Source organism: Microplitis mediator, chromosome 6 (genome assembly GCF_029852145.1).
Source record: "Microplitis mediator isolate UGA2020A chromosome 6, iyMicMedi2.1, whole genome shotgun sequence".
Lineage (NCBI taxonomy): Eukaryota > Metazoa > Arthropoda > Insecta > Hymenoptera > Braconidae > Microplitis > Microplitis mediator.
The window spans coordinates 12,747,788-12,819,876 of record NC_079974.1 but is presented as its reverse complement, the minus strand read 5'-3'; positions in this window follow the sequence as shown (position 1 = coordinate 12,819,876).

The following is a 72,089-nucleotide window of genomic DNA, read 5'->3' as shown; positions in this document are numbered from 1 at the left end:
TAGTGACCATCATGACCATGATCATGGTGACTATCATGACCATGATGATTGACACTATCACGACCATCATGACCATGATCATGGTGACTGTCATGGCCATGATCGTGGTGACCATCATGACCATGATCATGCTGACTATCATGACCATGATCACGGTCACTATCTTGGCATCATGCCCATGATCATGGTGATTATCATGACCATGATCATAGTGACCATCATGACCATAATCATGGTCACTATCATGACCATTATGCCCATAATCATGGTGATCATCATGACCATGATCATGGTGACCATCATGACCATAAACATAGTGACCGGCAGGACCATGATCATGGTGACCATCATGACCATGATCATGGTGACCATTATGCGCATGATCATGGTGACCATCATGACCATTATTATGGTCACTATCATTACCATCATGACTATGATCATAGTTATCATTATGACTATTTCCATCGTGGCTATTTTGAACATGATCAAAGTGACCATCACGACAATTATCATAGTGACCATTATAACTATGATTACGGTGACTATTATGTCCATCATGCCCATGGTCATGTTGACCATTATAACCATGATCATCGTGACCATTATGCCCATGATCATGGTCACTATCATGACCATCATGACCATGATCATAGCGACCATCATGAATATGATCATGGTCACCATCATGTCCAAGACCATGGTGACCATCATGACTATGATCACGGTGACCATTATGCCCATGATCATGGTGTTCATTATGACCATGATCATGGTCATGATGGTCACCAAGATCATGGTGACTATCATGACCATGATCATGGTGACCATCATGATCATGATCATGGTCACCATCATATCCATGATAATGGTCACTATCATGACCATGATCATAGTGACCATCATAAACATGTTCATGGTTATTATCACGACCATCATGACCATGATCATAGTGACCATCATGACTATGATCATGCTGACTATCACGACAATGATCATGGTCACTATCATGACCATCATGTCTAAGATCATGGTGATCATTATGACCAATTTCATAGTGACCATTATGACTATGATTATGCTGACCATCATGACCAGGATCATGGTCACTATCATGACCATCATGCACATAATCATGCTGACCATCATGACCATGATCATGGTGACCATCATGACCATAATCATGGTGACCATCATAACCATGATCATGGTGACTATCATGACCATAATCATGGTAACCATTATGCTCATGATCATGGTCACTATCATGACCATTATGACCATGATCATGCTGACCATCATGACCATGATCATGGTGACCGCGATGACCAAGGTCGTGGTGACCATCATGACCATGATCATGGTCACTATCATGACCATCATGACCATAATCATGGTCACTATGATGACCATTATGACCATGATCATGGTCTCCATCATGACCGTGATCATGCTGACCTTCATGACAATGATCATGGTCACTATCATGACCATCATGACCAAGATCATGGTGACCGGCAGGACCATAATCGTGGTGACTATCATAATTATGATCATGGTGACCATCATGACCATGATCATAGTCCCCATCATGACCGTGATCATGGTGACCATAATGACCATGATCATGGTGACCATAATGACCATGATCATGGTGACCATCATGACCATGATCATGGTGACCATTATGACCCTGATCATGGTGACCATCATGACCATAATCATGGTCACTATCATGACCATTAAGACCATGATAATGCTGACCATCATGACCAAGATCATGGTGACCGGCAGGACCATGATCGTGGTGACCATGATGATTATGATCATGGTGACCATCATGACCATGATCATAGTCCCCATCATGACCGTGATCATGGTGACCATAATGACCATGATCATAATGACCATCATGACCATGATCATGGTGACCATTATGACCATGATCATAGTCCCCATCATGACCGTGATCATGGTGACCATAATGAATATGATCATGGTGACCATCATGACCATGATCATGGTCACTATCACGACCATCATGACCATGATCATGGTGACCGTCATGACCATGATCATGGTGATCAACATGACCATGATCATGGTCACCATCGCGACCATCATGACCATACTTATGGTCACTATCATTACCATCATGACCATGATCATAGCTATCATTATGACTATTTCCATCGTGACTATTTTGACCATGATCGAAGTGACCATCACGACCATGATCATGGTGACCATCATAACTATAATTACGGTGACCATTATGTCCATCATGCCCATGGTCATGTTGACCATCATAACCATGATCATCGTGACCATCATGCCCATGATCATGGCCACTATCATGACCGTCATGACGATGATCATAGCGACCATCATGAATATGATCATGGTCGCCATCATGACCATGATCATGCTGACCATCATGACAATGATCATGGTCACTATCATGACCATCATGTCCAAGACCATGGTGACCATCATAGACATAATCATGGTGACCATCGGGACCACGATCATGGTGACCATCATTACCATAATCATGGTGACCATCATGACCATGATCATGGTGACCATCATGACCATGATCATGGTGACCATCATGACCATGATCATAGTGACCATTATGCCCACGATCATAATGACCATTATGGCCGTGATCATGGTGACCATCATGACCATAATCATGGTCACTATCATGACCATCATGATCATGATCATGCTGACCATTATAACCATGATCATGGTGACCGGCAGGACCATGATCGTAGTGACCATCATGACCATGGTCATGGTCACTATCATGACCATCACGACCATGATCATGCTGACCATCATAACCATGATCATGGTGACCGTCATGACCATGATCGTGGTGACCATCATGACCATGATCATGGACACTATCACGACCATCATGACCATGATCATGGTGACCGTCATGACCATGATCGTGGTGACCATCATGACCATGATCGTGGTGACCATCATGACCATGATCATGGTGACCATCATGACCATGACCATGGACACTATCACGACCATCATGACCATGATCATGGTGACCGTCACGACCATAATCATGGTGATCATCATGACCATGATCATGCTGACCATCATGACCATGATCATGGTCACTATCATGACCATCATGCCCATGATCATGGTGATTATCATGACCATGATCATATCGACCATCATGACCATAATCATGATCACTATCATGACCATTATGCCCATGATCATGGTGATCATTATGACTATGATCATGGTGACCATCATGACCATAAACATAGTGACCGGCAGGACCATGATCATGGTGACCATCATGACTATGATCATGGTGATCAACATTACCATGATCATAGTGACCATTATGCCCATGATCATGGCGTTCATTATGACCATGATCGTAGTGACCATCATGACCATGATCATGGTCACTATCATGACCGTCACGACAATGATCATTCTGACCATCATGACCATGATCATGGTGACCGTCATGACCATGATCGTAGTGTCCATCATGACCATGATCATGGTGACTATCATGACCATGATGATTGACACTATCACGACCATCATGACCATGATCATGGTGACTGTCATGGCCATGATCGTGGTGACCATCATGACCATGATCATGCTGACTATCATGACCATGATCACGGTCACTATCTTGGCATCATGCCCATGATCATGGTGATTATCATGACCATGATCATAGTGACCATCATGACCATAATCATGGTCACTATCATGACCATTATGCCCATAATCATGGTGATCATCATGACCATGATCATGGTGACCATCATGACCATAAACATAGTGACCGGCAGGACCATGATCATGGTGACCATCATGACCATGATCATGGTGACCATTATGCGCATGATCATGGTGACCATCATGACCATTATTATGGTCACTATCATTACCATCATGACTATGATCATAGTTATCATTATGACTATTTCCATCGTGGCTATTTTGAACATGATCAAAGTGACCATCACGACAATGATCATAGTGACCATTATAACTATGATTACGGTGACTATTATGTCCATCATGCCCATGGTCATGTTGACCATTATAACCATGATCATCGTGACCATTATGCCCATGATCATGGTCACTATCATGACCATCATGACGATGATCATGGTGACCATTATGCGCATGATCATGGTGACCATCATGACCATAATTATTGTCACTATCATTACCATCATGACTATGATCATAGTTATCATTATGACTATTTCCATCGTGACTATTTTGAATATGATCGAAGTGACCATCACGACAATGATCATAGTGACCATTGTAACTATGATTACGGTGACTATTATGTCCATCATGCCCATGGTCATGTTGACCATTATAACCATGATCATCGTGACCATTATGCCAATGATCATGGTCACTATCATGACCATCATGACCATGATCATAGCGACCATCATGAATATGATCATGGTCACCATCATGACCATGATCATGCCAACCATCATGACAACGATCATGGTCACTATCATGACCATCATGTCCAAGACCATGGTGACTATCATGACCATGATCACGGTGACCATTATGACCATGATCATGGTGTTCATTATGACCATGATCATGGTGACCATCATGACCAAGATCATGGTGACTATCATAACCATGATCATGGTGACCATCATGACCATGATCATGGTCACCATCATAACCATGGTAATGGTCACTATCATGACTATGATCATAGTGACCATCATGAACATGGTCATGGTCATTATCACGACCATCACGACCATGATCATAGTGACCATCATGACTATGATCATGCTGACTATCACGACAATGATCATGGTCACTATCATGACCATCATCTCTAAGATCATGGAGATCATTATGACCAATTTCATGCTGACCATCATGACCAGGATCATGGTCACTATCATGACCATCATGCACATAATCATGCTGACCATCATGACCATGATCATGGTGACCATCATAACCATAATCATGGTGACCATCATAACCATGATCATGGTGACCATCATGACCATAATCATGGTAACCATTATGCCCATGATCACGGTGACCATCATGACCAAAATCATGGTCACTATCATGACCATCATGACCATGATCATGCTGACCATCATAACCATAATCATGATGAGCGGCAGGACCATGATCGTAGTGACCGTCATGACCATGATCATGGTCACTATAATGACCATCACGGCCATGATCATGCTGACCATCATAACCATGATCATGGTGACCGTCATGACCATGATCGTGGTGACCATCATGACCATGTTCATAGTGACCATCATGACCATGATCATGGACACTATCACGACCATCATGACCATGATCAAGGTGACCGTCATGACCATGATCGTGGTGACCATCATGACCATGATCGTGGTGACCATCATGACCATGATCATGGTGAGCATCATGACCATGATCATGGTCACTATCATGACCATCATGCCCATGATCATGGTGATTATCATGACCATGATCATAGTGACCATCATGACCATAATCATGATCACTATCATGACCATTATGCCCATGAGCATGGTGATCATTATGACTATGATCATGGTGACCATCATGACCATAAACATAGTGACCGGCAGGACCATGATCATGGTGACCATCATAACGATGATCATCGAGACCATTATGTCCATGATCATGGTCTATATCATGACCATCATGACCATGATCATAGCGACCATCATGAATATGATCATGCTGACCATCATGACCGTGATCATAGACACTATCGAGACCATCACGACCATGATCGTGGTGACCATCATGACCATGATCATGCTGACCATCATTCCCATGATCATGGTCACTATCATGACGATCATGCCCATGATCATGGTGATCATCATGACCATGATCATAGTGACCATCATGACTATAATCATGGTCACTATCATGACCATTATAGCCATGATCATGGTGACCATCATGACTATGATCATGCTGACCATCACGACAATGATCATGGTCACTATCATGACCATCATGTCTAAGATCATGGTGATCATTATGACCAATTTCATGGTGACCATTATGACTATGATCATAGTGACCATCATGACCATCATGACTATGATCATGCTGACCATCATGACCAGGATCATGGTCACTATCATGACCATCATGCACATAATCATGCTGACCATCATGACCATGACCATGGTGACCATCATGACCATAATCATAGTGACCATCATAACCATGATCATGGTGACCATCATGACCATAATCATGGTAACCATTATGCCCATGATCACGGTGACCATCATGACCATGATCATGGTCACTATCATGACCATCACGACCATGATCATGCTGACCATCATAACCATGATCATGGTGACCATTATAACCATGATCATCGTGACCATTATGCCAATGATCATAGCGACCATCATGAATATGACCATGGTCACCATCATGACCATGATCATGCCGACCATCATGACAACGATCATGGTCACTATCATGACCATCATGTCCAAGACCATGGTGACTATCATGACCATGATCACGGTGACCATTATGACCATGATCATGGTGTTCATTATGACCATGATCATGGTCACCATCATAACCATGGTAATGGTCACTATCATGACCATGATCATAGTGACCATCATGACCATGATCATGGTCACCATCATAACCATGGTAATGGTCACTATCATGACCATGATCATAGTGACCATCATGAACATGATCATGGTCATTATCGCGACCATCATGACCATGATCATAGTGACCATCATGACTATGATCATGCTGACCATCACGACAATGATCATGGTCACTATCATGACCATCATGTCTAAGATCATGGTGATCATTATGACCAATTTCATGGTGACCATTATGACTATGATCATAGTGACCATCATGACCATCATGACTATGATCATGCTGACCATCATGACCAGGATCATGGTCACTATCATGACCATCATGCACATAATCATGCTGACCATCATGACCATGATCATGGTGACCATCATGACCATAATCATGGTGACCATCATAACCATGATCATGGTGACCATCATGACCATAATCATGGTAACCATTATGCCCATGATCATGGTGACCATCATAACCATAATCATGGTCACTATCATGACCATCACGACCATGATCATGCTGACCATCATAACCATGATCATAGTGACCGTCATGACCATGATCGTGGTGACCATCATGACCATGATCATGGTGACCATCATGACCATGATCATGGACACTATCACGACCATCATGACCATGATCATGGTGACCGTCATGACCATGATCGTGGTGACCATCATGACCATGATCATGGTGACCATCATGACAAGATCATGGTGACCATCATGACCATGATCATGGACACTATCACGATTATCATGACCATGATCATGGTGACCGTCATGACCATGATCGTGGTGACCATCATGACCATGATCATGGACACTATCACGATTATCATGACCATGATCATGGTGACCGTCATGACCATGATCGTGGTGACCATCATGACCATGATCATGCTGACCATCATGACCATGATCATGGTCACTATCATGACCATCATGCCCATGATTATGGTGATTATCATGACCATGATCATAGTGACCATCATGACCATAATCATGATCACTATCATGACCATTATGCCCATGAGCATGGTGATCATTATGACTATGATCATGGTGACCATCATGACCATAAACATAGTGACCGGCAGGACCATGATCATGGTGACCATCATAACGATGATCATCGAGACCATTATGTCCATGATCATGGTCACTATCATGACCATCACGACCATGATCATGCTGACCATCATAACCATGATCATGGTGACCGTCATGACCATGATCGTGGTGACCATCATGACCATGATCATGGTGACCATCATGGCCATGATCATGGACACTATCACGACCATCATGACCATGATCGTGGTGACCATCATGACCATGATCATGCTGACCATCATGCCCATGATCATGGTCACTATCATGACGATCATGCCCATGATCATGGTGATTATCATGACCATGATCATAGTGACCATCATGACCATAATCATGGTCACTATCATGACCATTATGCCCATGATCATGGTGACCATCATGACCATGATCATGCTGACTATCATGACCATGATCATGGTCACTATTATGAACATGATCGTGTTGACTATCATGAACATGATCATGGTCACAATCATGAACATGATCGTGTTGACCATCATGAACATGATCATGGTCACAATCATGAACATGATCATGGTCACAATCAGCAACATGATCATGGTCACAATCATTACCATCATGACCATGATCATGGTCACTATCATGAACATGATCGTGTTGACCATCATGAACATGATCATGGTCACAATCATGAACATGATCATGGTCACAATCATGAACATGATCATGTTCACAATTATGAACATGATCATGGTCACAATCATTACCATCATGACCATGGTTATGGTGACGATCATGACCATGATCGTGGTGACCATCATGACCATGATCATGCTGACAATCATGACCATGATCATGGTCACTATCTTGGCATCATGCCCATGATCATGGTGATTATCATGACCATGATCATAGTGACCATCATGACCATAATCATGGTCACTATCATGACCATTATGCCCATAACCATGGTGATCATCATGACCATGATCATGGTGACCATCATGACCATGAACATAGTGACCGGCAGGACCATGATCATGGTGACCATCATGACCATGATCATGGTGACCATTATGCTCATGATCATGGTGACCATCATGACCATAATTATTGTCACTATCATTACCATCATGACTATGATCATAGTTATCATTATGACTATTTCCATCGTGACTATTTTGAACATGATCGAAGTGACCATCACGACAATGATCATAGTGACCATTGTAACTATGATTACGGTGACTATTATGTCCATCATGCCCATGGTCATGTTGACCATTATAACCATGATCATCGTGACCATTATGCCAATGATCATGGTCACTATCATGACCATCATGACCATGATCATAGCGACCATCATGAATATGATCATGGTCACCATCATGACCATGATCATGCCAACCATCATGACAACGATCATGGTCACTATCATGACCATCATGTCCAAGACCATGGTGACTATCATGACCATGATCACGGTGACCATTATGACCATGATCATGGTGTTCATTATGACCATGATCATGGTGACCATCATGACCAAGATCATGGTGACTATCATAACCATGATCATGGTGACCATCATGACCATGATCATGGTCACCATCATAACCATGGTAATGGTCACTATCATGACCATGATCATAGTGACCATCATGAACATGGTCATGGTCATTATCACGACCATCACGACCATGATCATAGTGACCATCGTGACTATGATCATGCTGACTATCACGACAATGATCATGGTCACTATCATGACCATCATCTCTAAGATCATGGTGATCATTATGACCAATTTCATGCTGACCATCATGACCAGGATCATGGTCACTATCATGACCATCGTGCACATAATCATGCTGACCATCATGACCATGATCATGGTGACCATCATAACCATAATCATGGTGACCATCAAAACCATGATCATGGTGACCATCATGACCATAATCATGGTAACCATTATGCCCATGATCACGGTGACCATCATGACCAAAATCATGGTCACTATCATGACTATCATGACCATGATCATGCTGACCATCATAACCATAATCATGATGAGCGGCAGGACCATGATCGTAGTGACCGTCATGACCATGATCATGGTCACTATCATGACCATCACGGCCATGATCATGCTGACCATCATAACCATGATCATGGTGACCGTCATGACCATGATCGTGGTGACCATCATGACCATGATCATAGTGACCATCATGACCATGATCATGGACACTATCACGACCATCATGACCATGATCATGGTGACCGTCATGACCATGATCGTGGTGACCATCATGACCATGATCGTGGTGACCATCATGACCATGATCATGGTGAGCATCATGACCATGATCATGGTCACTATCATGACCATCATGCCCATGATCATGGTGATTATCATGACCATGATCATAGTGACCATCATGACCATAATCATGATCACTATCATGACCATTATGCCCATGAGCATGGTGATCATTATGACTATGATCATGGTGACCATCATGACCATAAACATAGTGACCGGCAGGACCATGATCATGGTGACCATCATAACGATGATCATCGAGACCATTATGTCCATGATCATGGTCTATATCATGACCATCATGACCATGATCATAGCGACCATCATGAATATGATCATGCTGACCATCATGACCGTGATCATAGACACTATCGAGACCATCATGACCATGATCGTGGTGACCATCATGACCATGATCATGCTGACCATCATTCCCATGATCATGGTCACTATCATGACGATCATGCCCATGATCATGGTGATCATCATGACCATGATCATAGTGACCATCATGACTATAATCATGGTCACTATCATGACCATTATGCCCATGATCATGGTGACCATCATGACCATGATCTTGCTGACTATCATGACCATGATCATGGTCACTATCATGAACATGATCATGATCAAAATCATTACCATCATGACCATGATTATGGTGACGATCATGACCATGATCATGGTTACTATCATGAACATGATCGTGTTGACCATCATGAACATGATCATGGTCACAATCATGAACATGATCATGGTCACAATCATTACCATCATGACCATGGTTATGGTGACGATCATGACTATGATCGTGGTGACCATCATGACCATGATCATGCTGACAATCATGACCATGATCATGGTCACTATCTTGGCATCATGCCCATGATCATGGTGATTATCATGACCATGATCATAGTGACCATCATGACCATAATCATGGTCACTATCATGACCATTATGCCCATAATCATGGTGATCATCATGACCATGATCATTGTGACCATCATGACCATAAACATAGTGACCGGCAGGACCATGATCATGGTGACCATCATGACCCTGATCACGGTGACCATTATGCGCATGATCATGGTGACCATCACGACCATAATTATGGTCACTATCATTACCATCATGACTATGATCATACTTATCATTATGACTATTTCCATCGTGACTATTTTGAACATGATCGAAGTGACCATCACGACAATGATCATAGTGACCATTATAACTATGATTACGGTGACTATTATGTCCATCATGCCCATGGTCATGTTGACTATTATAACCATGATCATCGTGACCATTATACCAATGATCATGGTCACTATCATGACCATCATGACCATGATCATAGCGACCATCATGAATATGATCATGGTCACCATCATGACCATGATCATGCCGACCATCATGACAACGATCATGGTCACTATCATGATCATCATGTCCAAGACCATGGTGACTATCATGACCATGATCATGGTGACCATCATGACCATGATCATGGTCACCATCATAACCATGGTAATGGTGACCATAATGACCATGATCATGGTCACCATCATAATCATGGTAATGGTCACTATCATGACCATGATCATAGTGACCATCATGAACATGATCATGGTCATTATCACGACCATCATGACCATGATCATAGTGACCATCATGACTATGATCATGCTGACCATCACGACAATGATCATGGTCACTATCATGACCATCATGTCTAAGATCATAGTGATCATTATGACCAATTTCATGGTGACCATTATGACAATGATCATAGTGACCATCATGACCATCATGACTATGATCATGCTGACCATCATGACCAGGATCATGGTCACTATCATGACCATCATGCACATAATCATGCTAACCATCATGACCATGATCATGGTGACCATCATGACCATAATCATGGTGATCATCATAACCATGATCATGGTGACCATCATGACCATAATCATGGTAACCATTATGCCCATGATCATGGTGACCATCATGACCATAATCATGGTCACTATCATGACCATCATGACCATGATCATGCTGACCATCATAACCATAATCATGATGACCGGCAGGACCATGATCGTAGTGACCATCATGACCATGATCATGGTCACTATCATGACCATCACGACCATGATCATGCTGACCATCATAACCATGATCATGGTGACCGTCATGACCATGATCGTGGTGACCATCATGACCATGATCATGGTGAGCATCATGACCATGATCATGGACACTATCACGACCATCATGACCATGATCATGGTGACCGTCATGACCATGATCGTGGTGACCATCATGACCATGATCGTGGTGACCATCATGACCATGATCATGGTGACCATCATGACCATAATCATGGTAACCATTATGCCCATGATCATGGTGACCATCATGACCATAATCATAGTCACTATCATGACTATCACGACCATGATCATGCTGACCATCATAACCATGATCATAGTGACCGTCATGACCATGATCGTGGTGACCATCATGACCATGATCATGGTGACCATCATGACCATGATCATGGACACTATCACGACCATCATGACCATGATCATGGTGACCGTCATGACCATGATCGTGGTGACCATCATGACCATGATCGTGGTGACCATCATGACAAGATCATGGTGACCATCATGACCATGATCATGGACACTATAACGATTATCATGACCATGATCATGGTGACCGTCATGACCATGATCATGGTGACCGTCATGACCATGATCGTGGTGAGCATCATGACCATGATCATGCTGACCATCATGACCATGATCATGGTCACTATCATGACCATCATGCCCATGATCATGGTGATTATCATGACCATGATCATAGTGACCATCATGACCATAATCATGATCACTATCATGACCATTATGCCCATGAGCATGGTGATCATTATGACTATGATCATGGTGACCATCATGACCATAAACATAGTGACCGGCAGGACCATGATCATGGTGACCATCATAACGATGATCATCGAGACCATTATGTCCATGATCATGGTCACTATCATGACCATCACGACCATGATCATGCTGACCATCATAACCATGATCATGGTGACCGTCATGACCATGATCGTGGTGACCATCATGACCATGATCATGGTGACCATCATGGCCATGATCATGGACACTATCACGACCATCATGACCATGATCGTGGTGACCATCATGACCATGATCTTGCTGACCATCATGCCCATGATCATGGTCACTATCATGACGATCATGCCCATGATCATGGTGATTATCGTGACCATGATCATAGTGACCATCATGACCATAATCATGGTCACTATCATGACCATTATGCCCATGATCATGGTGACCATCATGACCATGATCATGCTGACTATCATGACCATGATCATGGTCATTATTATGAACATGATCGTGTTGACTATCATGAACATGATCATGGTCACAATCATGAACATGATCGTGTTGACCATCATGAACATGATCATGGTCACAATCATGAACATGATCATGGTCACAATCATGAACATGATCATGGTCACAATCATGAACATGATCATGGTCACAATCATGAACATGATCATGGTCACAATCATGAACATGATCATGGTCACAATCATTACCATCATGACCATGATCATGGTCACTATCATGAACATGATCGTGTTGACCATCATGAACATGATCATGGTCACAATCATGAACATGATCATGGTCACAATCATGAACATGATCATGTTCACAATCATGAACATGATCATGGTCACAATCATTACCATCATGACCATGGTTATGGTGACGATTATGACCATGATCGTGGTGACCATCATGACCATGATCATGCTGACAATCATGACCATGATCATGGTCACTATCTTGGCATCATGCCCATGATCATGGTGATTATCATGACCATGATCATAGTGACCATCATGACCATAATCATGGTCACTATCATGACCATTATGCCCATAACCATGGTGATCATCATGACCATGATCATGGTGACCATCATGACCATAAACATAGTGACCGGCAGGACCATGATCATGGTGACCATCATGACCATGATCATGGTGACCATTATGCGCATGATCATGGTGACCATCATGACCATAATTATTGTCACTATCATTACCATCATGACTATGATCATAGTTATCATTATGACTATTTCCATCGTGACTATTTTGAACATGATCGAAGTGACCATCACGACAATGATCATAGTGACCATTATAACTATGATTACGGCGACTATTATGTCCATCATGCCCATGGTCATGTTGACCATTATAACCATGATCATCGTGACCATTATGCCAATGATCATGGTCACTATCATGACCATCATGACCATGATCATAGCGACCATCATGAATATGATCATGGTCACCATCATGACCATGATCATGCCAACCATCATGACAACGATCATGGTCACTATCATGACCATCATGTCCAAGACCATGGTGACTATCATGACCATGATCACGGTGACCATTATGACCATGATCATGGTGTTCATTATGACCATGATCATGGTGACCATCATGACCAAGATCATGGTGACTATCATAACCATGATCATGGTGACCATCATGACCATGATCATGGTCACCATCATAACCATGGTAATGGTCACTATCATGACCATGATCATAGTGACCATCATGAACATGGTCATGGTCATTATCACGACCATCACGACCATGATCATAGTGACCATCATGACTATGATCATGCTGACCATCACGACAATGATCATGGTCACTATCATGACCATCATCTCTAAGATCATGGTGATCATTATGACCAATTTCATGCTGACCATCATGACCAGGATCATGGTCACTATCATGACCATCATGCACATAATCATGCTGACCATCATGACCATGATCATAGTGACCATCATAACCATAATCATGGTGACCATCATAACCATGATCATGGTGACCATCATGACCATAATCATGGTAACCATTATGCCCATGATCACGGTGACCATCATGACCAAAATCATGGTCACTATCATGACCATCATGACCATAATCATGGTGACCGTCATGACCATGATCGTGGTGACCATCATGACCATGATCATAGTGACCATCATGACCATGATCATGGACACCATCACGACCATCATGACCATGATCATGGTGACCGTCATGACCATGATCGTGGTGACCATCATGACCATGATCGTGGTGACCATCATGACCATGATCATGGTGAGCATCATGACCATGATCATGGTCACTATCATGACCATCATGCCCATGATCATGGTGATTATCATGACCATGATCATAGTGACCATCATGACCATAATCATGATCACTATCATGACCATTATGCCCATGAGCATGGTGATCATTATGACTATGATCATGGTGACCATCATGACCATAAACATAGTGACCGGCAGGACCATGATCATGGTGACCATCATAACGATGATCATCGAGACCATTATGTCCATGATCATGGTCTCTATCATGTCCATCATGACCATGATCATAGCGACCATCATGAATATGATCATGCTGACCATCATGACCGTGATCATAGACACTATCGAGACCATCATGACCATGATCGTGGTGACCATCATGACCATGATCATGCTGACCATCATGCCCATGATCATGGTCACTATCATGACGATCATGCCCATGATCATGGTGATCATCATGACCATGATCATAGTGACCATCATGACTATAATCATGGTCACTATCATGACCATTATGCCCATAATCATGGTGACCATCATGACCATGATCTTGCTGACTATCATGACCATGATCATGGTCACTATCATGAACATGATCATGATCAAAATCATTACCATCATGACCATGATTATGGTGACGATCATGACCATGATCATGGTTACTATCATGAACATGATCGTGTTGACCATCATGAACATGATCATGGTCACAATCATGAACATGATCATGGTCACAATCATTACCATCATGAACATGGTTATGGTGACGATCATGACTATGATCGTGGTGACCATCATGACCATGATCATGCTGACAATCATGACCATGATCATGGTCACTATCTTGGCATCATGCCCATGATCATGGTGATTATCATGACCATGATCATAGTGACCATCATGACCATAATCATGGTCACTATCATGACCATTATGCCCATAATCATGGTGATCATCATGACCATGATCATTGTGACCATCATGACCATAAACATAGTGACCGGCAGGACCATGATCATGGTGACCATCATGACCATGATCACGGTGACCATTATGCGCATGATCATGGTGACCATCATGACCATAATTATGGTCACTATCATTACCATCATGACTATGATCATACTTATCATTATGACTATTTCCATCGTGACTATTTTGAACATGATCGAAGTGACCATCACGACAATGATCATAGTGACCATTATAACTATGATTACGGTGACTATTATGTCCATCATGCCCATGGTCATGTTGACTATTATAACCATGATCATCGTGACCATTATGCCAATGATCATGGTCACTATCATGACCATCATGACCATGATCATAGCGACCATCATGAATATGATCATGGTCACCATCATGACCATGATCATGCCCACCATCATGACAACGATCATGGTCACTATCATGATCATCATGTCCAAGACCATGGTGACTATCATGACCATGATCATGGTGACCATCATGACCATGATCATGGTCACCATCATAACCATGGTAATGGTGACCATAATGACCATGATCATGGTCACCATTATAACCATGGTAATGGTCACTATCATGACCATGATCATAGTGACCATCATGAACATGATCATGGTCATTATCACGACCATCATGACCATGATCATAGTGACCATCATGACTATGATCATGCTGACCATCACGACAATGATCATGGTCACTATCATGACCATCATGTCTAAGATCATAGTGATCATTATGACCAATTTCATGGTGACCATTATGACTATGATCATAGTGACCATCATGACCATCATGACTATGATCATGCTGACCATCATGACCAGGATCATGGTCACTATCATGACCATCATGCACATAATCATGCTAACCATCATGACCATGATCATGGTGACCATCATGACCATAATCATGGTGATCATCATAACCATGATCATGGTGACCATCATGACCATAATCATGGTAACCATTATGCCCATGATCATGGTGACCATCATGACCATAATCATGGTCACTATCATGACCATCATGACCATGATCATGCTGATTATCATAACCATAATCATGATGTCCGGCAGGACCATGATCGTAGTGACCATCATGACCATGATCATGGTCACTATCATGACCATCACGACCATGATCATGCTGACCATCATAACCATGATCATGGTGACCGTCATGACCATGATCGTGGTGACCATCATGACCATGATCATGGTGAGCATCATGACCATGATCATGGACACTATCACGACCATCATGACCATGATCATGGTGACCACCATGACCATGATCGTGGTGACCATCATGACCATGATCGTGGTGACCATCATGACCATGATCATGGTTACCATCATGACCATTATCATGGACACTATCACGACCATCATGACCATGATCATGGTGACCGTCATGACCATGATCGTGGTGACCATCATGACCATGATCATGATCACTATCACGACCATTATGCCCATGAGCATGGTGATCATTATGACTATGATCATGGTGACCATCATGACCATAAACATAGTGACCGGCAGGACCATGATCATGGTGACCATCATAACGATGATCATAGAGACCATTATGTCCATGATCATGGTCACTATCATGACCATCATGACCATGATCATAGCGACCATCATGAATATGATCATGGTCACCATCATGGCCATGATCATGCTGACCATCATGACCGTGATCATAGACACTATCGAGACCATCATGACCATGATCATGGTCACTATCATGAACATGATCGTGTTGACCATCATGAACTTGATCATGATCAAAATCATTACCATCATGACGATGATTATGGTGACGATCATGACCATGATCATGGTCACTATCATGAACATGATCGTATTGACCATCATGAACATGATCATGGTCACAATCATGAACATTATCATGGTCACAATCATTACCATCATGACCATGGTTATGGTGACGATCATGACCATGATCATGGTCACCATCGCAACCATCATGACCATGGTTACTAACATTACCTTTATGACTCTGATCATGGTTATCATTATGACCATATTCATCTTGACCATTTTGACCATGATCAAAGTGACCATCATGACCATGATCATGGTGACCATCATAACCATGATCATGGTGACCATCATGACCATGATCATGGTCACTACCATGACCATGATCATGCTGACCATCATGACCATGGTCATGGTCACTATCATGACCATCATGTCCAAGATCATGTTGATCGTCATGACCAATTTTATGGTGATCATTATGACTATGATCATGGTGACCGGCAGGACCATGATCATGGTGACCATTATGCCCATGATCATGGTGACGATTATGACCATGATCATGGTGACTATCATGACCATGATCATGGTGACCATCATGACCATGATCTTGCTGACCATTATGACCATGATCTTGCTGACCATCATGACCATGATCATGGTCACTATCATGACCGTAATCGTGCTGACCATCATGACCATGATCATGGTCACTATCATAACCATCATGCTCATAATCATGGTGACCATCATGACCATAATCATGGTCACTATCATAACCATGATCATGCTGACCATTATGACCATGATCACGGTGACCGTCTTGACCATGATCGTGGTGACCATCATGACCATGATCATAGTGACCATCATGACCATGATCATGGACACTATCACGACCATTATGACCATGATCATGCTGACCATCATGACCATGATCATGGTCACTATCATGACCATCATGTCCAAGATCATGTTGATCGTCATGACCAATTTTATGGTGATCATTATGACTATGATCATGGTGACCGGCAGGAACATGATCATGGTGACCATCATGACCATGATCATGGTGACCATTATGCCTATGATCATGGTGACCATTATGACCATGATCATGGTGACTATCATGACCATGATCATGGTGACCATCATGACCATGATCTTGCTGACCATCATGACCATGATCTTGCTGACCATCATGACCATGATCATGGTCACTATCATAACCATCATGCTCATAATCATGGTGACCATCATGACCATAATCATGGTCACTATCATAACCATGATCATGCTGACCATTATGACCATGATCACGGTGACCGTCTTGACCATGATCGTGGTGACCATCATGACCATGATCATAGTGACCATCATGACTATGATCATGGACACTATCACGACCATTATGACCATGATCATGCTGACCATCATGACCATGATCATGGTCACTATCATGACCATCATGCCCATGATCGAGTTGATTATCGTGACCACGATCATGGAGACCATTATGACCATAATCATGGTCACTATCACGACCATTATGCCCGCGATCATGGTGACCATCATGACCATGATCGTGGTGACCATCATGACCATGATCATGCTGACCATCATGCCCATGATCATGGTCACTATCATGACGATCATGCCCATGATCATGGTGATTATCATGACCATGATCATAGTGACCATCATGACCATAATCATGGTCACTATCATGACCATTATGCCCATGATCATGGTGACCATCATGACCATGATCATGCTGACTATCATGACCATGATCATGGTCACTATTATGAACATGATCGTGTTGACTATCATGAACATGATCATGGTCACAATCATGAACATGATCGTGTTGACCATCATGAACATGATCATGGTCACAATCATGAACATGATCATGGTCACAATCATGAACATGATCATAGTCACAATCATGAACATGATCATGGTCACAATCATTACCATCATGACCATGATCATGGTCACTATCATGAACATGATCGTGTTGACCATCATGAACATGATCATGGTCACAATCATGAACATGATCATGGTCACCATCATGAACATGATCATGTTCACAATCATGAACATGATCATGGTCACAATCATTACCATCATGACCATGGTTATGGTGACGATTATGACCATGATCGTGGTGACCATCATGACCATGATCATGCTGACAATCATGACCATGATCATGGTCACTATCTTGGCATCATGCCCATGATCATGGTGATTATCATGACCATGATCATAGTGACCATCATGACCATAATCATGGTCACTATCATGACCATTATGCCCATAACCATGGTGATCATCATGACCATGATCATGGTGACCATCATGACCATAAACATAGTGACCGGCAGGACCATGATCATGGTGACCATCATGACCATGATCATGGTGACCATTATGCGCATGATCATGGTGACCATCATGACCATAATTATTGTCACTATCATTACCATCATGACTATGATCATAGTTATCATTATGACTATTTCCATCGTGACTATTTTGAACATGATCGAAGTGACCATCACGACAATGATCATAGTGACCATTATAACTATGATTACGGTGACTATTATGTCCATCATGCCCATGGTCATGTTGACCATTATAACCATGATCATCGTGACCATTATGCCAATGATCATGGTCACTATCATGACCATCATGACCATGATCATAGCGACCATCATGAATATGATCATGGTCACCATCATGACCATGATCATGCCAACCATCATGACAACGATCATGGTCACTATCATGACCATCATGTCCAAGACCATGGTGACTATCATGACCATGATCACGGTGACCATTATGACCATGATCATGGTGTTCATTATGACCATGATCATGGTGACCATCATGACCAAGATCATGGTGACTATCATAACCATGATCATGGTGACCATCATGACCATGATCATGGTCACCATCATAACCATGGTAATGGTCACTATCATGACCATGATCATAGTGACCATCATGAACATGGTCATGGTCATTATCACGACCATCACGACCATGATCATAGTGACCATCATGACTATGATCATGCTGACCATCACGACAATGATCATGGTCACTATCATGACCATCATCTCTAAGATCATGGTGATCATTATGACCAATTTCATGCTGACCATCATGACCAGGATCATGGTCACTATCATGACCATCATGCACATAATCATGCTGACCATCATGACCATGATCATGGTGACCATCATAACCATAATCATGGTGACCATCATAACCATGATCATGGTGACCATCATGACCATAATCATGGTAACCATTATGCCCATGATCACGGTGACCATCATGACCAAAATCATGGTCACTATCATGACCATCATGACCATAATCATGGTGACCGTCATGACCATGATCGTGGTGACCATCATGACCATGATCATGGTCACTATCATGACCATTATGCCCATGATCATGGTGATTATCATGACCATGATCATAGTGACCATCATGACCATAATCATGATCACTATCATGACCATTATGCCCATGAGCATGGTGATCATTATGACTATGATCATGGTGACCATCATGACCATAAACATAGTGACCGGCAGGACCATGATCATGGTGACCATCATAACGATGATCATCGAGACCATTATGTCCATGATCATGGTCTCTATCATGACCATCATGACCATGATCATAGCGACCATCATGAATATGATCATGCTGACCATCATGACCGTGATCATAGACACTATCGAGACCATCATGACCATGATCGTGGTGACCATCATGACCATGATCATGCTGACCATCATGCCCATGATCATTGTCACTATCATGACGATCATGCCCATGATCATGGTGATCATCATGACCATGATCATAGTGACCATCATGACTATAATCATGGTCACTATCATGACCATTATGCCCATGATCATAGTGACCATCATGACCATGATCTTGCTGACTATCATGACCATGATCATGGTCACTATCATGAACATGATCATGATCAAAATCATTACCATCATGACCATGATTATGGTGACGATCATGACCATGATCATGGTAACTATCATGAACATGATCGTGTTGACCATCATGAACATGATCATGATCACAATCATGAACATGATCATGGTCACAATCATTACCATCATGACCATGGTTATGGTGACGATCATGACTATGATCGTGGTGACCATCATGACCATGATCATGCTGACAATCATGACCATGATCATGGTCACTATCTTGGCATCATGCCCATGATCATGGTGATTATCATGACCATGATCATAGTGACCATCATGACCATAATCATGGTCACTATCATGACCATTATGCCCATAATCATGGTGATCATCATGACCATGATCATTGTGACCATCATGACCATAAACATAGTGACCGGCAGGACCATGATCATGGTGACCATCATGACCATGATCACGGTGACCATTATGCGCATGATCATGGTGACCATCATGACCATAATTATGGTCACTATCATTACCATCATGACTATGATCATACTTATCATTATGACTATTTCCATCGTGACTATTTTGAACATGATCGAAGTGACCATCACGACAATGATCATAGTGACCATTATAACTATGATTACGGTGACTATTATGTCCATCATGCCCATGGTCATGTTGACTATTATAACCATGATCATCGTGACCATTATGCCAATGATCATGGTCACTATCATGACCATCATGACCATGATCATAGCGACCATCATGAATATGATCATGGTCACCATCATGACCATGATCATGCCGACCATCATGACAACGATCATGGTCACTATCATGATCATCATGTTCAAGACCATGGTGACTATCATGACCATGATCATGGTGACCATCATGACCATGATCATGGTCACCATCATAACCATGGTAATGGTGACCATAATGACCATGATCATGGTCACAATCATAACCATGGTAATGGTCACTATCATGACCATGATCATAGTGACCATCATGAACATGATCATGGTCATTATCACGACCATCACGACCATGATCATAGTGACCATCATGACTATGATCATGCTGACCATCACGACAATGATCATGGTCACTATCATGACCATCATGTCTAAGATCATAGTCATCATTATGACCAATTTCATGGTGACCATTATGACTATGATCATAGTGACCATCATGACCATCATGACTATGATCATGCTGACCATCATGACCAGGATCATGGTCACTATCATGACCATCATGCACATAATCATGCTAACCATCATGACCATGATCATGGTGACCATCATGACCATAATCATGGTGATCATCATAACCATGATCATGGTGACCATCATGACCATAATCATGGTAACCATTATGCCCATGATCATGGTGACCATCATGACCATAATCATGGTCACTATCATGACCATCATGACCATGATTATGCTGACTATCATAACCATAATCATGATGACCGGCAGGACCATGATCGTAGTGACCATCATGACCATGATCATGGTCACTATCATGACCATCACGACCATGATCATGCTGACCATCATAACCATGAGCATGGTGACCGTCATGACCATGATCGTGGTGACCATCATGACCATGATCATGGTGAGCATCATGACCATGATCATGGACACTATCACGACCATCATGACCATGATCATGGTGACCGTCATGACCATGATCGTGGTGACCATCATGACCATGATCGTGGTGACCATCATGACCATGATCATGGTTACCATCATGACCATTATCATGGACACTATCACGACCATCATGACCATGATCATGGTGACCGTCATGACCATGATCGTGGTGACCATCATGACCATGATCATGATCACTATCACGACCATTATGCCCATGAGCATGGTGATCATTATGACTATGATCATGGTGACCATCATGACCATAAACATAGTGACCGGCAGGACCATGATCATGGTGACCATCATAACGATGATCATAGAGACCATTATGTCCATGATCATGGTCACTATCATGACCATCATGGCCATGATCATGCTGACCATCATGACCGTGATCATAGACACTATCGAGACCATCATGACCATGATCGTGGTGACCATCATGACCATGATCATGCTGACCATCATGCCCATGATCATGGTCACTATCATGACGATCATGACCATGATCATGGTCACTATCATGAACATGATCGTGTTGACCATCATGAACTTGATCATGATCAAAATCATTACCATCATGACGATGATTATGGTGACGATCATGACCATGATCATGGTCACTATCATGAACATGATCGTGTTGACCATCATGAACTTGATCATGATCAAAATCATTACCATCATGACGATGATTATGGTGACGATCATGACCATGATCATGGTCACTATCATGAACATGATCGTATTGACCATCATGAACATGATCATGGTCACAATCATGAACATTATCATGGTCACAATCATTACCATCATGACCATGGTTATGGTGACGATCATGACCATGATCATGGTCACCATCGCAACCATCATGACCATGGTTACTAACATTACCTTTATGACTCTGATCATGGTTATCATTATGACCATATTCATCTTGACCATTTTGACCATGATCGAAGTGACCATCATGACCATGATCATGGTCACTACCATGACCATGATCATGCTGACCATCATGACCATGGTCATGGTCACTATCATGACCATCATGTCCAAGATCATGTTGATCGTCATGACCAATTTTATGGTGATCATTATGACTATGATCATGGTGACCGGCAGGACCATGATCATGGTGACCATTATGCCCATGATCATGGTGACGATTATGACCATGATCATGGTGACTATCATGACCATGATCATGGTGACCATCATGACCATGATCTTGCTGACCATTATGACCATGATCTTGCTGACCATCATGACCATGATCATGGTCACTATCATGACCGTAATCGTGCTGACCATCATGACCATGATCATGGTCACTATCATAACCATCATGCTCATAATCATGGTGACCATCATGACCATGATCATGGTGACCATCATGACCATAATCATGGTGATCATCATAACCATGATCATGGTGACCATCATGACCATAATCATGGTAACCATCATGACCATGATCATGGTGACCATCATGACCATAATCATGGTGATCATCATAACCATGATCATGGTGACCATCATGACCATAATCATGGTAACCATTATGCCCATGATCATGGTGACCATCATGACCATAATCATGGTCACTATCATGACCATCATGACCATGATTATGCTGACTATCATAACCATAATCATGATGACCGGCAGGACCATGATCGTAGTGACCATCATGACCATGATCATGGTCACTATCATGACCATCACGACCATGATCATGCTGACCATCATAACCATGAGCATGGTGACCGTCATGACCATGATCGTGGTGACCATCATGACCATGATCATGGTGAGCATCATGACCATGATCATGGACACTATCACGACCATCATGACCATGATCATGGTGACCGTCATGACCATGATCGTGGTGACCATCATGACCATGATCGTGGTGACCATCATGACCATGATCATGGTTACCATCATGACCATTATCATGGACACTATCACGACCATCATGACCATGATCATGGTGACCGTCATGACCATGATCGTGGTGACCATCATGACCATGATCATGATCACTATCACGACCATTATGCCCATGAGCATGGTGATCATTATGACTATGATCATGGTGACCATCATGACCATAAACATAGTGACCGGCAGGACCATGATCATGGTGACCATCATAACGATGATCATAGAGACCATTATGTCCATGATCATGGTCACTATCATGACCATCATGGCCGTGATCATAGACACTATCGAGACCATCATGACCATGATCGTGGTGACCATCATGACCATGATCATGCTGACCATCATGCCCATGATCATGGTCACTATCATGACGATCATGACCATGATCATGGTCACTATCATGAACATGATCGTGTTGACCATCATGAACTTGATCATGATCAAAATCATTACCATCATGACGATGATTATGGTGACGATCATGACCATGATCATGGTCACTATCATGAACATGATCGTGTTGACCATCATGAACTTGATCATGATCAAAATCATTACCATCATGACGATGATTATGGTGACGATCATGACCATGATCATGGTCACTATCATGAACATGATCGTATTGACCATCATGAACATGATCATGGTCACAATCATGAACATTATCATGGTCACAATCATTACCATCATGACCATGGTTATGGTGACGATCATGACCATGATCATGGTCACCATCGCAACCATCATGACCATGGTTACTAACATTACCTTTATGACTCTGATCATGGTTATCATTATGACCATATTCATCTTGACCATTTTGACCATGATCGAAGTGACCATCATGACCATGATCATGGTCACTACCATGACCATGATCATGCTGACCATCATGACCATGGTCATGGTCACTATCATGACCATCATGTCCAAGATCATGTTGATCGTCATGACCAATTTTATGGTGATCATTATGACTATGATCATGGTGACCGGCAGGACCATGATCATGGTGACCATTATGCCCATGATCATGGTGACGATTATGACCATGATCATGGTGACTATCATGACCATGATCATGGTGACCATCATGACCATGATCTTGCTGACCATTATGACCATGATCTTGCTGACCATCATGACCATGATCATGGTCACTATCATGACCGTAATCGTGCTGACCATCATGACCATGATCATGGTCACTATCATAACCATCATGCTCATAATCATGGTGACCATCATGACCATAATCATGGTCACTATCATAACCATGATCATGCTGACCATTATGACCATGATCACGGTGACCGTCTTGACCATGATCGTGGTGACCATCATGACCATGATCATAGTGACCATCATGACCATGATCATGGACACTATCACGACCATTATGACCATGATCATGCTGACCATCATGACCATGATCATGGTCACTATCATGACCATCATGTCCAAGATCATGTTGATCGTCATGACCAATTTTATGGTGATCATTATGACTATGATCATGGTGACCGGCAGGAACATGATCATGGTGACCATCATGACCATGATCATGGTGACCATTATGCCCATGATCATGGTGACCATTATGACCATGATCATGGTGACTATCATGACCATGATCATGGTGACCATCATGACCATGATCTTGCTGACCATCATGACCATGATCTTGCTGACCATCATGACCATGATCATGGTCACTATCATAACCATCATGCTCATAATCATGGTGACCATCATGACCATAATCATGGTCACTATCATAACCATGATCATGCTGACCATTATGACCATGATCACGGTGACCGTCTTGACCATGATCGTGGTGACCATCATGACCATGATCATAGTGACCATCATGACTATGATCATGGACACTATCACGACCATTATGACCATGATCATGCTGACCATCATGACCATGATCACTGTCCCTATCATGACCATGATCATGGTCACTATCATGACCATGATCATGGTCACTATCATGAACATGATCGTAGTGACCATCATGGTCATGATCATGGTCACAATCATTACCATCATGACCATGATCATGGTGACCATCATGACCATGATCATGGACACTATCACGACCATCATGACCATGATCATGGTGACCGTCATGACCATGATCGTGGTGACCATCATGACCATGATCGTGGTGACCATCATGACAAGATCATGGTGACCATCATGACCATGATCATGGACACTATCACGATTATCATGACCATGATCATGGTGACCGTCATGACCATGATCGTGGTGACCATCATGACCATGATCATGGTCACTATCATGACCATCATGCCCATGATCATGGTGATTATCATGACCATGATCATAGTGACCATCATGACCATAATCATGATCACTATCATGACCATTATGCCCATGAGCATGGTGATCATTATGACTATGATCATGGTGACCATCATGACCATAAACATAGTGACCGGCAGGACCATGATCATGGTGACCATCATAACGATGATCATCGAGACCATTATGTCCATGATCATGGTCACTATCATGACCATCACGACCATGATCATGCTGACCATCATAACCATGATTATGGTGACCGTCATGACCATGATCGTGGTGACCATCATGACCATGATCATGGTGACCATCATGGCCATGATCATGGACACTATCACGACCATCATGACCATGATCGTGGTGACCATCATGACCATGATCATGCTGACTATCATGCCCATGATCATGGTCACTATCATGACGATCATGCCCATGATCATGGTGATTATCATGACCATGATCATAGTGACCATCATGACCATAATCATGGTCACTATCATGACCATTATGCCCATGATCATGGTGACCATCATGACCATGATCATGCTGACTATCATGACCATGATCATGGTCACTATTATGAACATGATCGTGTTGACTATCATGAACATGATCATGGTCACAATCATGAACATGATCGTGTTGACCATCATGAACATGATCATGGTCACAATCATGAACATGATCATGGTCACAATCATGAACATGATCATGGTCACAATCATGAACATGATCATGGTCACAATCATGAACATGATCATGGTCACAATCATGAACATGATCATGGTCACAATCATGAACATGATCATGGTCACAATCATGAACATGATCATGGTCACAATCATTACCATCATGACCATGATCATGGTCACTATCATGAACATGATCGTGTTGACCATCATGAACATGATCATGGTCACAATCATGAACATGATCATGGTCACAATCATGAACATGATCATGTTCACAATTATGAACATGATCATGGTCACAATCATTACCATCATGACCATGGTTATGGTGACGATCATGACCATGATCGTGGTAACCATCATGACCATGATCATGCTGACAATCATGACCATGATCATGGTCACTATCTTGGCATCATGCCCATGATCATGGTGATTATCATGACCATGATCATAGTGACCATCATGACCATAATCATGGTCAATATCATGACCATTATGCCCATAACCATGGTGATCATCATGACCATGATCATGGTGACCATCATGACCATAAACATAGTGACCGGCAGGTCCATGATCATGGTGACCATCATGACCATGATCATGGTGACCATTATGCGTATGATCATGGTGACCATCATGACCATAATTATTGTCACTATCATTACCATCATGACTATGATCATAGTTATCATTATGACTATTTCCATCGTGACTATTTTGAACATGATCGAAGTGACCATCACGACAATGATCATAGTGACCATTGTAACTATGATTACGGTGACTATTATGTCCATCATGCCCATGGTCATGTTGACCATTATAACCATGATCATCGTGACCATTATGCCAATGATCATAGTCACTATCATGACCATCATGACCATGATCATAGCGACCATCATGAATATGATCATGGTCACCATCATGACCATGATCATGCCAACCATCATGACAACGATCATGGTCACTATCATGACCATCATGTCCAAGACCATGGTGACTATCATGACCATGATCACGGTGACCATTATGACCATGATCATGGTGTTCATTATGACCATGATCATGGTGACCATCATGACCAAGATCATGGTGACTATCATAACCATGATCATGGTGACCATCATGACCATGATCATGGTCACCATCATAACCATGGTAATGGTCACTATCATGACCATGATCATAGTGACCATCATGAACATGGTCATGGTCATTATCACGACCATCACGACCATGATCATAGTGACCATCATGACTATGATCATGCTGACTATCACGACAATGATCATGGTCACTATCATGACCATCATCTCTAAGATCATGGTGATCATTATGACCAATTTCATGCTGACCATCATGACCAGGATCATGGTCACTATCATGACCATCATGCACATAATCATGCTGACCATCATGACCATGATCATGGTGACCATCATAACCATAATCATGGTGACCATCATAACCATGATCATGGTGACCATCATGACCATAATCATGGTAACCATTATGCCCATGATCACGGTGACCATCATGACCAAAATCATGGTCACTATCATGACCATCATGACCATGATCATGCTGACCATCATAACCATAATCATGATGAGCGGCAGGACCATGATCGTAGTGACCGTCATGACCATGATCATGGTGACCGTCATGACCATGATCATGGTGACCATCATGACCATAAACATAGTGACCGGCAGGACCATGATCATGGTGACCATCATGACCATGATCATGGTGACCATTATGCGCATGATCATGGTGACCATCATGACCATAATTATTGTCACTATCATTACCATCATGACTATGATCATAGTTATCATTATGACTATTTCCATCGTGACTATTTTGAACATGATCTAAGTGACCATCACGACAATGATCATAGTGACCATTGTAACTATGATTACGGTGACTATTATGTCCATCATGCCCATGGTCATGTTGACCATTATAACCATGATCATCGTGACCATTATGCCAATGATCATGGTCACTATCATGACCATCATGACCATGATCATAGCGACCATCATGAATATGATCATGGTCACCATCATGACCATGATCATGCCAACCATCATGACAACGATCATGGTCACTATCATGACCATCATGTCCAAGACCATGGTGACTATCATGACCATGATCATGCTGACCATCATTCCCATGATCATGGTCACTATCATGACGATCATGCCCATGATCATGGTGATCATCATGACCATGATCATAGTGACCATCATGACTATAATCATGGTCACTATCATGACCATTATGCCCATGATCATGGTGACCATCATGACCATGATCTTGCTGACTATCATGACCATGATCATGGTCACTATCATGAACATGATCATGATCAAAATCATTACCATCATGACCATGATTATGTTGACGATCATGACCATGATCATGGTTACTATCATGAACATGATCGTGTTGACCATCATGAACATGATCATGGTCACAATCATGAACATGATCATGGTCACAATCATTACCATCATGACCATGGTTATGGTGACGATCATGACTATGATCGTGGTGACCATCATGACCATGATCATGCTGACAATCATGACCATGATCATGGTCACTATCTTGGCATCATGCCCATGATCATGGTGATTATCATGACCATGATCATAGTGACCATCATGACCATAATCATGGTCACTATCATGACCATTATGCCCATGATCATGGTGACCATCATGACCATGATCTTGCTGACTATCATGACCATGATCATGGTCACTATCATGAACATGATCATGATCAAAATCATTACCATCATGACCATGATTATGGTGACGATCATGACCATGATCATGGTTACTATCATGAACATGATCGTGTTGACCATCATGAACATGATCATGGTCACAATCATGAACATGATCATGGTCACAATCATTACCATCATGACCATGGTTATGGTGACGATCATGACTATGATCGTGGTCACTATCTTGGCATCATGCCCATGATCATGGTGATCATCATGACCATGATCATAGTGACCATCATGACTATAATCATGGTCACTATCATGACCATTATGCCCATGATCATGGTGACCATCATGTCCATGATCTTGCTGACTATCATGACCATGATCATGGTCACTATCATGAACATGATCATGATCAAAATCATTACCATCATGACCATGATTATGGTGACGATCATGACCATGATCATGGTTACTATCATGAACATGATCGTGTTGACCATCATGAACATGATCATGGTCACAATCATGAACATGATCATGGTCACAATCATTACCATCATGACCATGGTTATGGTGACGATCATGACTATGATCGTGGTGACCATCATGACCATGATCATGCTGACAATCATGACCATGATCATGGTCACTATCTTGGCATCATGCCCATGATCATGGTGATTATCATGACCATGATCATAGTGACCATCATGACCATAATCATGGTCACTATCATGACCATTATGCCCATAATCATGGTGATCATCATGACCATGATCATTGTGACCATCATGACCATAAACATAGTGACCGGCAGGACCATGATCATGGTGACCATCATGACCATGATCACGGTGACCATTATGCGCATGATCATGGTGACAATCATGACCATAATTATGGTCACTATCATTACCATCATGACTATGATCATACTTATCATTATGACTATTTCTATCGTGACTATTTTGAACATGATCGAAGTGACCATCACGACAATGATCATAGTGACCATTATAACTATGATTACGGTGACTATTATGTCCATCATGCCCATGGTCATGTTGACTATTATAACCATGATCATCGTGACCATTATACCAATGATCATGGTCACTATCATGACCATCATGACCATGATCATAGCGGCCATCATGAATATGATCATGGTCACCATCATGACCATGATCATGCCGACCATCATGACAACGATCATGGTCACTATCATGATCATCATGTCCAAGACCATGGTGACTATCATGACCATGATCATGGTGACCATCATGACCATGATCATGGTCACCATCATAACCATGGTAATGGTGACCATAATGACCATGATCATGGTCACCATCATAACCATGGTAATGGTCACTATCATGACCATGATCATAGTGACCATCATGAACATGATCATGGTCATTGTCACGACCATCATGACCATGATCATAGTGACCATCATGACTGTGATCATGCTGACCATCACGACAATGATCATGGTCACTATCATGACCATCATGTCTAAGATCATAGTGATCATTATGACCAATTTCATGGTGAGCATTATGACTATGATCATAGTGACCATCATGACCATCATGACTATGATCATGCTGACCATCATGACTATGATCATGCTGACCATCATGACCAGGATCATGGTCACTATCATGACCATCATGCACATAATCATGCTAACCATCATGACCATGATCATGGTGACCATCATGACCATAATCATGGTGATCATCATAACCATGATCATGGTGACCATCATGACCATAATCATGGTAACCATTATGCCCATGATCATGGTGACCATCATGACCATAATCATGGTCACTATCATGACCATCATGACCATGATCATGCTGACCATCATAACCATAATCATGATGACCGGCAGGACCATGATCGTAGTGACCATCATGACCATGATCATGGTCACTATCATGACCATCACGACCATGATCATGCTGACCATCATAACCATGATCATGGTGACCGTCATGACCATGATCGTGGTGACCATCATGACCATGATCATGGTGAGCATCATGACCATGATCATGGACACTATCACGACCATCATGACCATGATCATGGTGACCGTCATGACCATGATCGTGGTGACCATCATGACCATGATCGTGGTGACCATCATGACCATGATCATGGTTACCATCATGACCATTATCATGGACACTATCACGACCATCATGACCATGATCATGGTGACCGTCATGACCATGATCGTGGTGACCATCATGACCATGATCATGATCACTATCACGACCATTATGCCCATGAGCATGGTGATCATTATGACTATGATCATGGTGACCATCATGACCATAAACATAGTGACCGGCAGGACCATGATCATCGTGACCATCATAACGATGATCATAGAGACCATTATGTCCATGATCATGGTCACTATCATGACTATCATGACCATGATCATAGCGACCATCATGAATATGATCATGGTCACCATCATGGCCATGATCATGCTGACCATCATGACCGTGATCATAGACACTATCGAGACCATCATGACCATGATCGTGGTGACCATCATGACCATGATCATGCTGACCATAATGCCCATGATCATGGTCACTATCATGACGATCATGACCATGATCATGGTCACTATCATGAACATGATCGTGTTGACCATCATGAACTTGATCATGATCAAAATCATTACCATCATGACGATGATTATGGTGACGATCATGACCATGATCATGGTCACTATCATGAACATGATCGTATTGACCATCATGAACATGATCATGGTCACAATAATGAACATTATCATGGTCACAATCATTACCATCATGACCATGGTTATGGTGACGATCATGACCATGATCATGGTCACCATCGCAACCATCATGACCATGGTTACTAACATTACCTTTATGACTCTGATCATGGTTATCATTATGACCATATTCATCTTGACCATTTTGACCATGATCGAAGTGACCATCATGACCATGATCATGGTGACCATCATAACCATGATCATGGTGACCATCATGACCATGATCATGGTCACTACCATGACCATGATCATGCTGACCATCATGACCATGGTCATGGTCACTATCATGACCATCATGTCCAAGATCATGTTGATCGTCATGACCAATTTTATGGTGATCATTATGACTATGATCATGGTGACCGGCAGGACCATGATCATGGTGACCATTATGCCCATGATCATGGTGACGATTATGACCATGATCATGGTGACTATCATGACCATGATCATGGTGACCATCATGACCATGATCTTGCTGACCATTATGACCATGATCTTGCTGACCATCATGACCATGATCATGGTCACTATCATGACCGTAATCGTGCTGACCATCATGACCATGATCATGGTCACTATCATAACCATCATGCTCATAATCATGGTGACCATCATGACCATAATCATGGTCACTATCATAACCATGATCATGCTGACCATTATGACCATGATCACGGTGACCGTCTTGACCATGATCGTGGTGACCATCATGACCATGATCATAGTGACCATCATGACCATGATCATGGACACTATCACGACCATTATGACCATGATCATGCTGACCATCATGACCATGATCATGGTCACTATCATGACCATCATGTCCAAGATCATGTTAATCGTCATGACCAATTTTATGGTGATCATTATGACTATGATCATGGTGACCGGCAGGAACATGATCATGGTGACCATCATGACCATGATCATGGTGACCATTATGCCCATGATCATGGTGACCATTATGACCATGATCATGGTGACTATCATGACCATGATCATGGTGACCATCATGACCATGATCTTGCTGACCATCATGACCATGATCTTGCTGACCATCATGACCATGATCATGGTCACTATCATAACCATCATGCTCATAATCATGGTGACCATCATGACCATAATCATGGTCACTATCATAACCATGATCATGCTGACCATTATGACCATGATCACGGTGACCGTCTTGACCAAGATCGTGGTGACCATCATGACCATGATCATAGTGACCATCATGACTATGATCATGGACACTATCACGACCATTATGACCATGATCATGCTGACCATCATGACCATGATCATGGTCACTATCATGACCATCATGCCCATGATCGAGTTGATTATCGTGACCACGATCATGGAGACCATTATGACCATAATCATGGTCACTATCACGACCATTATGCCCGCGATCATGGTGACCATCATGACCATGATCATGCTGACCATCATGACCATGATCATGCTGACCATCATGACCATGATCATTGTCCCTATCATGACCATGATCATGGTCACTATCATGAACATGATCGTAGTGACCATCATGGTCATGATCATGGTCACAATCATTACCATCATGACCATGATTATGGTGACCATCATGACCATGATTATGGTTACCATCGCGACCATCATGACCATGATTATGGTCACTATCATTACGATTATGACTATGATCATGGTAATCGTTATGACCATTTTCATCGTGACCATTTTGACTATGATCGTAGTGACCATCATGACCATGATCATGGTCACTATCATGAACATCATGTCCAAGAACATGGTGATCATTATGACCAATTTTAGAGTGATCATTATGACTATGATCATGGTGACTGGCAGAACCATGATCATGGTGACCATCATGACCATGATCATAGTGACCATCATGACCATGATCATGCTGACCATCACGACAATGATCATGGTCACTATTATGACCATCATGACTATGATCATGGTGACCATCATGACCATGATCATGGTCACTATCATGACCATCATAACTATGATCATGCTGACCATCATGACCATGATCATGGTCACTATCATGACCATCATGCACATAATCATGGTGACCATCGTGACCACGATCATGGTGACCATCATTACCATGATCACGGTGACCATCATGACCATGATCATGGTGACCATCATGACCATGATCATGGTGACCATTATGGCCGTGATCATGGTGACCATCATGACCATAATCATGGTCACTATCATGACCATAATCATGGTCACTATCATGACCATCACGACTATGATCATGCTGACCTTCATAACCATGATCATGGTGACCGGCAGGACCATGATCATGGTGACCATCATGGCCATGATCATGGACACTATCACGACCATCATGACCATGATCGTGGTGACCATCATGACCATGATCATGCTGACCATCATGCCCATGATCATGGTCACTATCATGACGATCATGCCCATGATCATAGTGATTATCATGACCATGATCATAGTGACCATCATGACCATAATCATGGTCACTATCATGACCATTATGCCCATGATCATGGTGACCATCATGACCATGATCATGCTGACTATCATGACCATGATCATGGTCACTATCATGAACGTGATCGTGTTGACTATCATGAACATGATCATGGTCACAATCATGAACATGATCGTGTTGACCATCATGAACATGATCATGGTCACAATCATGAACATGATCATGGTCACAATCATGAACATGATCATGGTCACAATCATTACCATCATGACCATGATCATGGTCACTATCATGAACATGATCGTGTTGACCATCATGAACATGATCATGGTCACAATCATGAACATGATCATGGTCACAATCATGAACATGATCATGGTCACAATCATGAACATGATCATGGTCACAATCATGAACATGATCATGGTCACAATCATGAACATGATCATGGTCACAATCATTACCATCATGCCCATGATCATGGTGATTATCATGACCATGATCATAGTGACCATCATGACCATAATCATGGTCACTATCATGACCATTATGCCCATAATCATGGTGACCATCATGACCATGATCATGGTGACCATCATGACCATAAACATAGTGACCGGCAGGACCATGATCATGGTGACCATCATGACCATGATCATGGTGACCATTATGCGCATGATCATGGTGACCATCATGACCATAATTATTGTCACTATCATTACCATCATGACTATGATCATAGTTATCATTATGACTATTTCCATCGTGACTATTTTGAACATGATCGAAGTGACCATCACGACAATGATTATAGTGACCATTATAACTATGATTACGGTGACTATTATGTCCATCATGCCCATGGTCATGTTGACCATTATAACCATAATCATCGTGACCATTATGCCAATGATCATGGTCACTATCATGACCATCATGACCATGATCATAGCGACCATCATGAATACGATCATGGTCACTATCATGACCATCATGTCCAAGACCATGGTGACTATCATGACCATGATCACGGTGACCATTATGACCATGATCATGGTGTTCATTATGACCATGATCATGGTGACCATCATGACCAAGATCATGGTGACTATCATGACCAAGATCATGGTGACTATCATGACCATGATCATGGTGACCATCATGACCATGATCATGGTCACCATCATAACCATGGTAATGGTCACTATCATGACCATGATCATAGTGACCATCATGAACATGATCATGGTCATTATCACGACCATCACGACCATGATCATAGTGACCATCATGACTATGATCATGCTGACCATCACGACAATGATCATGGTCACTATCATGACCATCATCTCTAAGATCATGGTGATCATTATGACCAATTTCATGGTGACCATTATGACTATGATCATAGTGACCATCATGACCATCATGACTATGATATTGCTGACCATCATGACCAGGATCATGGTCACTATCATGACCATCATGCACATAATCATGCTGACCATCATGACCATGACCATGGTGACCATCATGACCATAATCATGGTGACCATCGTAACCATGATCATGGTGACCATCATGACCATAATCATGGTAACCATTATGCCCATGATCACGGTGACCATCATGACCATAATCATGGTCACTATCATGACCATCATGACCATGATCATGCTGACCATCATAACCATAATCATGATGAGCGGCAGGACCATGATCGTAGTGACCATCATGACCATGATCATGGTCACTATCATGAACATGATCGTGTTGACCATCATGAACTTGATCATGATCAAAATCATTACCATCATGACGATGATTATGGTGACGATCATGACCATGATCATGGTCACTATCATGAACATGATCGTATTGACCATCATGAACATGATCATGGTCACAATAATGAACATTATCATGGTCACAATCATTACCATCATGACCATGGTTATGGTGACGATCATGACCATGATCATGGTCACCATCGCAACCATCATGACCATGGTTACTAACATTACCTTTATGACTCTGATCATGGTTATCATTATGACCATATTCATCTTGACCATTTTGACCATGATCGAAGTGACCATCATGACCATGATCATGGTGACCATCATAACCATGATCATGGTGACCATCATGACCATGATCATGGTCACTACCATGACCATGATCATGCTGACCATCATGACCATGGTCATGGTCACTATCATGACCATCATGTCCAAGATCATGTTGATCGTCATGACCAATTTTATGGTGATCATTATGACTATGATCATGGTGACCGGCAGGACCATGATCATGGTGACCATTATGCCCATGATCATGGTGACGATTATGACCATGATCATGGTGACTATCATGACCATGATCATGGTGACCATCATGACCATGATCTTGCTGACCATTATGACCATGATCTTGCTGACCATCATGACCATGATCATGGTCACTATCATGACCGTAATCGTGCTGACCATCATGACCATGATCATGGTCACTATCATAACCATCATGCTCATAATCATGGTGACCATCATGACCATAATCATGGTCACTATCATAACCATGATCATGCTGACCATTATGACCATGATCACGGTGACCGTCTTGACCATGATCGTGGTGACCATCATGACCATGATCATAGTGACCATCATGACCTTGATCATGGACACTATCACGACCATTATGACCATGATCATGCTGACCATCATGACCATGATCATGGTCACTATCATGACCATCATGTCCAAGATCATGTTGATCGTCATGACCAATTTTATGGTGATCATTATGACTATGATCATGGTGACCGGCAGGAACATGATCATGGTGACCATCATGACCATGATCATGGTGACCATTATGCCCATGATCATGGTGACCATTATGACCATGATCATGGTGACTATCATGACCATGATCATGGTGACCATCATGACCATGATCTTGCTGACCATCATGACCATGATCTTGCTGACCATCATGACCATGATCATGGTCACTATCATAACCATCATGCTCATAATCATGGTGACCATCATGACCATAATCATGGTCACAATCATAACCATGATCATGCTGACCATTATGACCATGATCACGGTGACCGTCTTGACCAAGATCGTGGTGACCATCATGACCATGATCATAGTGACCATCATGACTATGGTCATAGACACTATCACGACCATTATGACCATGATCATGCTGACCATCATGACCATGATCATGGTCACTATCATGACCATCATGCCCATGATCGAGTTGATTATCGTGACCACGATCATGGAGACCATTATGACCATAATCATGGTCACTATCACGACCATTATGCCCGCGATCATGGTGACCATCATGACCATGATCATGCTGACCATCATGACCATGATCATGCTGACCATCATGACCATGATCATGCTGACCATCATGACCATGATCATTGTCCCTATCATGACCATGATCATGGTCACTATCATGACCATGATCATGGTCACTATCATGAACATGATCGTAGTGACCATCATGGTCATGATCATGGTCACAATCATTACCATCATGACCATGATTATGGTGACCATCATGACCATGATTATGGTTACCATCGCGACCATCATGACCATGATTATGGTCACTATCATTACGATTATGACTATGATCATGGTAATCGTTATGACCATTTTCATCGTGACCATTTTGACCATGATCGTAATGACCATCATGACCATGATCATGGTCACTATCATGAACATCATGTCCAAGAACATGGTGATCATTATGACCAATTTTAGAGTGATCATTATGACTATGATCATGGTGACTGGCAGAACCATGATCATGGTGACCATCATGACCATGATCATAGTGACCATCATGACCATGATCATGCTGACCATCACGACAATGATCATGGTCACTATCATGACCATCATGACTATGATCATGGTGACCATCATGACCATGATCATGGTCACTATCATGACCACCATAACTATGATCATGCTGACCATCATGACCATGATCATGGTCACTATCATGACCATCATGCACATAATCATGGTGACCATCGTGACCACGATCATGGTGACCATCATTACCATGATCACGGTGACCATCATGACCATGATCATGGTGACCATCATGACCATGATCATGGTGACCATTATGGCCGTGATCATGGTGACCATCATGACCATAATCATGGTCACTATCATGACCATAATCATGGTCACTATCATGACCATCACGACCATGATCATGCTGACCTTCATAACCATGATCATGGTGACCGGCAGGACCATGATCATGGTGACCATCATGGCCATGATCATGGACACTATCACGACCATCATGACCATGATCGTGGTGACCATCATGACCATGATCATGCTGACCATCATGCCCATGATCATGGTCACTATCATGACGATCATGCCCATGATCATAGTGATTATCATGACCATGATCATAGTGACCATCATGACCATAATCATGGTCACTATCATGACCATTATGCCCATGATCATGGTGACCATCATGACCATGATCATGCTGACTATCATGACCATGATCATGGTCACTATCATGAACATGATCGTGTTGACCATCATGAACATGATAATGGTCACAATCATGAACATGATCATAGTCACAATCATGAACATGATCATGGTCACAATCATGAACATGATCATGGTCACAATCATGAACATGATCATGGTCACAATCATGAACATGATCATGGTCACAATCATTACCATCATGCCCATGATCATGGTGATTATCATGGCCATGATCATAGTGACCATCATGACCATAATCATGGTCACTATCATGACCATTATGCCCATAATCATGGTGATCATCATGACCATGATCATGGTGACCATCATGACCATAAACATAGTGGGCGGCAGGAACATGATCATGGTGACCATCATGACCATGATCATGGTGACCATTATGCGCATGATCATGGTGACCATCATGACCATAATTATTGTCACTATCATTACCATCATGACTATGATCATAGTTATCATTATGACTATTTCCATCGTGACTATTTTGAACATGATCGAAGTGACCATCACGACAATGATCATAGTGACCATTATAACTATGATTACGGTGACTATTATGTCCATCATGCCCATGGTCATGTTGACCATTATAACCATAATCATCGTGACCATTATGCCAATGATCATGGTCACTATCATGACCATCATGACCATGATCATAGCGACCATCATGAATATGATCATGGTCACCATCATGACCATGATCATGCCAACCATCATGACAACGATCATGGTCACTATCATGACCATCATGTCCAAGACCATGGTGACTATCATGACCATGATCATGGTGACCATCGTAACCATGATCATGGTGACCATCATGACCATAATCATGGTAACCATTATGCCCATGATCACGGTGACCATCATGACCATAATCATGGTCACTATCATGACCATCATGACCATGATCATGCTGACCATCATAACCATAATCATGATGAGCGGCAGGACCATGATCGTAGTGACCATTATGCCAAAGATCATGGTCACTATCATGACCATCATGACCATGATCATAGCGACCATCATGAATATGATCATGGTCACCATCATGACCATGATCATGCCAACCATCATGGTCACTATCATGACCATCATGACCATGACCATGGTGACCATCATGACCATAATCATGGTGACCATCGTAACCATGATCATGGTGACCATCATGACCATAATCATGGTAACCATTATGCCCATGATCACGGTGACCATCATGACCATAATCATGGTCACTATCATGACCATCATGACCATGATCATGCTGACCATCATAACCATAATCATGATGAGCGGCAGGACCATGATCGTAGTGACCATCATGACCATGATCATGGTCACTATCATGACCATCACGACCATGATCATGCTGACCATCATAACCATGATCATGGTGACCATTATAACCATGATCATCGTGACCATTATGCCAATGATCATGGTCACTATCATGACCATCATGACCATGATCATAGCGATCATCATGAATATGACCATGGTCACCATCATGACCATGATCATGCCGACCATCATGACAACGATCATGGTCACTATCATGACCATCATGTCCAAGACCATGGTGACTATCATGACCATGATCACGGTGACCATTATGACCATGATCATGGTGTTCATTATGACCATGATCATGGTCACCATCATAACCATGGTAATGGTCACTATCATGACCATGATCATAGTGACCATCATGACCATGATCATGGTCACCATCATAACCATGGTAATGGTCACTATCATGACCATGATCATAGTGACCATCATGAACATGATCATGGTCATTATCACGACCATCATGACCATGATCATAGTGACCATCATGACTATGATCATGCTGACCATCACGACAATGATCATGGTCACTATCATGACCATCATGTCTAAGATCATGGTGATCATTATGACTAATTTCATGGTGACCATTATGACTATGATCATAGTGACCATCATGACCATCATGACTATGATCATGCTGACCATCATGACCAGGATCATGGTCACTATCATGACCATCATGCACATAATCATGCTGACCATCATGACCATGATCATGGTGACCATCATGACCATAATCATGGTGACCATCATAACCATGATCATGGTGACCATCATGACCATAATCATGGTAACCATTATGCCCATGATCATGGTGACCATCATGACCATAATCATGGTCACTATCATGACCATCACGACCATGATCATGCTGACCATCATAACCATGATCATGGTGACCGTCATGACCATGATCGTGGTGACCATCATGACCATGATCATGGTGACCATCATGACCATGATCATGGACACTATCACGACCATCATGACCATGATCATGGTGACCGTCATGACCATGATCGTGGTGACCATCATGACCATGATCGTGGTGACCATCATGACAAGATCATGGTGACCATCGTGACCATGATCATGGACACTATCACGATTATCATGACCATGATCATGGTGACCGTCATGACCATGATCGTTATGACCATCATGACCATAATCATGCTGACCATCATGACCATGATCATGGTCACTATCATGACCATCATGCCCATGATCATGGTGATTATCATGACCATGATCATAGTGACCATCATGACCATAATCATGATCACTATCATGACCATTATGCCCATGAGCATGGTGATCATTATGACTATGATCATGGTGACCATCATGACCATAAACATAGTGACCGGCAGGACCATGATCATGGTGACCATCATAACGATGATCATCGAGACCATTATGTCCATGATCATGGTCACTATCATGACCATCACGACCATGATCATGCTGACCATCATAACCATGATCATGGTGACCGTCATGACCATGATCGTGGTGACCATCATGACCATGATCATGGTGACCATCATGGCCATGACCATGATCATGGTGACCATCATGGCCATGATCATGGACACTATCACGACCATCATGACCATGATCGTGGTGACCATCATGAACATGATCATGGTCACAATCATGAACATGATCATGGTCACAATCATGAACATGATCATGGTCACAATCATGAATATGATCGTGTTGACCATCATGAACATGATCATGGTCACAATCATGAACATGATCATGGTCACAATCATTACCATCATGACCATAATCATGGTCACTATCATGAACATGATCGTGTTGACCATCATGAACATGATCATGGTCACAATCATGAACATGATCATGGTCACAATCATTACCATCATGACCATGGTTATGGTGACGATCATGACCATGATCGTGGTGACCATCATGACCATGATCATGCTGACAATCATGACCATGATCATGGTCACTATCTTGGCATCATGCCCATGATCATGGTGATTATCATGACCATGATCATGGTGACCATCATGACCATAAACATAGTGACCGGCAGGACCATGATCATGGTGACCATCATGACCATGATCATGGTGACCATTATGCGCATGATCATGGTGACCATCATGACCATAATTATTGTCACTATCATTACCATCATGACTATGATCACAGTTATCATTATGACTATTTCCATCGTGACTATTTTGAACATGATCGAAGTGACCATCACGACAATGATCATAGTGACCATTATAACTATGATTACGGTGACTATTATGTTCATCATGCCCATGGTCATGTTGACCATTATAACCATGATCATCGTGACCATTATGCCAATGATCATGGTCACTATCATGACCATCATGACCATGATCATAGCGACCATCATGAATATAATCATGGTCACCATCATGACCATGATCATGCCAACCATCATGACAACGATCATGGTCACTATCATGACCATCATGTCCAAGACCATGGTGACTATCATGACCATGATCACGGTGACCATTATGACCATGATCATGGTGTTCATTATGACCATGATCATGGTGACCATCATGACCAAGATCATGGTGACTATCATGACCATGATCATGGTGACCATCATGACCATGATCATGGTCACCATCATAACCATGGTAATGGTCACTATCATGACCATGATCATAGTGACCATCATGAACATGGTCATGGTCATTATCACGACCATCACGACCATGATCATAGTGACCATCATGACTATGATCATGCTGACCATCACGACAATGATCATGGTCACTATCATGACCATCATCTCTAAGATCATGGTGATCATAATGACCAATTTCATGCTGACCATCATGACCAGAATCATGGTCACTATCATGACCATCATGCACATAATCATGCTGACCATCATGACCATGATCACGGTAACCATCATAACCATAATCATGGTGACCATCATAACCATGATCATGGTGACCATCATGACCATAATCATGGTAACCATTATGCCCATGATCACGGTGACCATCATGACCAAAATCATGGTCACTATCATGACCATCATGACCATGATCATGCTGACCATCATAACCATAATCATGATGAGCGGCAGGACCATGATCGTAGTGACCGTCATGACCATGATCATGGTCACTATCATGACCATCACGACCATGATCATGCTGACCATCATAACCATGATCATGGTGACCGTCATGACCATGATCGTGGTGACCATCATGACCATGATCATGGTGACCATCATGGCCATGATCATGGACACTATCACGACCATCATGACCATTATCGTGGTGACCATCATGAACATGATCATGGTCACAATCATGAACATGATCATGGTCACAATCATGAACATGATCGTGTTGATAATCATGAACATGATCATGGTCACAATCATGAACATGATCATGGTCACAATCATTACCATCATGACCATAATCATGGTCACTATCATGAACATGATCGTGTTGACCATCATGAACATGATCATGGTCACAATCATGAACATGATCATGGTCACAATCATGAACATGATCATGGTCACAATCATTACCATCATGACCATGGTTATGGTGACGATCATGACCATGATCGTGGTGACCATCATGACCATGATCATGCTGACAATCATGACCATGATCATGGTCACTATCTTGGCATCATGCCCATGATCATGGTGATTATCATGACCATGATCATGGTGACCATCATGACCATAAACATAGTGACCGGCAGGACCATGATCATGGTGACCATCATGACCATGATCATGGTGACCATTATGCGCATGATCATGGTGACCATCATGACCATAATTATTGTCACTATTATTACCATCATGACTATGATCATAGTTATCATTATGACTATTTCCATCGTGACTATTTTGAACATGATCGAAGTGACCATCACGACAATGATCATAGTGACCATTATAACTATGATTACGGTGACTATTATGTTCATCATGCCCATGGTCATGTTGACCATTATAACCATGATCATCGTGACCATTATGCCAATGATCATGGTCACTATCATGACCATCATGACCATGATCATAGCGACCATCATGAATATAATCATGGTCACCATCATGACCATGATCATGCCAACCATCATGACAACGATCATGGTCACTATCATGACCATCATGTCCAAGACCATGGTGACTATCATGACCATGATCACGGTGACCATTATGACCATGATCATGGTGTTCATTATGACCATGATCATGGTGACCATCATGACCAAGATCATGGTGACTATCATGACCATGATCATGGTGACCATCATGACCATGATCATGGTCACCATCATAACCATGGTAATGGTCACTATCATGACCATGATCATAGTGACCATCATGAACATGGTCATGGTCATTATCACGACCATCACGACCATGATCATAGTGACCATCATGACTATGATCATGCTGACCATCACGACAATGATCATGGTCACTATCATGACCATCATCTCTAAGATCATGGTGATCATAATGACCAATTTCATGCTGACCATCATGACCAGAATCATGGTCACTATCATGACCATCATGCACATAATCATGCTGACCATCATGACCATGATCATGGTAACCATCATAACCATAATCATGGTGACCATCATAACCATGATCATGGTGACCATCATGACCATAATCATGGTAACCATTATGCCCATGATCACGGTGACCATCATGACCAAAATCATGGTCACTATCATGACCATCATGACCATGATCATGCTGACCATCATAACCATAATCATGATGAGCGGCAGGACCATGATCGTAGTGACCGTCATGACCATGATCATGGTCACTATCATGACCATCACGGCCATGATCATGCTGACCATCATTACCATGATCATGGTGACCGTCATGACCATGATCGTGGTGACCATCATGACCATGATCATAGTGACCATCATGACCATGATCATGGACACTATCACGACCATCATGACCATGATCATGGTGACCGTCATGACCATGATCGTGGTGACCATCATGACCATGATCGTGGTGACCATCATGACCATGATCATGGTGAGCATCATGACCATGATCATGGTCACTATCATGACCATCATGCCCATGATCATGGTGATTATCATGACCATGATCATAGTGACCATCATGACCATAATCATGATCACTATCATGACCATTATGCCCATGAGCATGGTGATCATTATGACTATGATCATGGTGACCATCATGACCATAAACATAGTGACCGGCAGGACCATGATCATGGTGACCATCATAACGATGATCATCGAGACCATTATGTCCATGATCATGGTCTCTATCATGACCATCATGACCATGATCATAGCGACCATCATGAATATGATCATGCTGACCATCATGACCGTGATCATAGACACTATCGAGACCATCATGACCATGATCGTGGTGACCATCATGACCATGATCATGCTGACCATCATGCCCATGATCATGGTCACTATCATGACGATCATGCCCATGATCATGGTGATCATCATGACCATGATCATAGTGACCATCATGACTATAATCATGGTCACTATCATGACCATTATGCCCATGATCATGGTGACCATCATGACCATGATCTTGCTGACTATCATGACCATGATCATGGTCACTATCATGAACATGATCATGATCAAAATCATTACCATCATGATCATGATTATGGTGACGATCATGACCATGATCATGGTTACTATCATGAACATGATCGTGTTGACCATCATGAACATGATCATGGTCACAATCTTGGCATCATGCCCATGATCATGGTGATTATCATGACCATGATCATAGTGACCATCATGACCATAATCATGGTCACTATCATGACCATTATGCCCATAATCATGGTGATCATCATGACCATGATCATTGTGACCATCATGACCATAAACATAGTGACCGGCAGGACCATGATCATGGTGACCATCATGACCATGATCACGGTGACCATTATGCGCATGATCATGGTGACCATCATGACCATAATTATGGTCACTATCATTACCATCATGACTATGATCATACTTATCATTATGACTATTTCCATCGTGACTATTTTGAACATGATCGAAGTGACCATCACGACAATGATCATAGTGACCATTATAACTATGATTACGGTGACTATTATGTCCATCATGCCCATGGTCATGTTGACTATTATAACCATGATCATCGTGACCATTATGCCAATGATCATGGTCACTATCATGACCATCATGACCATGATCATAGCGACCATCATGAATATGATCATGGTCACCATCATGACCATGATCATGCCGACCATCATGACAACGATCATGGTCACTATCATGACCATCATGTCCAAGACCATGGTGACTATCATGACCATGATCATGGTGACCATCATGACCATGATCATGGTCACCATCATAACCATGGTAATGGTGACCATAATGACCATGATCATGGTCACCATCATAACCATGGTAATGGTCACTATCATGACCATGATCATAGTGACCATCATGAACATGATCATGGTCATTATCACGACCATCATGACCATGATCATAGTGACCATCATGACTATGATCATGCTGACCATCACGACAATGATCATGGTCACTATCATGACCATCATGTCTAAGATCATAGTGATCATTATGACCAATTTCATGGTGACCATTATGACTATGATCATAGTGACCATCATGACCATCATGACTATGATCATGCTGACCATCATGACCAGGATCATGGTCACTATCATGACCATCATGCACATAATCATGCTAACCATCATGACCATGATCATGGTGACCATCATGACCATAATCATGGTGATCATCATAAACATGATCATGGTGACCATCATGACCATAATCATGGTAACCATTATGCCCATGATCATGGTGACCATCATGACCATAATCATGGTCACTATCATGACCATCATGACCATGATCATGCTGACCATCATAACCATAATCATGATGACCGGCAGGACCATGATCGTAGTGACCATCATGACCATGATCATGGTCACTATCATGACCATCACGACCATGATCATGCTGACCATCATAACCATGATCATGGTGACCGTCATGACCATGATCGTGGTGACCATCATGACCATGATCATGGTGAGCATCATGACCATGATCATGGACACTATCACGACCATCATGACCATGATCATGGTGACCGTCATGACCATGATCGTGGTGACCATCATGACCATGATCGTGGTGACCATCATGACCATGATCATGGTTACCATCATGACCATGATCATGGACACTATCACGACCATCATGACCATGATCATGGTGACCGTCATGACCATGATCGTGGTGACCATCATGACCATGATCATGATCACTATCACGACCATTATGCCCATGAGCATGGTGATCATTATGACTATGATCATGGTGACCATCATGACCATAAACATAGTGACCGGCAGGACCATGATCATGGTGACCATCATAACGATGATCATAGAGACCATTATGTCCATGATCATGGTCACTATCATGACCATCATGACCATGATCATAGCGACCATCATGAATATGATCATGGTCACCATCATGGCCATGATCATGCTGACCATCATGACCGTGATCATAGACACTATCGAGACCATCATGACCATGATCGTGGTGACCATCATGACCATGATCATGCTGACCATCATGCCCATGATCATGGTCACTATCATGACGATCATGACCATGATCATGGTCACTATCATGAACATGATCGTGTTGACCATCATGAACTTGATCATGATCAAAATCATTACCATCATGACGATGATTATGGTGACGATCATGACCATGATCATGGTCACTATCATGAACATGATCGTATTGACCATCATGAACATGATCATGGTGACTATCATGACCATGATCATGGTGACCATCATGACCATGATCTTGCTGACCATTATGACCATGATCTTGCTGACCGTCATGACCATGATCATGGTCACTATCATGACCGTAATCGTGCTGACCATCATGACCATGATCATGGTCACTATCATAACCATCATGCTCATAATCATGGTGACCATCATGACCATAATCATGGTCACTATCATAACCATGATCATGCTGACCATTATGACCATGATCACGGTGACCGTCTTGACCATCATCGTGGTGACCATCATGACCATGATCATAGTGACCATCATGACCATGATCATGGACACTATCACGACCATTATGACCATGATCATGCTGACCATCATGACCATGATCATGGTCACTATCATGACCATCATGTCCAAGATCATGTTGATCGTCATGACCAATTTTATGGTGATCATTATGACTATGATCATGGTGACCGGCAGGACCATGATCATGGTGACCATCATGACCATGATCATGGTGACCATTATGCCCATGATCATGGTGACCATTATGACCATGATCATGGTGACTATCATGACCATGATCATGGTGACCATCATGACCATGATCTTGCTGACCATCATGACCATGATCTTGCTGACCATCATGACCATGATCTTGCTGACCATCATGACCATGATCATGGTCACTATCATAACCATCATGCTCATAATCATGGTGACCATCATGACCATAATCATGGTCACTATCATAACCATGATCATGCTGACCATTATGACCATGATCACGGTGACCGTCTTGACCATGATCGTGGTGACCATCATGACCATGATCATAGTGACCATCATGACCATGATCATGGTCACTATCATGACCATCACGACCATGATCATGCTGACCATCATAACCATGATCATGGTGACCGTCATGACCATGATCGTGGTGACCATCATGACCATGATCATGGTGAGCATCATGACCATGATCATGGACACTATCACGACCATCATGACCATGATCATGGACACTATCACGACCATCATGACCATGATCATGGTGACCGTCATGACCATGATCGTGGTGACCATCATGACCATGATCGTGGTGACCATCATGACCATGATCATGGTTACCATCATGACCATGATCATGGACACTATCACGACCATCATGACCATGATCATGGTGACCGTCATGACCATGATCGTGGTGACCATCATGACCATGATCATGATCACTATCACGACCATTATGCCCATGAGCATGGTGATCATTATGACTATGATCATGGTGACCATCATGACCATAAACATAGTGACCGGCAGGACCATGATCATGGTGACCATCATAACGATGATCATAGAGACCATTATGTCCATGATCATGGTCACTATCATGGCCATGATCATGCTGACCATCATGACCGTGATCATAGACACTATCGAGACCATCATGACCATGATCGTGGTGACCATCATGACCATGATCATGCTGACCATCATGCCCATGATCATGGTCACTATCATGACGATCATGACCATGATCATGGTCACTATCATGAACATGATCGTGTTGACCATCATGAACTTGATCATGATCAAAATCATTACCATCAAGACGATGATTATGGTGACGATCATGACCATGATCATGGTCACTATCATGAACATGATCGTATTGACCATCATGAACATGATCATGGTCACAATCATGAACATTATCATGGTCACAATCATTACCATCATGACCATGGTTATGGTGACGATCATGACCATGATCATGGTCACCATCGCAACCATCATGACCATGGTTACTAACATTACCTTTATGACTATGATCATGGTTATCATTATGACCATATTCATCTTGACCATTTTGACCATGATTGAAGTGACCATCATGACCATGATCATGGTGACCATCATAACCATGATCATGGTGACCATCATGACCATGATCATGGTCACTATCATGACCATGATCATGCTGACCATCATGACCATGGTCATGGTCACTATCATGACCATCATGTCCAAGATCATGTTGATCGTCATGACCAATTTTATGGTGATCATTATGACTATGATCATGGTGACCGGCAGGACCATGATCATGGTGACCATCATGACCATGATCATGGTGACCATTATGCCCATGATCATGGTGACCATTATGACCATGATCATGGCGACTATCATGACCATGATCATGGTGAACATCATGACCATGATCTTGCTGACCATTATGACCATGATCTTGCTGACCATCATGACCGTGATCATGGTCACTATCATGACCGTAATCGTGCTGACCATCATGACCATGATCATGGTCACTATCATAACCATCATGCTCATAATCATGGTGACCATCATGACCATAATCATGGTCACTATCATAACCATGATCATGCTGACCATTATGACCATGATCACGGTGACCGTCTTGACCATGATCGTGGTGACCATCATGACCATGATCATAGTGACCATCATGACCATGATCATGGACACTATCACGACCATTATGACCATGATCATGCTGACCATCATGTCCAAGATCATGTTGATCGTCATGACCAATTTTATGGTGATCATTATGACTATGATCATGGTGACCGGCAGGACCATGATCATGGTGACCATCATGACCATGATCATGGTGACCATTATGCCCATGATCATGGTGACCATTATGACCATGATCATGGTGACTATCATGACCATGATCATGGTGACCATCATGACCATGATCTTGCTGACCATCATGACCATAATCATGGTCACTGTCATAACCACGATCATGCTGAACATCATGACCATATTCATGGTGACCGGCAGGACCATGATCATGCTGACCATCATGACCATGATCACGGTGACTGTCATGACCATGATTATGCTGACCATCATGACCATGATCATGGTCACTATCATGACCATAATGTCCATAATCGAGTTGATTATCGTGACCACGATCATGAAGTCCATTATGACCATAATCATGGTCACTATCACGACCATTATGCCCGTGATCATGGTGACCATCATGACCATGATCATGCTAACCATCATGACCATGATCATGGTCACTATCATGACCATGATCATGGTCACTATCATGAACATGATCGTGGTGACCATCATGAACATGATCATGGTCACAATCATTACCATCATGACCATGATTATGGTGACCATCATGACCATGATTATGGTCAGCATCGCGACCATCATGACCATGATCATGGTCACTATCATGACCATGATCATGGTCACTATCATGAACATGATCGTGGTGACCATCATGAACATGATCATGGTCACAATCATTACCATCATGACCATGATCATGGTGACCATCATGACCATAATCATGGTGACCATCATAACCATGATCATGGTGACCATCATGACCGTAATCATGGTAACCATTATGCCCATGATCATGGTGACCATCATGACCATCATGACCATGATCATGCTGACCATCATAACCATGATCATAGTGACCGTCATGACCATGATCGTGGTGACCATCATGACCATGATCATGGTGACCATCATGACCATGATCATGGACACTATCACGACCATCATGACCATGATCATGGTGACCGTCATGACCATGATCGTGGTGACCATCATGACCATGATCGTGGTGACCATCATGACCATGATCATGGTGACCATCATGACCATGATCATGGACACTATCACGATTATCATGACCATGATCATGGTGACCGTCATGACCATGATCGTGGTGACCATCATGACCATGATCATGCTGACCATCATGACCATAATCATGATCACTATTATGACCATTATGCCCATGAGCATGGTGATCATTCTAACTATGATCATGGTGACCATCATGACCATAAACATAGTGACCGGCAGGACCATGATCATGGTGACCATCATAACGATGATCATAGAGACCATTATGTCCATGATCATGGTCACTATCATGACCATCATGACCATGATCATAGCGACCATCATGAATATAATCATGGTCACCATCATGGCCATGATCATGCTGACCATCATGACCGTGATCATAGACACTATCGAGACCATCATGACCATGATCGTGGTGACCATCATGACCATGATCATGCTGACCATCATGCCCATGATCATGGTCACTATCATGTCGATCATGACCATGATCATGGTCACTATCATGAACATGATCGTGTTGACCATCATGAACTTGATCATGATCAGAATCATTACCATCATGACGATGATTATGGTGACGATCATGACCATGATCATGGTCACTATCATGAACATGATCGTATTGACCATCATGAACATGATCATGGTCACAATCATGAACATTATCATGGTCACAATCATTACCATCATGACCATGGTTATGGTGACGATCATGACTATGATCATGGTCACCATCGCAACCATCATGACCATGGTTACTAACATTACCTTTATGACTATGATCATGGTTATCATTATGACCATATTCATCTCGACCATTTTGACCATGATCAAAGTGACCATCATGACCATGATCATGGTGACCATCATAACCATGATCATGGTGACCATCATGACCATGATCACGGTCACTATCATGACCATGATCATGCTGACCATCATGACCATGGTCATGGTCACTATCATGACCATTATGTCCAAGATCATGTTGATCGTCATGACCAATTTTATGGTGATCATTATGACTATGATCATGGTGACCGGCAGGACCATGATCATGGTGACCATCATGACCATGATCATGGTGACCATTATGCCCATGATCATGGTGACCATTATGACCATGATCATGGTGACTATCATGACCATGATCATGGTGACCATCATGACCATGATCTTGCTGACCATCATGACCATGATCATGGTCACTATCATGACCGTAATCGTGCTGACCATCATGACCATGATCATGGTCACTATCATAACCATCATGCTCATAATCATGGTGACCATCATGACCATAATCATGGTCACTATCATAACCATGATCATGCTGACCATTATGACCATGATCACGGTGACCGTCTTGACCATGATCGTGGTGACCATCATGACCATGATCATAGTGACCATCATGACCATGATCATGGACACTATCACGACCATTATGACCATGATCATGCTGACCATCATGACCATGATCATGGTCACTATCATGACCATCATGTCCAAGATCATGTTGATCGTCATGACCAATTTTATGGTGATCATTATGACTATGATCATGGTGACCGGCAGGACCATGATCATGGTGACCATCATGACCATGATCATGGTGACCATTATGCCCATGATCATGGTGACCATTATGACTATGATCATGGTGACTATCATGACCATGATCATGGTGACCATCATGACCATGATCTTGCTGACCATCATGACCATAATCTTGCTGACCATCATGACCATGATCATGGTCACTATCATAACCATCATGCTCATAATCATGGTGACCATCATGACCATAATCATGGTCACTATCATAACCATGATCATGCTGACCATTATGACCATGATCACGGTGACCGTCTTGACCATGATCGTGGTGACCATCATGACCATGATCATAGTGACCATCATGACCATGATCATGGACACTATCACGACCATTATGACCATGATCATGCTGACCATCATGACCATGATCATGGTCACTATCATGACCATCCTGCCCATGATCGAGTTGATTATCGTGACCACGATCATGGAGACCATTATGACCATAATCATGGTCACTATCACGACCATTATGCCCGCGATCATGGTGACCATCATGACCATGATCATGCTGACCATCATGACCATGATCATGCTGACCATCATGACCATGATCATGCTGACCATCATGACCATGATCATGCTGACCATCATGACTATGATCATTGTCCCTATCATGACCATGATCATGGTCACTATCATGACCATGATCATGGTCACTATCATGAACATGATCGTAGTGACCATCATGAACATGATCATGGATACAATCATTACCATCATGACCATGATTATGGTGACCATCATGACCATGATCATGGTCACTATCATGACGATCATGACCATGATCATGGTCACTATTAAGAACATGATCGTGTTGACCATCATGAACTTGATCATGATCAGAATCATTACCATCATGACGATGATTATGGTGACGATCATGACCATGATCATGGTCACTATCATGAACATGATCGTATTGACCATCATGAACATGATCATGGTCACAATCATGAACATTATCATGGTCACAATCATTACCATCATGACCATGGTTATGGTGACGATCATGACCATGATCATGGTCACCATCGCAACCATCATGACCATGATTATGGTCACTAACATTACCTTTATGACTATGATCATTTTTATCATTATGACCATATTCATCTTGACCATTTTGACCATGATCGAAGTGACCATCATGACCATGATCATGGTGACCATCATAACCATGATCATGGTGACCATCATGACCATGATCATGGTCACTATCATGACCATGATCATGCTGACCATCATGACCATGGTCATGGTCACTATCATGACCATCATGTCCAAGATCATGTTGATCGTCATGACCAATTTTATGGTGATCATTATGACTATGATCATGGTGATTATCATGACCATGATCATAGTGACCATCATGACCATAATCATGGTCACTATCATGACCATTATGCCCATAATCATGGTGATCATCATGACCATGATCATTGTGACCATCATGACCATAAACATAGTGACCGGCAGGACCATGATCATGGTGACCATCATGACCATGATCACGGTGACCATTATGCGCATGATCATGGTGACCATCATGACCATAATTATGGTCACTATCATGACCATCATGACTATGATCATACTTATCATTATGACTATTTCCATCGTGACTATTTTGAACATGATCGAAGTGACCATCACGACAATGATCATAGTGACCATTATAACTATGATTACGGTGACTATTATGTCCATCATGCCCATGGTCATGTTGACTATTATAACCATGATCATCGTGACCATTATGCCAATGATCATGGTCACTATCATGACCATCATGACCATGATCATAGCGACCATCATGAATATGATCATGGTCACCATCATGACCATGATCATGCCGACCATCATGACAACGATCGTGGTCACTATCATGACCATCATGTCCAAGACCATGGTGACTATCATGACCATGATCATGGTGACCATCATGACCATGATCATGGTCACCATCATAACCATAGTAATGGTGACCATCATGACCATGATCATGGTCACCATCATAACCATGGTAATGGTCACTATCATGACCATGATCATAGTGACCGTCATGACCATGATCGTGGTGACCATCATGACCATGATCATGGACACTATCACGACCATCATGACCATGATCATGGTGACCGTCATGACCATGATCGTGGTGACCATCATGACCATGATCGTGGTGACCATCATGACCATGATCATGGTGACCATCATGACCATGATCATGGACACTATCACGATTATCATGACCATGATTATGGTGACCGTCATGACCATGATCGTGGTGACCATCATGACCATGATCATGCTGACCATCATGACCATAATCATGATCACTATCATGACCATTATGCCCATGAGCATGGTGATCATTATAACTATGATCATGGTGACCATCATGACCATAAACATAGTGACCGGCAGGACCATGATCATGGTGACCATCATAACGATGATCATAGAAACCATTATGTCCATAATCATGGTCACTATCATAACCATCATGACCATGATCATAGCGACCATCATGAATATGATCATGGTCACCATCATGGCCATGATCATGCTGACCATCATGACCGTGATCATAGACACTATCGAGACCATCATGACCATGATCGTGGTGACCATCATGACCATGATCATGCTGACCATCATGCCCATGATCATGGTCACTATCATGACGATCATGACCATGATCATGGTCACTATCATGAACATGATCGTGTTGACCATCATGAACTTGATCATGATCAAAATCATTACCAGCATGACGATGATTATGGTGACGATCATGACCATGATCATGGTCACTATCATGAACATGATCGTATTGACCATCATGAACATGATCATGGTCACAATCATAAACATTATCATGGTCACAATCATTACCATCATGACCATGGTTATGGTGACGATCATGACCATGATCATGGTCACAATCGCAACCATCATGACCATGGTTACTAACATTACCTTTATGACTATGATCATGGTTATCATTATGACCATATTCATCTTGACCATTTTGACCATGATCGAAGTGACCATCATGACCATGATCATGGTGACCATCATAACCATGATCATGGTGACCATCATGACCATGATCATGGTCACTATCATGACCATGATCATGCTGACCATCATGACCATGGTCATGGTCACTATCATGACCATCATGTCCAAGATCATGTTGATCGTCATGGCCAATTTTATGGTGATCATTATGACTATGATCATGGTGACCGGCAGGACCATGATCATGGTGACCATCATGACCATGATCATGGTGACCATTATGCCCATGATCATGGTGACCATTATGACCATGATCATGGTGACTATCATGACCATGATCATGGTGACCATCATGACCATGATCTTGCTGACCATCATGACCATGATCTTGCTGACCATCATGACCATGATCATGGTCACTATCATGACCGTAATCGTGCTGACCATCATGACCATGATCATGGTCACTATCATAACCATCATGCTCATAATCATGGTGACCATCATGACCATAATCATGGTCACTATCATAACCATGATCATGCTGACCATTATGACCATGATCACGGTGACCGTCTTGACCATGATCGTGGTGACCATCATGACCATGATCGTGGTGACCATCATGACCATGATCATAGTGACCATCATGACCATGATCATGGACACTATCACGACCATTATGACCATGATCATGCTGACCATCATGACCATGATCATGGTCACTATCATGACCATCATGTCCAAGATCATGTTGATCGTCATGACCAATTTTATGGTGATCATTATGACTATGATCATGGTGACCGGCAGGACCATGATCATGGTGACCATCATGACCATGATCATGGTGACCATTATGCCCATGATCATGGTGACCATTATGACCATGATCATGGTGACTATCATGACCATGATCATGGTGACCATCATGACCATGATCTTGCTGACCATCATGACCATGATCTTGCTGACCATCATGACCATGATCATGGTCACTATCATGACCGTAATCATGCTGACCATCATGACCATGATCATGGTCACTATCATAACCATCATGCTCATAATCATGGTGACCATCATGACCATAATCATGATGACCGGCAGGACCATGATCGTAGTGACCATCATGACCATGATCATGGTCACTATCATGACCATCACGACCATGATCATGCTGACCATCATAACCATGATCATGGTGACCGTAATGACCATGATCGTGGTGACCATCATGACCATGATCATGGTGAGCATCATGACCATGATCATGGACACTATCACGACCATCATGACCATGATCATGGTGACCGTCATGACCATGATCGTGGTGACCATCATGACCATGATCGTGGTGACCATCATGACCATGATCATGGTTACCATCATGACCATTATCATGGACACTATCACGACCATCATGACCATGATCATGGTGACCGTCATGACCATGATCGTAGTGACCATCATGACCATGATCATGATCACTATCACGACCATTATGCCCATGAGCATGGTGATCATTATGACTATGATCATGGTGACCATCATGACCATAAACATAGTGACCGGCAGGACCATGATCATGGTGACCATCATAACGATGATCATAGAGACCATTATGTCCATGATCATGGTCACTATCATGACCATCATGACCATGATCATAGCGACCATCATGAATATGATCATGGTCACCATCATGGCCATGATCATGCTGACCATCATGACCGTGATCATAGACACTATCGAGACCATCATGACCATGATCGTGGTGACCATCATGACCATGATCATGCTGACCATCATGCCCATGATCATGGTCACTATCATGACGATCATGACCATGATCATGGTCACTATCATGAACATGATCGTGTTGACCATCATGAACTTGATCATGATCAAAATCATTACCATCATGACGATGATTATGGTGACGATCATGACCATGATCATGGTCACTATCATGAACATGATCGTATTGACCATCATGAACATGATCATGGTCACAATCATGAACATTATCATGGTCACAATCATTACCATCATGACCATGGTTATGGTGACGATCATGACCATGATCATGGTCACTATCATGACCATGATCATGCTGACCATCGGGACCATGGTCATGGTCACTATCATGACCATCATGTCCAAGATCATGTTGATCGTCATGACCAATTTTATGGTGATCATTATGACTATGATCATGGTGACCGGCAGGACCATGATCATGGTGACCATTATGCCCATGATCATGGTGACCATTATGACCATGACCATGGTGACTATCATGACCATGATCATGGTGACCATCATGACCATGATCTTGCTGACCATTATGACCATGATCTTGCTGACCATCATGACCATGATCATGGTCACTATCATGACCGTAATCGTGCTGACCATCATGACCATGATCATGGTCACTATCATAACCATCATGCTCATAATCATGGTGACCATCATGACCATAATCATGGTCACTATCATAACCATGATCATGCTGACCATTATGACCATGATCACGGTGACCGTCTTGACCATGATCGTGGTGACCATCATGACCATGATCATAGTGACCATCATGACCATGATCATGGACACTATCACGACCATTATGACCATGATCATGCTGACCATTATGACCATGATCATGGTCACTATCATGACCATCATGTCCAAGATCATGTTGATCGCCATGACCAATTTTATGGTGATCATTATGACTATGATCATGGTGACCGGCAGGACCATGATCATGGTGACCATCATGACCATGATCATGGTGACCATTATGCCCATGATCATGGTGACCATTATGACCATGATCATGGTGACTATCATGACCATGATCATGGTGACCATTATGACCATGATCTTGCTGACCATCATGACCATGATCTTGCTGACCATCATGACCATGATCATGGTCACTATCATAACCATCATGCTCATAATCATGGTGACCATCATGACCATAATCATGGTCACTATCATAACCATGATCATGCTGACCATTATGACCATGATCACGGTGACCGTCTTGACCATGATCGTGGTGACCATCATGACCATGATCATAGTGACCATCATGACCATGATCATGGACACTATCACGACCATTATGACCATGATCATGCTGACCATCATGACCATGATCATGGTCACTATCATGACCATCATGCCCATGATCGAGTTGATTATCGTGACCACGATCATGGAGACCATTATGACCATAATCATGGTCACTATCACGACCATTATGCCCGCGATCATGGTGACCATCATGACCATGATCATGCTGACCATCATGACCATGATCATGCTGACCATCATGACCATGATCATTGTCCCTATCATGACCATGATCATGGTCACTATCATGACCATGATCATGGTCACTATCATGAACATGATCGTAGTGACCATCATGAACATGATCATGGTCACAATCATTACCATCATGACCATGATTATGGTGACCATCATGACCATGATTATGGTTACCATCGCGACCATCATGACCATGATTATGGTCACTATCATTACGATTATGACTATGATCATGGTAATCGTTATGACCATTTTCATGGTGACCATCATGACCATGATCATAGTGACCATCATGACCATGATCATGCTGACCATCACGACAATGATCATGGTCACTATCATGACCATCATGTCTAAGATCATGGTGATCATTATGACTAATTTCATGGTGACCATTCTGACTATGATCATAGTGACCATCATGACTATGATCATGGTGACCATCATGACCATGATCATGGTCACTATCATGACCATCATAACTATGATCATGCTGACCATCATGACCATGATCATGGTCACTATCATGACCATCATGCACATAATCATGGTGACCATCGTGACCACGATCATGGTGACCATCATTACCATAATCACGGTGACCATCATGACCATGATCATGGTGACCATCATGACCATGATCATAGTGACCATTATGCCCACGATCATGGTGACCATTATGGCCGTGATCATGGTGACCATCATGACCATAATCATGGTCACTATCATGACCATAATCATGGTCACTATCATGACCATCACGACCATGATCATGCTGACCTTCATAACCATGATCATGGTGACCGGCAGGACCATGATCATGGTGACCATCATGGCCATGATCATGGACACTATCACGACCATCATGACCATGATCGTAGTGATTATCATGACCATGATCATAGTGACCATCATGACCATAATCATGGTCACTATCATGACCATTATGCCCATGATCATGGTGACCATCATGACCATGATCATGCTGACTATCATGACCATGATCATGGTCACTATCATGAACATGATCGTGTTGACTATCATGAACATGATCATGGTCACAATCATGAACATGATCGTGTTGACCATCATGAACATGATCATGGTCACAATCATGAACATGATCATGGTCACAATCATTACCATCATGACCATGATCATGGTCACTATCATGAACGTGATCGTGTTGACCATCATGAACATGATCATGGTCACAATCATGAACATGATCATGGTCACAATCATGAACATGATCATGGTCACAATCATTACCATCATGACCATGGTTATGGTGACGATCATGACCATGATCATGGTCACTATCTTGGCATCATGCCCATGATCATGGTGATTATCATGACCATGATCATAGTGACCATCATGACCATAATCATGGTCACTATCATGACCATTATGCCCATAATCATGGTGATCATCATGACCATGATCATGGTGACCATCATGACCATAAACATAGTGACCGGCAGGACCATGATCATGGTGACCATTATGACCATGATCATGGTGACCATTATGCGCATGATCATGGTGACCATCATGACCATAATTATTGTCACTATCATTACCATCATGACTATGATCATAGTTATCATTATGACTATTTCCATCGTGACTATTTTGAACATGATCGAAGTGACCATCACGACAATGATCATAGTGACCATTATAACTATGATTACGGTGACTATTATGTCCATCATGCCCATGGTCATGTTGACCATTATAACCATAATCATCGTGACCATTATGCCAATGATCATGGTCACTATCATGACCATCATGACCATTATCATAGCGACCATCATGACAACGATCATGGTCACTATCATGACCATCATGTCCAAGACCATGGTGACTATAATGACCATGATCACGGTGACCATTATGACCATGATCATGGTGTTCATTATGACCATGATCATGGTGACCATCATGACCAAGATCATGGTGACTATCATGACCAAGATCATGGTGACTATCATGACCATGATCATGGTGACCAGCATGACCATGATCATGGTCACCATCATAACCATGGTAATGGTCACTATCATGACCATGATCATAGTGACCATCATGAACATGATCATGGTCATTATCACGACCATCACGACCATGATCATAGTGACCATCATGACTATGATCATGCTGACCATCACGACAATGATCATGGTCCCTATCATGACCATCATCTCTAAGATCATGGTGATCATTATGACCAATTTCATGATGACCATTATGACTATGATCATAGTGACCATCATGACCATCATGACTATGATCATGCTGACCATCATGACCAGGATCATGGTCACTATCATGACCATCATGCACATAATCATGCTGACCATCATGACCATGACCATGGTGACCATCATGACCATAATCATGGTGACCATCGTAACCATGATCATGGTGACCATCATGACCATAATCATGGTAACCATTATGCCCATGATCACGGTGACCATCATGACCATAATCATGGTCACTATCATGACCATCATGACCATGATCATGCTGACCATCATAACCATAATCATGATGAGCGGCAGGACCATGATCGTAGTGACCATCATGACCATGATCATGGTCACTATCATGACCATCACGACCATGATCATGCTGACCATCATAACCATGATCATGGTGACCATTATAACCATGATCATCGTGACCATTATGCCAATGATCATGGTCACTATCATGACCATCATGACCATGATCATAGCGACCATCATGAATATGACCATGGTCACCATCATGACCATGATCATGCCGACCATCATGACAACGATCATGGTCACTATCATGACCATCATGTCCAAGACCATGGTGACTATCATGACCATGATCACGGTGACCATTATGACCATGATCATGGTGTTCATTATGACCATGATCATGGTCACCATCATAACCATGGTAATGGTCTTTATCATGACCATGATCATGCTGACCATCATGACCATGATCATGGTGAGCATCATGACCATGATCATGGACACTATCACGACCATCATGACCATGATCATGGTGACCGTCATGACCATGATCGTGGTGACCATCATGACCATGATCGTGGTGACCATCATGACCATGATCATGGTTACCATCATGACCATTATCATGGACACTATCACGACCATCATGACCATGATCATGGTGACCGTCATGACCATGATCGTGGTGACCATCATGACCATGATCATGATCACTATCCCGACCATTATGCCCATGAGCATGGTGATCATTATGACTATGATCATGGTGACCATCATGACCATAAACATAGTGACCGGCAGGACCATGATCATGGTGACCATCATAACGATGATCATAGAGACCATTATGTCCATGATCATGGTCACTATCATGACCATCATGACCATGATCATAGCGACCATCATGAATATGATCATGGTCACCATCATGGCCATGATCATGCTGACCATCATGACCGTGATCATAGACACTATCGAGACCATCATGACCATGATCGTGGTGACCATCATGACCATGATCATGCTGACCATCATGCCCATGATCATGGTCACTATCATGACGATCATGACCATGATCATGGTCACTATCATGAACATGATCGTGTTGACCATCATGAACTTGATCATGATCAAAATCATTACCATCATGACGATGATTATGGTGACGATCATGACCATGATCATGGTCACTATCATGAACATGATCGTATTGACCATCATGAACATGATCATGGTCACAATCATGAACATTATCATGGTCACAATCATTACCATCATGACCATGGTTATGGTGACGATCATGACCATGATCATGGTCACCATCGCAACCATCATGACCATGGTTACTAACATTACCTTTATGACTATGATCATGGTTATCATTATGACCATATTCATCTTGACCATTTTGACCATGATCGAAGTGACCATCATGACCATGATCATGGTGACCATCATAACCATGTTCATGGTGACCATCATGACCATGATCATGGTCACTATCATGACCATCATGTCCAAGATCATGTTGATCGTCATGACCAATTTTATGGTGATCATTATGACTATGATCATGGTGACCGGCAGGACCATGATCATGGTGACCATTATGCCCATGATCATGGTGACCATTATGACCATGATCATGGTGACTATCATGACCATGATCATGGTGACCATCATGACCATGATCTTGCTGACCATTATGACCATGATCTTGCTGACCATCATGACCATGATCATGGTCACTATCATGACCGTAATCGTGCTGACCATCATGACCATGATCATGGTCACTATCATAACCATCATGCTCATAATCATGGTGACCATCATGACCATAATCATGGTCACTATCATAACCATGATCATGCTGACCATTATGACCATGATCACGGTGACCGTCTTGACCATGATCGTGGTGACCATCATGACCATGATCATAATGACCATCATGACCATGATCATGGACACTATCACGACCATTATGACCATGATCATGCTGACCATCATGACCATGATCATGGTCACTATCATGACCATCATGTCCAAGATCATGTTGATCGTCATGACCAATTTTATGGTGATCATTATGACTATGATCATAGTGACCGGCAGGACCATGATCATGGTGACCATCATGACCATGATCATGGTGACCATTATGCCCATGATCATGGTGACCATTATGACCATGATCATGGTGACTATCATGACCATGATCATGGTGACCATCATGACCATGATCTCGCTGACCATCATGACCATGATCTTGCTGACCATCATGACCATGATCATGGTCACTATCATAACCATCATGCTCATAATCATGGTGACCATCATGACCATAATCATGGTCACTATCATAACCATGATCATGCTGACCATTATGACCATGATCACGGTGACCGACTTGACCATGATCGTGGTGACCATCATGACCATGATCATAGTGACCATCATGACCATGATCATGGACACTATCACGACCATTATGACCATGATCATGCTGACCATCATGACCATTATCATGGTCACTATCATGACCATCATGCCCATGATCAAGTTGATTATCGTGACCACGATCATGGAGACCATTATGACCATAATCATGGTCACTATCACGACCATTATGCCCGCGATCATGGTGACCATCATGACCATGATTATGGTGACCATCATGACCATGATTATGGTGACCATCATGACCATGATTATGGTTACCATCGCGACCATCATGACCATGATTATGGTCACTATCATTACGATTATGACTATGATCATGGTAATCGTTATGACCATTTTCATCGTGACCATTTTGACCATGATCGTAGTGACCATCATGACCATGATCATGGTCACTATCATGAACATCATGTCCAAGAACATGGTGATCATTATGACCAATTTTAGAGTGATCATTATGACTATGATCATGGTGACTGGCAGAACCATGATCATGGCGACCATCATGACCATGATCATAGTGACCATCATGACCATGATCATGCTGACCATCACGACAATGATCATGGTCACTATCATGACCATCATGTCTAAGATCATGGTGATCATTATGACTAATTTCATGGTGACCATTCTGACTATGATCATAGTGACCATCATGACTATGATCATGGTGACCATCATGACCATGATCATGGTCACTATCATGACCATCATAACTATGATCATGCTGACCATCATGACCATGATCATGGTCACTATCATGACCATCATGCACATAATCATGGTGACCATCGTGACCACGATCATGGTGACCATCATTACCATAATCACGGTGACCATCATGACCATGATCATGGTGACCATCATGACCATGATCATAGTGACCATTATGCCCACGATCATGGTGACCATTATGGCCGTGATCATGGTGACCATCATGACCATAATCATGGTCACTATCATGACCATAATCATGGTCACTATCATGACCATCACGACCATGATCATGCTGACCTTCATAACCATGATCATGGTGACCGGCAGGACCATGATCATGGTGACCATCATGGCCATGATCATGGACACTATCACGACCATCATGACCATGATCGTAGTGATTATCATGACCATGATCATAGTGACCATCATGACCATAATCATGGTCACTATCATGACCATTATGCCCATGATCATGGTGACCATCATGACCATGATCATGCTGACTATCATGACCATGATCATGGTCACTATCATGAACATGATCGTGTTGACTATCATGAACATGATCATGGTCACAATCATGAACATGATCGTGTTGACCATCATGAACATGATCATGGTCACAATCATGAACATGATCATGGTCACAATCATTACCATCATGACCATGATCATGGTCACTATCATGAACGTGATCGTGTTGACCATCATGAACATGATCATGGTCACAATCATGAACATGATCATGGTCACAATCATGAACATGATCATGGTCACAATCATTACCATCATGACCATGGTTATGGTGACGATCATGACCATGATCATGGTCACTATCTTGGCATCATGCCCATGATCATGGTGATTATCATGACCATGATCATAGTGACCATCATGACCATAATCATGGTCACTATCATGACCATTATGCCCATAATCATGGTGATCATCATGACCATGATCATGGTGACCATCATGACCATAAACATAGTGACCGGCAGGACCATGATCATGGTGACCATTATGACCATGATCATGGTGACCATTATGCGCATGATCATGGTGACCATCATGACCATAATTATTGTCACTATCATTACCATCATGACTATGATCATAGTTATCATTATGACTATTTCCATCGTGACTATTTTGAACATGATCGAAGTGACCATCACGACAATGATCATAGTGACCATTATAACTATGATTACGGTGACTATTATGTCCATCATGCCCATGGTCATGTTGACCATTATAACCATAATCATCGTGACCATTATGCCAATGATCATGGTCACTATCATGACCATCATGACCATTATCATAGCGACCATCATGACAACGATCATGGTCACTATCATGACCATCATGTCCAAGACCATGGTGACTATAATGACCATGATCACGGTGACCATTATGACCATGATCATGGTGTTCATTATGACCATGATCATGGTGACCATCATGACCAAGATCATGGTGACTATCATGACCAAGATCATGGTGACTATCATGACCATGATCATGGTGACCATCATGACCATGATCATGGTCACCATCATAACCATGGTAATGGTCACTATCATGACCATGATCATAGTGACCATCATGAACATGATCATGGTCATTATCACGACCATCACGACCATGATCATAGTGACCATCATGACTATGATCATGCTGACCATCACGACAATGATCATGGTCCCTATCATGACCATCATCTCTAAGATCATGGTGATCATTATGACCAATTTCATGATGACCATTATGACTATGATCATAGTGACCATCATGACCATCATGACTATGATCATGCTGACCATCATGACCAGGATCATGGTCACTATCATGACCATCATGCACATAATCATGCTGACCATCATGACCATGACCATGGTGACCATCATGACCATAATCATGGTGACCATCGTAACCATGATCATGGTGACCATCATGACCATAATCATGGTAACCATTATGCCCATGATCACGGTGACCATCATGACCATAATCATGGTCACTATCATGACCATCATGACCATGATCATGCTGACCATCATAACCATAATCATGATGAGCGGCAGGACCATGATCGTAGTGACCATCATGACCATGATCATGGTCACTATCATGACCATCACGACCATGATCATGCTGACCATCATAACCATGATCATGGTGACCATTATAACCATGATCATCGTGACCATTATGCCAATGATCATGGTCACTATCATGACCATCATGACCATGATCATAGCGACCATCATGAATATGACCATGGTCACCATCATGACCATGATCATGCCGACCATCATGACAACGATCATGGTCACTATCATGACCATCATGTCCAAGACCATGGTGACTATCATGACCATGATCACGGTGACCATTATGACCATGATCATGGTGTTCATTATGACCATGATCATGGTCACCATCATAACCATGGTAATGGTCTTTATCATGACCATGATCATGCTGACCATCATGACCATGATCATGGTGAGCATCATGACCATGATCATGGACACTATCACGACCATCATGACCATGATCATGGTGACCGTCATGACCATGATCGTGGTGACCATCATGACCATGATCGTGGTGACCATCATGACCATGATCATGGTTACCATCATGACCATTATCATGGACACTATCACGACCATCATGACCATGATCATGGTGACCGTCATGACCATGATCGTGGTGACCATCATGACCATGATCATGATCACTATCCCGACCATTATGCCCATGAGCATGGTGATCATTATGACTATGATCATGGTGACCATCATGACCATAAACATAGTGACCGGCAGGACCATGATCATGGTGACCATCATAACGATGATCATAGAGACCATTATGTCCATGATCATGGTCACTATCATGACCATCATGACCATGATCATAGCGACCATCATGAATATGATCATGGTCACCATCATGGCCATGATCATGCTGACCATCATGACCGTGATCATAGACACTATCGAGACCATCATGACCATGATCGTGGTGACCATCATGACCATGATCATGCTGACCATCATGCCCATGATCATGGTCACTATCATGACGATCATGACCATGATCATGGTCACTATCATGAACATGATCGTGTTGACCATCATGAACTTGATCATGATCAAAATCATTACCATCATGACGATGATTATGGTGACGATCATGACCATGATCATGGTCACTATCATGAACATGATCGTATTGACCATCATGAACATGATCATGGTCACAATCATGAACATTATCATGGTCACAATCATTACCATCATGACCATGGTTATGGTGACGATCATGACCATGATCATGGTCACCATCGCAACCATCATGACCATGGTTACTAACATTACCTTTATGACTATGATCATGGTTATCATTATGACCATATTCATCTTGACCATTTTGACCATGATCGAAGTGACCATCATGACCATGATCATGGTGACCATCATAACCATGTTCATGGTGACCATCATGACCATGATCATGGTCACTATCATGACCATGATCATGCTGACCATCATGACCATGGTCATGGTCACTATCATGACCATCATGTCCAAGATCATGTTGATCGTCATGACCAATTTTATGGTGATCATTATGACTATGATCATGGTGACCGGCAGGACCATGATCATGGTGACCATTATGCCCATGATCATGGTGACCATTATGACCATGATCATGGTGACTATCATGACCATGATCATGGTGACCATCATGACCATGATCTTG